The sequence below is a fragment of the Dendropsophus ebraccatus genome, chromosome 9 (assembly GCF_027789765.1).
Source record: "Dendropsophus ebraccatus isolate aDenEbr1 chromosome 9, aDenEbr1.pat, whole genome shotgun sequence".
Classification (NCBI taxonomy): Eukaryota; Metazoa; Chordata; class Amphibia; order Anura; family Hylidae; genus Dendropsophus; species Dendropsophus ebraccatus.
This window is the reverse complement of record NC_091462.1, coordinates 108,508,513-108,575,678: the sequence shown is the minus strand read 5'-3', so window position 1 is coordinate 108,575,678 and position 67,166 is coordinate 108,508,513. Positions and strand designations below refer to the sequence as shown.

General features: G+C 43.5%; 1 protein-coding gene and 1 long non-coding RNA gene across 2 annotated transcripts; one reads left to right on the top strand and one right to left on the bottom strand.

Moving 5' to 3' along the window:
- Nucleotides 1–15,506: 15,506 nt before the first annotated feature.
- LOC138801450 (NXPE family member 4-like) lies at nucleotides 15,507–43,178 on the bottom strand. The gene is made up of 7 exons (XM_069984294.1): nucleotides 43,022–43,178; nucleotides 29,896–29,976; nucleotides 29,370–29,474; nucleotides 27,312–28,018; nucleotides 19,944–20,005; nucleotides 18,738–18,956; nucleotides 15,507–17,624 (listed from the first exon to the last, which is right to left on the bottom strand). Exons 2-7 carry the CDS (start codon nucleotides 29,932–29,934, stop codon nucleotides 17,080–17,082), a joined length of 1,677 nt encoding a protein of 558 aa, XP_069840395.1. The 5' UTR covers nucleotides 29,935–29,976; nucleotides 43,022–43,178; the 3' UTR covers nucleotides 15,507–17,079.
- LOC138801451 (uncharacterized) lies at nucleotides 43,027–66,494 on the top strand. The gene is made up of 4 exons (XR_011364621.1): nucleotides 43,027–43,232; nucleotides 60,700–60,769; nucleotides 63,200–63,302; nucleotides 66,261–66,494. It is a non-coding gene; the product is annotated as an uncharacterized lncRNA (long non-coding RNA).
- Nucleotides 66,495–67,166: the final 672 nt, after the last annotated feature.

The following is a 67,166-nucleotide window of genomic DNA, read 5'->3' as shown; positions in this document are numbered from 1 at the left end:
GGGCACAAAGTTCCTTCTGCCTCCTATGAGGGCCCACTAACATTAATGGGGGAGTGTGTGGGGTGGGGTGGGGGGGTTACAGATCTTGTATTGGAGGCCGGAGCTTCAGAAAATGAAAGTATATATTGTTTATTGTCAGCGTGTCCTGCACTACTTGCTCTGCCCTCACTTATGCCTAGAACAGGCCCCTCTAATAAAATTGTTTCTAAAATTTAGGGGGGGAGGGGGAAGTGTCTAAATGATGCAACAATATACAGTAAATTTACTATTGTTATCATGGTAGTTTTACAGGGTGAGCGCTAGTCTGCAGTAATTCTTTTCTGGGGCACAAACAAGGCTTTGATCACTTTTTAATCCATGTTATTTGAGAGGTGAGAAGACCTAAAAAAAACAGCATGTACTTTATTTTTAAGTTAAATATTAGATCAGAATGAAATCCAACTCCCAGCATCCCCACAGATCAGCTGTTTGATGGGGCTGTAGTACTTCTTTTTAGAGTAAAACTAATAGTATAATTCAGGTTTACTTCACCACTTTACCCACCTGACTCAGACAAATTGGATTACTCCGAGTGGCAGAGTGCACGTTTCTTCTGTTGGGGATCTGCTGGATACTAAGGCCCTGTTCCCACTGAGCAAAGGTAGCGGAATTCCGCGACGGAATTGTCCGCCGCGGAATGCCGTTAGCCTCCCGCTCATAATGGGAGTCTATGGGAGACGCGCGCTCCTGCTCTATTCACGCTGAAGAATGAACATGACTCTGCCTATTCCTGGTTGCATCCAGAGACTGTTGCTGTTAGTATTTACTGTGTCAATAAACGTACAACTCCCATTGTTTCTGAACCCTGGCATTGGTCTAGTCATTGGTGCCTCGACTAAGGGCAACGAAGAATTGCCGGGGCCCCGCGAGATTAGGATCCCGTGGTCTAGCCGCTTCATCCCTTAAGCCATAACCCTGACCTTCATAACATCTGGCATAGTGGCAACCCGGGGTCTACCAACTACCTCGCCCAGCGGGTCGCCCCGTTGCATAAATAACCTGTTTAATGGTGCGTTCACACCTACAGGATCTGCAGCTGATTTTCTGCAGCAGATTTCATTTAAATAACTGAACACAGCATCAAATCTGCTGCAGATCTGCTGCAGATCCTGTAGGTGTGAACGCACACTAAGAAAGCAAATGTTGAGCAATGACTGGGTAAAGGGGAAACAGTACAGAAGAGAGAGACATCTGTTGTCTGTGAGTGATATATGTCTGTTATATGTTCTAGGACTTGATCAGTCTTTATTAGATCTGCCTCTTTCTGTTGAAGAGACAAGTCCTGACAGTCAAGTATGTGCAGTGGAACGGCCGGTGCACAGTCACATATGGACCACCCATCAGCCTCCGATGCACAGTCCAGTATGGACCACCCATCAGCCTCCGATGCACAGTCACATATGGACCACCCATCAGCCTCCGATGTACAGTCCAGTATGGACCACCCATCAGCCTCCGATGCACAGTCCAGTATGGACCACCCATCAGCCTCCGATGCACAGTCGCATATGGACCACCCATCAGCCTCCGATGCACAGTCCAGTATGGACCACCCATCAGCCTTCGGAACACCATCCATCAATCATATCACAAGGTAAAAGGCTGATGTAAATAGGGATGGAGTAGGAGCAGATCTAAGTCAGTCTATGTGCAGTGTGCCAGGGGTGTGGAAGAGAGGGTGATGGTGATAGGAGAGGATGGTGATAGTTGTAAAGCCTGTAGGTGGCCAGGCCTCTCCTGTGTGTAGTGCTGAGCTCTAGAATGAGGGGATACACTGAGATCTGCAGAGGGAGAGTGTGATTGGCGATAGTGATGTGGCGCAGGTGGACCAAAACACAGGGCAGTGGCGTAGCTACCATAGAGGCAGGGTAGGCAGTTGCTATGGGGGGGAGAAGGTAAGGGCGTGTGTCCTTCTGCTTAACCCCTTATGTACGGCAGTGTGTAAGTGACCCAATGTTTACTTACATGCTGCAACACAAAAAAAGGGGTTAACAAGCAGAAGACAGAGATCTCTGCTTCACTGCACTGATAACCCCTGACCTCTGTTTGGCTGCAGCAATCAAGTAGGAAAGGAAAATGTGCAGAGGCCAGGGGTTATCAGTGTACCAGCATATATGCACAGTGCTTTAGGGGAGGGGGGCCCCTTAAAAATGTTTGCTATGGGGCCCCGTGAATCCTAGCTACGCCCCTGCAACAGGGAGACAAGGAGGGAAGTCGTGTAACAATATCTCCTTTACTGAAGAACTTAAAGGCGCTTGTACACTCCAGTCGCATACAGTTGTTAATACTGATGGCCTTGATTGGGTTACTGTGCTTTGTGTGGAGAGTCTGGTGGTGTGTGGAGAGATGGTCGGCCTCGGACCTTGGTCTGTCACTACGTGTGGGACGCTGGTGAGCACTGTCATCCTGTGATCCTTTTCCCCAATGGCACTTGAGTCTTTTCCCTCCCTGTCAGCTCTAGGCCGGGCCGTAAGCCATTACTTTCAGTTCCTAGATGTATCCAGGGGTCCTTGTGTTGTATCCAGGAGTCAGGGGTGTCCCTAAGGTTGGACAGAGAATGAATCCTGTATTATATTAATATAGATTTATTAATAAACTGGTCATTCTTTATTGTATTATAGAGAGGAGCCATGCGCCATCACTATTCACACACACCACACTCAGGGAGTTACCATAGCAACACCTACTTCCTCCTTAGCGTATGGATATGCAAAGGATATGCCCTCGTGAGCAAAGAGATGTCCCTTCAAGTCAAGTCTCCCTCAGTCAAGGAGCCTTAGAACATTGACTGGGGATTTTGTGCCAAGTCAAACAATCTCTCCAAAAGGAAAGATTTCCCATCTGCAGATTGCTGTTTTGGTTTTTTTTGCCCCTCATCAGTGCAGAGCAGGGTGTTGGCTGGGTAGTGAGAGGTCTATCGAGGTGGGTCAAAGGGGTAATGACTCTCCTTAAGGAGAGCTCGTCATAAAGACGTGTGGAGACTTACAGACCATTGCCGCTCCACTGAGAATTCTGGGAAGAAAGGAAATGCAAAATTGTTTGGCTTGGCATAAAATCCCCCTTCAATGTTCTAAGGCTCCTTGACTGAGGGAGACTTGACCTGAAGAGACATCTCTTTGTTCAAGAGGTTTGAGAGCTATTTTGCATTTCCTTTTCTCACAGAATTCTCAGTGAAGCAGCAATGGTCTGTAAGTCTCCACACATCTTTATGACAAGCTCTCCCTAAAGTGACACTGTCCCCTCTTTGTGCATTCTGACATCTCTACACAGGTGTAAAGGGTAAATTTAGCGGTTTTTATACCTTATTTTATATCATACGTTATGGTGCTTGTTCAAGTAAAAAGTCATCTTTTATCAACTGCAGATTGTGTTAAATGGGCGGGGGCTCGCGGCATTAGCACCACTTAGCCCCACCCACAATGGCACCGTTGGCACCGCCCCCTCACCAGCCATTGGAACAGGCTGGCCTAAAAGTCTAGGCCCCACCCCCTCTAGGTCGGCCCACCAATGGCCACCAAGGGGCGAGGTCAACGATAGCGTTGTGGGTGGGGCTAAGTGGTGCTAAAGCCGTGAGGCCCCGCCCACTTAACACAATCTTCAGTTCATAAAAGATCACCTTTTACTTGAACAGGCACCATGACGTATGATATAAAATAAGGTGTAAAAACTGCTTAATTTACCCTTTACACCTGTGTAGAAATGTCAGAATGCATAAAAGGGGGGGACAGTGTCACTTTAAGGAGAGTCACTACCCCTTTGACCCACACTAGCTCGGAGAAAGGTCCAGAAGATGGGTGGAGCTAATCTAATGAGCCTTCTAAAGAGGCAGTTGGCATAGGAATTCTCTAGTGAGTTGAGTGCAGCTGTGGTAGGGGACTACAGCCTGTGAGGATGTTTGATGTCAGTCAGCATACCAACTAATGGAGATAATTTTATTGGTGAAATTACTAAAACAGCGAGCCTGGTCTACATACTCATCAAGGTATCACACTTGACTTTGTTAGTCTGGAGGTATGGTGGTATATGTGGAGTCGCCCTTTGTGAATTGGACAGATAGTGAACCACAGCCCAGTGGGATGGGAGTCCTTTAGGGTTATCTGGCCTGGGCCATAAGCCACAACGTTTCAGATCCCAGAAATGACTAGAAGTTGCCATTGACTTCCATTGTAAAAAAACGGATCAAAACGGATCAACGGATACTTTGGTGTGCGTTAAAAAAACGGATCCGTTTTGATCCATTTTTTTTACAATGGAAGTCAATGGAAAAACGGATCAAAACAGATTCACACTAATGCATCCGTTTTTTTTCATCCATTTTTTGCAATAAACGGATTGCAAAAACAGATTGCAAAATCGCAGTGTGAACCTAGCCTTAAAGATACCAGATCAGCTGAGACCCAAAACTTATAGGTGGAGCTCATCCAGTGCAATCACATCCCCGGTTCATAATCTCCACCACAAACTACTCAAAAAGTCCAATACATACATCTAACAGAGGGCTATTCTATTCTTGTGTTTTAGGGTCATGGACCATTCTGGAACGATTATCGTATCCCGTGCAGGACACAAATTCTAATTTTATTGCCATTCACCCGGCCCGGATCCTTAGATGAATAGAAGACTGAAGACAATCCTTAGATCCTTAGATGCGAGTAGAAGACTGAAGACAAAAAGTTATAATACTTAGAAGTCTGCGCTGAGAAAACTAAGGATACGATTCACTATGTACAGTCCATCAATGTTCTAAAGACTATAACAAAAGGTCAGGACAATGACTTCTGAACAATGGAAGTCGCACGTTAATGGATGGCTTACTGGCACCTACTGGAACAGATATATTAATGGCACATATCTATAAAACTAGCTTTACATATTGATGTGGATGGTGAATTGAGTCCACACAAGATCCCAGTGACTACATTGGATCAAACATCAGGATACTGTGTCTATTGGGGGCAGAGACAAGATCTCCTTAGTTGCTAGGCCCTTCTGTCAGCCACCATTTTGCAGTAGTACTGTATCGCCCCCTTGTGGCCTTCTGCTGTCCCCAATCCAGTTCTATAATGATTGTGAGCAGAGAAAGTACTTGCTGGTCCAGTATGGCTACTGTTCGCAGGAAAAAGGATTCTGTAGCCAAAATATAAACCCCACCCCTTATAGGACCCTGTAAAAATCTGCTCCAATCACCTCCCCCATCTTTAACACCTTCCTGACATTTGACAGCATACCTCAAAATGTTGAGAAGGTTGCATGGAGTAGAGTTCAGGAGCCTAATCCAACCATGGTGGTTATTGTACTGGCTGTTTACAGTATTATGGATGACACCTTAGTGGCCGAGAGATAACTCTGATCTCAGCCAATTAACCTCATCTAGGCTGTTAGACAGGGGTGGGAGCCCCCTCTATAGTAGTTGCCACCATGCAATGCAACTGTATGGTGCTAAGTAGTAAAGATTTCAAATATTTGTATTAGTTTCTTAGTTTCACAAGACACTAAGGGCCACATGTATCATCCGGCGAACGGATGATTTTCGGCGGAAAGTGCCGATTTGCGTATTTTTTTATACGCAAATGGCCGATTTGCGAATAAAATATTCTCAAATCGGCACTTTCAGCCGAGTACGCCAGGGGGCGGAAAGGGGCGGAAAAGGGGCGGAGTGGAGGGCGCGGACTCAGAGTCCGCGCGATTTACCATCCGTTCCGCCAAAATGTACGCCGAAAACCTACTCCAGTCCTCAGCTGGCGTAGGTTTTCGGTGGTGCGCAACGGCGCGCACGGGATTTATGTAGAGGCAGTCCGCCTCTACATAAATCTCCGTAGCGCCGGAGCTGCGGGGGCATTTTTACGTCCGGCGTAAAAAACGCCGGACTTAATAAATGCCCCCCTAAGTGTTCTTGGTCCGTTATTGCAGCATTTTAAGCAACTTCAATAAAATGCATTGAAGCCTATGGAATAACGTACATCTTTTTCGCATATTGCATCGAACGATTGAACGACATTGAAAACAGTGAAAAAGACGTCCGTTATTTCATAGACTTCAATGCATTTTGTTGAAGTCACATGAATTGTTGCAATAATGGACACCTTTTTCCTTTCTTGGACGTTGTGTGAACATAGCCGTTCAGAATTTTTTTTCCTTATGATATTTAAGCAGATTTTTTGTACATATTAGGATGTCGTTATTAAAGTTTTTTTTCCCATTGAAAAAAAATAAATAAAAAAAATAAAAATTTTATATATATGTGTGTGTGTGTGTGTGTGTGTGTGTGTGTGTGTGTGTGTGTGTGTGTAAATAAAAATGTGCATATATTTTAAAATGTGTCATTAATTTTTTTAATGTCCACCAGGTGTCACGGCAGAAGACTCAAGGGGACCACTGAACAGCTTGAGGCTATGTTCACACTACGTAAGTCTCCGGACGTAGCGCGTTCCGTGAATAAGCGGCCGGAGACTTACGTAGTTTGCGTACAATGGGAAGTATACGATGTACGGCTGCACAGTTCACACTACGTACGAACTTACGCCAGGATCGTACGCGCCGCCGTAAAAAATGAGCCAGACCATTGTTTGAGGACGAAAATGCCGTAACTTACGCCCGTAGCGTAACATGCGGTCCCGTACGGAGTGGTGATTTCTTCATTTTTCAAGCTTTTTGTGCCGATCCAAAAGGTTCTGTGGGGTGTCCGGGGCTAGGCGAAGATTTCCAAGTAAAAGACCGCTGTCAGATCGCTATGTAGGGCGCTCGGGAAGCGTAAGTAGACTGCGGGCGTAAGTTAGCGCTCCGTACGTAGCCGGCCGCAACTAGCGTAAATCCCCGGCCGGAGTTTAACACGTATATGTCCGGCCGCGAAAATATGCTGCCGGATATATACGTAGTGTGAACATAGCCTGAAAGTGAAGCTACTCCCAGCTCGTTCCCCTGATTGGAGCGGTTTGGAAACTTTTTACATGTCCCTTTTTTTAAGTGACAGATACGTTTTTGAAATGTTCCATCAGTGCCTTCTGATGGGCAATCATTCAACCTCATTGCCTCACCATCTAAGGGTCAGTAACTCTGGACTATAATGAGTTTGTAGCCAAAAACATCACAGAACAAATGTTGGGGTGACTAGTGAAGGCCAGAATGTAAAATGTAAATGTAACATTAAATTCATTGGGAGTGCCCATAGCGGTACCACAACCTGATGATCATAAAACACCTTATTACAAAAAAACTTCTAATACTTGTGAAGATATTGTGGAGTCAGGTATGAATTCAAAATCACATTTAATGTAATTCATTACTTAAGTCCCAAATGCCAGAAAAATCTGGGAAAACCCTTAAGTGACTCAATAGTTGCTTTATACCCACCCAGATCAGTTAACTATTTAGGCTATGTTCACACTACGTAAGAGACCGGCCGTTCCGTGACCCCGGCTGGGTCATGGAACGGCCGGCCTCTGGCCGGATCATCTCGGACGGTACTTAAGTACCCGCCGGATGATCCTTTTGGCCACAGAGCTCTGATGCGGGCACATCAGTGTGCGTCTGCATCAGAGCTTCCCATAGCACACAGTGAAGCAAGCGGCCAGAGCCGCTCACTTCACTGTGTGAACTGACAGGTCTTTCTGCGGCCGGAATTCACTGAATTGACATGTCAGTTGTTTGCGGCGGCGTATGGGATCCCGGCCAGAGCGCACACGATGTGTGTACGCTCCGGCCGGGATCCCATAGAGCAGGGGTGGGGAACCTCCGGCCCGCGGGCCACATCCGGCCCCTGAGACCTCCCGATGCGGCCCGCGGCCCGCAGCTCCCCTGTGATGCGCGCCGCTCTGGAGGAGGAAGGAGCCGGCATACACAGCATCCTCCGGTGTCTGTGACAGCTGCCGGACACAGGAGGATGCTTACTATGCCGGCTTCTTCCACAGCAGAGCGGCGCGTGTCTTCAGTCTCCTGCGGGCCGCGCGCGATGACGTCATTTCATCGCGCGCCGCCTGCAGGAGAAAGACCGGCACAGAGGACCTGGGACAGAAGAGGACATGGGCAGCGTGGGAGCGGAGGTAAGGTGAGTGGGATGTTTATTTTTTTTATTTTGGGGGTTAACTAGGCCACCAGGGACATGCCTGATGGGGGTTAACTAGGCCACCAGGGACATGCATGATGGGGGTTAACTAGGCCACCAGTGAAATGCCTGATGGGGGTGAACTAGGCCACCAGGGACATGCCTGATGGGGGTTAACTAGGCCACCAGGGACATGCCTGATGGGGGTTAACTAGGCCACCAGGGATATGCCTGATGGGGGTTAACTAGGCCACCAGGGACATGCCTGATGGGGGTTAACTAGGCCACCTGGGACATGACTGATGGGGCTTAACTAGGCCACCAGGGACATGACTGATGGGGGTTAACTAGGCCACCAGGGACATGCCTGATGGGGGTTAACTAGGCCACCAGGGACATGACTGATGGGGCTTAACTAGGCTACCAGGGACATGACTGATGGGGGTTAACTAGGCCTACCAGAGGCATCACTGGGGGGGTTAACTAGGCCACCAGGGACATGCCTGATGGGGGTTAACTAGGCCACCAGGGACATGCCTGATGGGGGTTAACTAGGCCACCAGGCACATGCCTGATGGGGGTTAACTAGGCCACCAGGGACATGCCTGATGGGGGTTAACTAGGCCACCAGGGACATGCCTGATGGGGGTTAACTAGGCCACCAGGGACATGCCTGATGGGGGTTAACTAGGCCACCAGAGACATGCCTGATGGGGGTTAACTAGGCCACCAGGGATATGCCTGATCTGGGTTAACTAGGCCACCAGGGAAATGCCTGATGGCGGTTAACTAGGCCACCAGGGACATGCCTGATGGGGGTTAACTAGGCCACCAGGGACATGTCTGATGGGGGTTAACTAGGCCACCAGGGACATGCCTGATGGGGGTTAACTAGGCCACCTGGGACATGACTGATGGGGCTTAACTAGGCTACCAGGGACATGACTGATGGGGGTTAACTAGGCCTACCAGAGGCATCACTGGGGGGGTTAACTAGGCTACAAGGGGCATCACTGGGGGGGTTAACTACAATAGCAGGGGCATCACTGGGGGTTAACTACAATAGCAGGGGCACTAGGGGAACAATACTTTGCCTTGCCCCCGGTGCTGCAAACCCATGCTACTAACTGCCGCACATGGTATGCGGCCCTCGAATGATTTTATTAATGCCCGACCGGCCCTCGACATGGAAAAGGTTCCCCACCCCTGCCATAGAGCAACAGGCATTGTTCCACCGCGGTAAAAGTACGGCCATGCGGTCCCGTACATAGTGGTGATTTCTTCATTTTTGCACTTTTCTTTGCCGATCCAAAAGGTTCTGTGGGGTGTCCGGGGCTAGCCGAAGATTTCCAAGTAAAAGACCGATGTCAGATCGCTACGTAGGGTGCTCGGGAAGCGTAAGTAGACTACGGTTGTAAGTTCGCGGACCGTACGTAGCCGGCCGCAACTTACGTAAAGCCAGAGTTTAACACGTATATGTCCGGCCGCGAAAATATGTGGCCGGACATATACGTAGTGTAAACATAGCCTTAAAGTGTATGGCCGTCCACAAACTGATCCCCAATAACTGATGCTGAGTGTGCATGTATATGAAAGAATCGGTTGCGATACTTGTCACCAAACATGTATGACCACCTTTAGCCAGGACCCCCGCTGTTTTTCTAATTGACCCTCATTTCTCTGAATTATTTGCTGCAATATTTGACACATAGCATTGGCCTGTTCCTATAACCACAATGAACTTCAATTTTTTTATCTGCTCATGTAAGTATAATCTAGGGATCGTAAATTTCAAGTGTTTTTCAATATGATGGGCTGGTAAGAGGACCCATTACGGTACCAAAGACCTGGTGAACAGAAAACCCCTGTGGTAAATGAACAAAGAAATCTTTGTTTTTATCGATTTGCCTATCGATTTTATCGATAGACTATTTATTTATTCAGATTTCAGAAATATTATGTAGGGAAACTATTTAAAAAGCAATAGAAGAATAAAATGAATATCAGAGAAATAATAAACACACAATAAGTGATATTGAGTGGTGGTTATTATTATACTTTGTTAATAATGCCCTGTCCCAACAAAGATGATTCTACAAGATTCCTCTGTATCTCAGCTGTAGTAGGAAGGTGCACCCTCAGAGTTTTTATATTTTCAATTCCACATGTAGTAATGCAATGTTACCACATGATGGCGGTGTAGCACCACAAAAATACAAAAAAAAACCAAGAAGATGCCTCAGATACAAAATGTATTGTAATGTAATTTAAAACCTGCATTGGGTTACACAATTGGAGACATTTTAGAATGAGTATAAAGAGGAAGGAGTCTCTTAAGGTCCAGTCGGTTTCCTTAGAAAAGGATTTCTCCTGTGGTTACTGTCACCCCCTGCTGAGAAATTTGCATGAGCTGCAAGGTAGTGTTGAGGGAATAGTTCTGCCCCGAGAACATATTAGCATCATTAGTCATTAGCATCAGCTCTTGACTGGTCTAACTAACATACATTTTTTCATAACAATTATACTGCCCCTAAGGACAGGTAATAAAGAAATTTACATCTGGAATTTTTTTGTGGATCCCATAGTCTTCTAACCTGAACAACCCCCCCCCCCCCCCCCCACCACCACCACCACCACCCCTGCCGAACAACCACCGACAGATGATGTTGGTGGTGATAGGGGTTGGTGGTAATGGAAAATCACTCCCCAACCACTTTGTTCTGGGAGAGATAAGCCACAGTCAGAGCTGCTTCTTACCTCTCCCCACCCCTCCCGTTTCTGTGTATGGGAAAGAAGGTAGGACGGCTGACTGATAGCTAAACAATGGTTTAGCCGTCAGTTATTGAAGGGGGCCTTAATGTATTGCAGGAAATGTTAGGATGCCTGAGTGAAGGACATGCTGATGATGGTCTCCAGGGGGGGATGACTGACATGAAAGTCACTGAAACAAGCTCCTCCTCTATCTAACCACCTACATGCTGTGTTTCGTACTCACTGCAACAAGACTATGGCATCTAGGGGGTTAAATGGCCTCCAATTCCATCCACTACCAGCAGGTGTCAGCTGTAATACACTGTGGCTCATGTTACATGTCAGATAACCCTATATTACAGCATTAATTATAGGCACAGCATAGCACTACATAGCGCTGCCTTACACTTTTTTTTAACACAACTTCTTTATTGTGTTTTTTTTTCAGAGTCAAAAAATAGAGTAATTCAAGATTATAGGGTATACAGTATACAGGACTAGGAAAAAAGAAAACATTATCTTCTGAAAGTAGCGCCACACTTGTCCTCAAGTTGTGTGTGATATCACAACTCTTCTCAATTGAACTGAACTCTTATACCAGCTACAGGTGACCCGACCCCCCATCCCCATGCTCCTGGATAAACATACAATAGAGGGGGGTCAAGCACTGAGACTCACTGCGCGTGAATGTACAGTATGAATACATGTATGTATATGTGTGTGTGAGAGAGTACTTGTGTAAGTGTGCATGTACGGGAGTATGCATATTTGTGTGCTAGGTGTTGTATTAGCAGTAGGCTAGGTGTTGATGTACTTACTAGGCACTTGTCACGGTAGCCAGGAGGGGTGATGTCCACCCCCGGGTATACTAACACTAGGCTTTGAAAGCTTAGGTTACGGGTGTAGTTGTTCTTTACTTGACTTTTGAAAGAGGCTGGGGCCTTGTCTATGTAGTACAGTACTCCGTTGGGGCAACTTGACTTAACAAGCTCGTACTCACCGTCTAACAGATACTGCCTTCTGCCAGAAGAGATCACAGTTTACCAGGTCTGGTGGTATGAGTTCCAGACTTGCAGAACCAGGTGTAGCTAGTTACTCAAGGTTCCCCGAGTTGGCTGAGCAAAGACCAACAGAGTACTTCGGCTTTAACTGCACTTTGCCCAGCTGAAGATAAACCCTATTACTTGCTGGAACTTCCTGACTAGTGTAGAGAACATTACCCCTGATGTAGACAAGGTTTTCCCCTTACAGGGTAGTTATCCTACCTTTAGCTCTAACACTGCATAGTGTGTTTAGTATAATCTCTTGGAAGAAATCTGTAGCATTTAGTCTCCAGGCCAGACCCAGGCTTAGGCCAGACCCAGGCTTAAACTTCAGTAGGAACAATCTGTCTTTGTGTACTGTCGCTATACTGACGAAACTGGAAGACCCCTTACCCAGGAACAAGCAGGGAGTTAAGTAGAAGCGGACGAAACTAAGCTCCTATTGGTGGGAAAGCTTCTGGAACAGCCAAGGCCTAAGTGTGTGTGATAGGCTATGTGGTACCCAGTCTAAGGGTCCGAAAACAGAAAACAGCAACAAGTACAGTGTTAACCCTTATGTTCCTTCAGCTGTGCAAAGTACCTAGAGAAAAGTGAGACACCAAGTGGTGGAATAGTAGAAAACAACCTTCAGCCCAGAGTGTAAGACATACATAGAAATACCTGACAACAGGTTGCGCTAAAACATAGTGGCACACCTGATCTGCTCGGTCGTGCAAAACATTTTTATAAAAAAAAAAAGTTTTAATTTTTTTAAAGTTGTAAAACATAACAAAACCCTTTATCAAGATGCCCCCTCCTGTAACTGTACTGACCCGCAGAATAAAGATAACACGTCACTTGTACCGCTCAGTAAACAACACAAAAAAGAATCACACAATTGTGTTTTACTTTGCTTTTTATTTCGTCCCACAAAGTTTTATTTATGTTGCAGCACAATTAGTAGAAGGAAGGATGTCACCATACAGAACAACAGGTTCCACAAGAAGCTCTATAGATGGGAAAACTCAGTCATAGCAATCATCAATAGTCTCCAAGTGGGATTTCAAATGTGTAAAAAAAAAAAAATCCCCCATAAATTTCCAACTAACCCCTTTTCCCATTGTTCAAATAAAAAATGTAAACAAAAATGTAAATTCACATATTTGGTGCCACCGTGTGCAGAATTGTCTGAAATATTACAATATAATATTATTAATCCTGCAATAAAAACAGTGTAAACATTAAAAAAAACAGAATTGGTCATGTTTAGAAGTGGTCACTTTATCAGAAAAAAATTACCAAAATAACCAAATATGCAAAAATCGCTGTTATAGCTATAAATAAACCCTTAAATGCCCCCCAGTACTGTTTCCAGGCTAGAAGCATTACTTATATTACCCGGAAAAGTACTTTTTAACTTACTCATTTAGTCATGTGGGCGGTCCGGAGCTCCTATGTAGTCACGGTTGACAGAAAATATCACGCCTCCTTGAGAGCATTAGTGCTCAGGCACGACCCTTCTGTGACGCTGTTAGTTCCTGATTGCCGGTAATATTTTCTGCCAGCAGTGACTACTTAGAAGCTCCGGCCTCGACTTCCTTAGATGTACTTTTTCGGGACATAAAAGTAACGCTTATAGCACCTAGATTATAGCATGATAAGCAAGCGATACTTACCTCTCCCCATGCCCCTGAAGCACCATGTCACAGACCCCCAGACCTCCGCCAGTACTCATTTTCCCCCCGAGTTCCGATGTTGTCACAGTTTAGGGGAAAATACCCAATCTGGCTTATGGATTGCCCGTTCATCCAGTCAGTGACTGGAGCAGTGTCCTGCCCCAGTTGTTGACTGGCTGAGTGGACAGTCCAACAGCGTGGTCATGATGCCGCTGGAAAAGGATATCCAGGAATCCGAGAGACTGGCAGCAGTAAGACAGCTCGGTGGAGGCACGGGAGAGGTAAGTAGCGCTTGTTTATAAAATAAAACAAAATGTATGTATATTGAGTGTCATTGTATTCGTACTTACTCACAGAACAAACATACCATGTCAATTTTACTATAAAAACAAAATCCTTCAAAATTTGAAGAGTCACTATAAAAAACCATCGATACCACACAAAAAAACAACAACCTCATAAGGGTAGAAAATTAAAGAGTAATGGCTTCTAGAAGGAGCAAAAAATTAAAGAAAAATTAAAAACTTATCCAGGAAGTGACATCACCATGTTATCCAGGAAGGGACATCACCATGTTATTCAGGAAGTGACATCACCATGTTATCCAGGAAGTGAAGCCTTGATGCAGTAGTAAGTGCAGGGAAAAAAAGCAGTTTATAAGTATTACCCGTAATAAGTGTATATTGGTGATTTTTATAACTTTTGGGGGGCAATACAATACTTTAAAAAAAAATTTCGCTGGACCTCTCCTTTAATTCCTAACGCCATCTGACATATATTTATGCCATGATCGCCCTGCCCATGTTCAGAAAAACGCACATGCTCTGAACGGCAGCGCTTCCTGATAATCCCGATTGGGCCGATCACCGTCCTAGGCTAAATAACAATTTAAATGCAGCCATCAATACTGACAGCTACATTTAAATGGTACAAAAGCCCCATCGGTGGTGGTCTAGTGGGTGAATCATCCCTAAACCCAATACCCCCCCCCCCCAACTGCGGAGGGGCAATCCAGGCTTGAGGATGGGCCAGCGGTCAGTGTCGCAATGACGCTGATACCAGCTCTGCACTCGATTACAATGGGCTCCAGCAGACCATTGTAATCGAGTACTGATCTCATGGATTAATGCAGTAAATATATTATATAGATTATAGAAGGACTTCAAGTTCAATTTTTTTTTTATTAATGAAAAATCACATCCCATAATAAAAGTTTAAATCACCCCTCTTCTCCCATTTTATAAATAAAAATAAATAAGTAAACATATTTGTTATTGCTGTGCCCGGAATCGCCCGAACTATTAAATTATCACATTCCTGATCTCACTCAGTAAACGGCAAAATGCGAAAGCACTGATTTTTGGTCACGTCAAATCTGAAAAAATTGTAATAAAAAAATGTTAAACAGTTGCATATATATATATATAAACAAGGTACTGATAGAAAGTACAGGTCATGGCGCATGGCCCCGTAGGTCAAAGAATAAAAGTGTTATAAGGATGGTAATAGAGCATTTTTAAGAACATTTATTTTTTTTTTTAAAAAAGTAAATTTTTTTAAAAGCTGTTAAAGGGGTAGTGCGGCGCTAAACAATTATTCACTAAATAACACACATTACAAAGTTATACAACTTTGCAATGTATGTTATGTTAGTGAATCGCCCCCTTTCCCCGTGTTTCCCCCCACCCACGCCAGACCCAGAAGTGTAGTGCGGTTGAGCAGCTGATGACGCGGCAGAGGGCGGCCGGCACTAGGGGCGGTCGGAGCGGTTCGGCCGACCGTCCGAAGATGACATCATTGGCACGGGACATCATTGGCAAGGTGGCGGACGGGGGTCGGCAAGAGGCAGGTATGTATAGAGCACTACACTTCCGGGTCTGATGTGGGTGGGGGGAAACACGGGGAAGGGGGCGATTCACTAACATAACATACATTACAAAATTTGTATAACTTTGTAATGTGTGTTATTTAGTGAATAATTGTTTAGCGCCGCACTACCCCTTTAAGGGACTAGAAAGATCTTTGAACCCCAACAAGATCAGTAAACTATGTCTAGTGTATGGCTGTCTATAGCTGTATAGCCAGAGTGTATGACCAACTTCCACTAGTTTGTTGTAATGTAAAATAGGGATCATAGAGTTTAAAGCAAATGTACCACCATCAGGTACATTGCTTTAAGTTTTTTACATGAATGGATTGGTGTTGGCACAGGGAGGCCGGTGCCGTGGTCCTTTTTTTGAAACGGTGCCCACTTCCCATGCGCGGTGCCGGTCTATTCCTGGCATGAAGCATGAAGGCCCCCAGTGTGACAAAACGCCCTCCCCTCTCTGACGCAGCTTCTTTGATTCTAATGTAGTCACGTCACAAATGAGAAGGGAGATCGTCACACTGGGGGGGGGGGGCGGCTCTTCCCCCAATGCTTCATGTTGGGCTGCCAACTGGAAATAGGCTGTCGCCGTGTGCGGGAAAAGGGTGGCAGCTTGAAAAAAGGGCTGCGGCACCAACATCCCCGTGCCTACGCTGATCCATTCATCTAAAAAACTTAGAGCAATGTACTTGATGGTACTTTATTTTTAAGTATTTCTCAATACATTGAGCTGATGAGAGGACCCATTGCGGTACCATAAATCTGTAGCTAGTAAAGTACCTTTCTTCTATCTATCTATCTATCTATCTATCTATCTATCTATCTATCTCTCTATCTCATATCTATCTATTTTGACTTCCTATTTCTCTTTATATCCAGATTTCAGGAACATTAGATAGGGTGTTTTTTTTTCTTTTTAGGAAGAATTAGAATAAAATAAATATACATAGAATAATGTGCGCACAATAAGTGACATAGAGTGACAGTATTTATTAAAGTTTTTTAATAATACCCTGTATAAAATATTCTTGAAGGTTCCTCTGTATCTCAGCTGTTGTGGGAAAGAGTGTTTCTGCCCCCCACTGTTTTCATAGTTCATTCAGTTCCACAACATGTAGTAATACAATATTACCACATAATGGCGGTGTAGTATCACTCAAACATACCATGTTTCCCACTTAATACGATTTTATGTTATTTCACAATAAAAATAAATATGGATTACTTTATTACAATGGTTATTTAAAATATCAATGCCCATTCCTTCACTGGCATTTGTGAAGACATGCCTGGGCTTCCTTCAGATTACCGTCATCAAGACAAGTTATAAGGTGCACCACATACATGCAATATTGCAATATAATTTGCAAATTGCATTGGGTTAGACAATTGCAGATATATTAGAATGAATGTGGAAAGGAAGGAGTCCCTAAAGGTCCAGTCAATCCCGCCTTCTTATAAAGGGTCTCTTCCTGTGGTTATTGTTGAGTAATTTGCAATGGAGTTGACAGTAGTTTCATCTGCCCTGAGAACAAGGTTACTAGCATCAGCTCTTGACCTGTCTAGGATACATAACAAATATGCTGCCCCCTATGGGCAGAAAAATAAGAGTTTATGACTGAAAATGATTTGTGGATCTCAAGGTCTTCAAAGCTGTAATCATTTACCAGAAAAGAGCCAATGTTAAGACGCCTGAGTGAAGGACATGCTGATGATGTTCTCCAGAACTTCCAGCGGGGGATGAATGACATCACAAGCATAAGCTATGGTCATGTCCAAAGCATCCACAAAACCAACATCTAACCCATGAAATATTTCCCTGAGCAGCAGATACTGGACGTACCCATGAAAGTCACTGAACCTCTCCTGGTCAATGTCCATGTCCCGTGCATTCTCCTCCTTGATGATCACTTTGGTTGTGGGACTACGGATAAAGAGCCTCTCTACAGCCTTACGGACATTGATGGCTGACCTGATGAAGACCCGTAATGGAAAAGGTCTAAAGTGTTGTCCTAAGGTGAGTACAATGATTGTGTTTACCCCTCCGCCGATCTGATCGATCTGGCGGGCCATGTACGCATCTTCTTTGATGGAGTAGAAGGTTTTGCTGACAAATGGAAAAGTATGTTTCTTCCACTGGATGTAGATGAAATTTTCTTGGTTTAGTGCTAGAAGAGTCTTCTGCCAAGATTGCATCTCATCTTCTGTGTGGTTGAAATAATTCACAACTGAAAAAAGAACATAAGTAAAAAATTTGGGGGAATACAACATAGATAGATAGATAGATAGATGTGGGATAGAAAGAGATATATATTTTTTACAAGAAACAACGCAGGTTTTCTGTTCACCAGGTTTCCGGTACCGCAATGGGTCCTCTTATCAACCCACTTCATAAGGTAACATTATAAATATTAATACATTAATACATATGATATGATGGATGGATAGATAAATAAATAGATAATATATAGTTAGGGCCCTATTACACCACAAGATGTCCTACAGATTATCTGACAGATAACGGACTATAAACGGACTATAAACAGAGAACAGGTTGTAAAGATAAGACTGAGATTTCTCCTCTTTTCAAATTCATTCCTGGCTTTGGCTGAAAAAATCTGTAAGATAATCTGTCAGACATCTTTTGGTGTAATAGGGCCTTTAGAATGGGAGTTGAAGTATAAATAGATAGATAGATAGATAGATAGATAGATAGATAGATAGACAGACAGCATATGTGTGATTGAAATAATCAACAACTGAAACAAAGCACATAAGAAAGAAAATAGATACCATGAAGTGAGATGATAGATAGATAGGTAGATAGATAGATCAATAGATAAGAAATAAATTTAAGAAAGAAAGAGAATATTGTTTTTCTGCAATAAATCACATATAGTGATTTAACACAAGTTTTCTGTTCACTAGATATGTGGAACTGCAATGGGTCTTCGCATCATCCTAAGATTTTAAGCAATGTTCTAAATATTAATAAACAAGGGATAGGTAGATAGATAGATAGATAGATAGATAGATAGATAGATAGATAGATAGGTGAGTGAGATGGAGATATAAGAGATTTAGAAAGATAGATATATTCTTTATACAATAAACAGCATAGCCTTTCTGTTCACCAGGTTTGTGGTACTGCAATGGGTACTTTTATCAACCCATTATATTGATCAAAGTTAAATAAGTGATTTATGGATGGATAAATAGATAGATATATTAGAGGATAGATCCTTCAGAAGGAAGAAAACGCTGGTGCCATCTATAGGTAGCTCCCTTGTGAACCAATGTCACCATCTGTTTCGGGGTCCTTGCCCCTTATCAGTACTCACACTTAAGGTTCTCTGCAAAGTGCCTTATATATTGTCGAACTGTGGAGTCTCCCAAAAGAAAGAGCCTTTTCCCCTTAAGGAAGTCTTTTAGCTTATTGTTTTCAGTGAATGGTGACATCTGGCAGTGTAGGGGACGCCACACATTGTAATGGAAGTATCCACTTGGGATGGGGTAATAGGACCCCAGGCTGCATTTCTGAGTCAGTGGCGATTGTTTTTCTAAAGGAAAAAAAACACAGAGAAACAAATATTGATTTACATTATATCCGTCTGCGGTGTTCATAGAAGCCTGGTCATTGGCCATGGACCCTTTCCTTAGGGTCTGCCGTTCACACCCCTGTCTAGATACACAGATAATAAAGTCGGCTTCAGAGTCAGGAGCGATTTCCTAATGCGGAGAATGTGTAATTTTCCTGCCATTACAATGTGACGGTGATTACAGGATACAGGGTGGGGAACATTATAGTGTTATTCATCGCCTGGCAGCAGCTCATAAACCTGGTTCTAATTGATAGGTATGAAAGAGCATATTATACTTTCAAGGAAAATGGGTGACGTGGTTCCTTTGTATCCACTGCAGGCTACTTGGAATCCCTGATATATTATCTATTTATAGGGATGAGGACGTGGCAAGACAATGGCCATGGGAATGTATGGGGCTGGCATATAGTAGACGGGCGGTCATCCATGGTGGTCATCCCATCAGCTTCTGTTAGAACGCTATCAGTCATAGCTAGGCTTTGGTTCATACTAATTTCTCCTTAAAGAGGCTATCCCAAAATTAAAAGTTATCCCTTATCCACAGCATAGATGGTAAAAAGCTGATGGATGGGGTCTGATCTCCGGGACCCCCACAGATCATGAGAACGGAGAATAAAAAGGATGCTCAACTGCATGCCACTCCATTCAACTCTCATTGACAGTGAATAGAGTAGCGGCTGCTACACTGTTCATTTGGCAATCTGTGGGGGTCCCAACAGTTGGACCCCCAACCAATCAGCTTGTTATCCCATACGCAGTAGACAGGGGCTCATGGATACATCTTGGGATACCCCTTTAAACCTGTATCTAGTACCCTTGTTGGTGTCCCCATCGGATACCCTTAGCTGTGCTACCAAGACGACCCCTGACCCCGCTACAGCCACAACCATGTGGGATCATGTATGGCTGGACTAGTAATGGTCTAAACCTATAAAACATACTTACGGCCACACTTTTGGACAGTGATCGGTTTTAAAGCCTTTGTAATTTCTAATCCAATATTTGACCTAAAAAACAAATGAATTCTCCATAGTAAAAGAATAACAATAACATAAGAGCCGCATCCTTTCCATGAAAGGCCTATTGTTATCAGATGAACCGGATTATTACAGGGTTATTAAACAGGGTGTGAAAACATTCGTGAATACCTGTGTAATACCTTCTGTAGTCATGGTGTATGATTATACAGGGCCACCTCCATACACTACTAAAGTTACTGTACTGTATAGTGTCTGCATAGCAATCGCTATGTAATGTTGCCATACTGTGCTGAAATATTATGAACATAAAGGTACCAAGTCACAGCTTTATATATGAAGTAACCTAATACAATGCTGTACAATACCCCAACAAAACTACAATAACATCATTATTTGGATTCATTGTGGTCACAAACCTCAAATTATCTGTGGAGTCTCCTTCCTTCCAAGTCACACAGCCGTAAGGCCTGTCTATGGTAATAGCTACAGAGGTGAGGAGCCTGGTGGAACTAAGGCCTGTCTATGGTAATAGGTACAGAGGACAAGGGCCTGGTGGAACTAAGACCTATCTATGGTAATTGATACAGAGGACAAGGGCCTGGTGGACCCAAGGCCTGTCTATGGTAATAGGTACAGAGGACGGGAGCCTGGTGGAACTAAGGCCTGTCTATGGTAATTGATACAGAGGACAAGGGCCTGGTGGACCCAAGGCCTGTCTATGGTAATAGGTACAGAGGACGGGAGCCTGGTGGAACTAAGGCCTGACTATGGTAATTGATACAGAGGACAAGGGCCTGGTGGACCCAAGGCCTGTCTATGGTAATAGAAAAGAGGAGCCAACTAGAAGTGATGCCTTGTTGGATCTGGTTATTTCTAACAACGCTGAGCTGGTTGGGGATGTCACTGTCCATGAACACCTGGGGAATAGTGACCACAATATAGTGACTTTTAGCTTAAAAGTGTAGAAAAGAAAACATGTGGGGAGGGCAAAAACTCTTAATTTTAAAAGGGCCAATTTTCCTGGGTTAAGGGCAAAACTTCAGGGCATAGACTGGGAGCGGCTGCTGTCACATACGGATACAGCTAATAAATGGGAAATCTTCAAATCCACATTAAATAACTACTGCCAAATATATTCCTATGGGTAACAAATATAAACGGTTAAAATCCAATCCCACATGGCTTACAACCGAGGTTAGAAGGGCTATAAATGAGAAAAAAGGGGCATTCAAAAAATATAAATCAGAGGGGTCAGCTTTAGACGTTAAACATTACAAAGAAGTCAACAAAACCTGTAAAAATGTAATAAAAGCAGCAAAAATTCACAATGAAAGGCAGGTAGCTATAGATAGCAAAAGAAACCCCAAAAAATTCTTCAAATATATTAATGCAAAAAAACAGAGCATGTAGGACCCCTAAATAATGGTGACGGGGAGTTAATAACTGGGGCTCAGGAGAAAGCTGAGTTACTTAATGGGTTCTTCAGTTCTGTATATACAAAAGAGGATGGAGCTGTGGTGGGTGGGGCCAGTACTGAGGTGGGTGGGGCCAGTGCTGCTAACACATGTAATGTACTGAACTGGTTTACTATCGATATAGTCCAAGATAAATTAAATAAACTCAATGTAACCAAAGCTCCAGGGCCTGATGGATTGCACCCCAGAGTTCTTAGGGAACTCAGTTCTGTAATTTCTCTACCCTTGTATGAAATATTCAGTGATTCTTTGCTTACTGGTATTGTGCCGAGGGACTGGCGTAAGGCAAATGTAATGCCGATTTTCATAAAGGGCTCTCGAACTTCCCCAGGTAACTATAGACCTGTAAGCTTAACGTCCATTGTGGGGAAACTATTTGAGGGGCTTATAAGGGACTACATCCAGGAATATGTAGTGGCTAATAGTATTATAAGTGATAACCAGCATGGTTTTACTAAGGACAGAAGCTGCCAAACCAACCTGATATGTTTCTACGAAGAGGTGAGTAGAAGCCTGGATGGCGGCGCGGCTGTGGATATCGTGTACCTGGATTTTGCTAAAGCGTTTGACACGGTTCCTCATGGACGTCTGATGGGTAAGTTAAAGTCTATCGGTTTGGAAAGTTTAATGTGTAACTGGATTGAAACTGGCTTAATAATCGTATAATCTTTGCAGATAACACCAAGCTTTGTAGTACAGTACAGTCTATGGAGGATGTGCAGATGTTACAGGATGACTTAGACACACTGAGTGTTTGGGCGTCCACTTGGCAAATGAGGTTCAATGTGGATAAATGTAAAGTTATGCACCTGGGTACTAATAACCCACATGCATCATATGTCCTAGAGGAGTAATAACCTGCAGCATCCTATGTCCTGGGGGGAGTTACTCTGGGAGAGTCACTGATGGAGAAGGATCTGGGTGTCCTTGTAGATAATAGACTACAGAACAGTACACAATGTCAGTCAGCTGCTTCTAAGGCCAGCAGGATATTGTCATGCATTAAAACAGGCCTGGACTCTCGGGACAGGGATATAATATTACCACTTATAAAGCCTTGGTGCGGCCCCATCTGGAGTATGCCGTCCAGTTTTGGAACCCGATTTATAAAAAGGATGGAGAGGGTACAAAGACGGGCAACTAAACTAATAAGGGGAATGGAGCATCTTAGTTATGAGGAGAGATTAAAAGAATTACATTTGTTTAGTCTGGAGAAGAGACGTTTAAGGGGAGATCTGATTAATTTATTTAAATATATAAATGGCCCCTACAAGAAATATGGGGAAAAGATGTTCCGGGTAAAACCCCCTCAAAGGACAAGAGGGCACTGCCTCCGCCTGGAGAAATAAAGGTTCAATCTCCGGAGGCGACAAGTCTTCTTTAGCATGAGAACTGTGAATCTGTGGAACAGTCTACCCCAGGATCTGGTCACAGCAAAAACAGTAGAGGGCTTCAAAACCGGCCTAGACAAGTTCTTAGACCAAAATAATATAAATGCATATGTATAGAACTTATCACCCCTCCCCCTTCCCTGTATCCATCCCTTCCTTGGTTGAACTTGATGGACATGTGTCTTTTTTCAACCGTATTAACTATGTAACTATGTAGATAAAGAGGACAGAAGTCTGATGGACCTAAGTCCTGTCTATAGTAATAGATAGGGGGACTGGATTCTGGTAGACCTAAGGCCTGTCTATGGTAATAGATAAAGAGGACAAGGGCCTGGTGGACCCAAGGCCTGTCTATGGTAATAGATACAGAGGACAGAAGCCTGGTGGACAGGGGCGGGCTGGGCCGGGGGGCAGGGGGGCACATGCCCCCCGGGCCGCTCTTCCCCCAGTTGTCAGGGCCGCATGGCGGCTGACAGCTGGCTGGAGTCCTCAGTGCCTCCCCTGCTTACAGCCCCGCCCTCTTCTGTCATATTTACCTGTGGCTGTGCTGTGGATCCGGACTGTGATGGAAGCGGCCGCTGAAGCCCCGCCCCCCATGACGTTAAGCCCCGCCCCCTTTATGGCCATTATGCTTTCCTATAAGCCTATGAGGCTTATGGTAAAAAGCAAACTGCTGTACGCAGTATCTTCCTCCGGCCACCAGAGGCCGCTCTCTCCTCCCAGCTGGTTCTCCTGTGTCTGGGCTAGAAGAGCCTGAAGACCAAGAAGATGGTGTCTGCAGGAAGCCAGGTACCTACACAGGAGGACATCTACACAGCAGGCCATAGGGCAGGGGGAGGGAACCTTGGCTCTTCAGATGTTGCAAAACTACAACTCTCATCATACCTGGGCAGCCATAGGCTTACCATAGATGATGGGAGTTGTAGTTTTGCAACAGCTGAAGAGCCAAGGTTCCCTATTCCTGACATAGAGGATACATATATACAGGAGGATACATATATACAGGAGACCTACACAGGAGGATACATATATACAGGAGGAGACATACAGAGGAGTATATAGAGGATACATATATACAAGAGGAGACATACACAGCAGTACATAGAGGATACATATATACAGGAGGAGACATACAGAGGAGTATATAGAGGATACATATATACAGGAGGAGACATACAGAGGAGTATATAGAGGATACATATATACAAGAGGAGACATACACAGCGGGTACATAGAGGATACATATATACAGGAGGAGACATACAGAGGAGTATATAGAGGACACATATATACAGGAGGAGACCTACAGAGGAGTACATAGAGGATACATATATACTGGAGGAGACATATATACAAGGGTACATAGAGGATACATATATACAGGAGGAGACATATATACAAGGGTACATAGAGGATACATATATACAGGAAGAGACATACACAGCAGTACATAGAGGATACATATATACAGGAGGAGACATACAGAGGAGTATACAGAGAATACATATATACAGGAGGAGACATACACAGCAGTACATAGAGGATACATACAGAGGAGTATATAGAGGATACATATATACAGGAGGAGACATACACAGCAGTACATAGAGGATACATATATACAGGAGGAGACATACAGAGGAGTATATAGAGGATACATATATACAGGAGGAGACATACACAGCAGTACATAGAGGATACATATATACAGGAGGAGACATACAGAGGAGTATATAGAGGAGACATATATACAGGAGGAGACATATATACAGGGGTACATAGAGTATACATATATACAGGAGGAGACATATATACAGGGGTACATAGAGTATACATATATACAGGAGGAGACATACACAGGAGTATATAGAGGATACATATGTACAGGAGGAGACATACACAGGAGTATATAGAGGATACATATATACAGGAGGAGACATACACAGCAGTACATAGAGGATACATATATACAGGAGGAGACATACAGAGGAGTATATAGAGGATACATATATACAGGAGGAGACATACACAGCAGTACATAGAGGATACATACAGAGGAGTATATAGAGGATACATATATACAGGAGGAGACATACACAGCAGTACATAGAGGATACATATATACAGGAGGAGACATACAGAGGAGTATATAGAGGATACATATATACAGGAGGAGACATACACAGCAGTACATAGAGGATACATATATACAGGAGGAGACATACAGAGGAGTATATAGAGGAGACATATATACAGGAGGAGACATATATACAGGGGTACATAGAGTATACATATATACAGGAGGAGACATACAGAGGAGTTAGGGCTGGGCGATTAATCAAATAAATTTGCCCAGAAGGTTATAATCGATTTCGATTAAAATCATAAATTAAATTTTCACAAAAAATCACTGCGGTGCGTGCGGTGCGTGGAGTGTCGGGCCGGAGGTGAGGTGCAGGGCGGTCGGGCAGTCCGCCTAACAGAGCCGCGACTGACCTGCCCCAGCTATACATATCACATCCAGTTCCCCTCCCGGCCACACGTGCAGGTCCCTGGTCTCTGGAGGAGGCTGCAGGGACTGTAGTGGTGATAGCGTCGCTTCAGGTCCTGGAGCTGAACAGCGGGATCTGCATCCCCGATCCCGCTGTACAGCTCCAGTAATGGCAGTGACGCTATCACCACTACAGTCCCTGCGGCCAGGGCCGTATTTACCACTAGGCACCTGTGGTCCGATGCCTAGGGCAGCACCTTGCAGGGGGGCAGCACCAGGGAGCAGGGGGTCAGAAAAAACTAATTCTTTTGTTTTTATTTTTTTAGTTTCCCTTCTCCCGTTCAGACTTGCCAGTAAATCTGGTGTCTTTTCCAGGGGGGTGGGGGGTATGGTGGTATTGGTCAGGTCTGGTATCGCCAATAGGTGCGTGAAGATGGGGCGTCTTCAGGTTTAGTGCCTAGGGCAGCAGCAGCTGTTAATACAGCCCTGCCTGCGGCCTCCTCCAGAGACCGGGGACCTGCACGTGTGGCCGGGAGGGGAACCTGTGTGCCGGGGTGAGAGGAGGAGGGATATGTGCACTCCTGCCCCAATCACGCCCAGCTGCCCCAGTTTCCCCCAGTATGCCCCTGTCACCTCTCATTTATACCTTTATTACTACTACACCCCTCATCTATACCTGTACTACTACTACTACTTCTACTACACCCCTCATCTATACCTGTACTACTAATTCCCCTCATCTTTACTACTAATACACCCCTCATCTTTACCTGTACTACTACTAATCCCCCTCATCTGTATTACTAATACACCCCATATCTATACCTGTACTACCTCACCCTTCATCTTTACCTCTACTACTACTACTAATGCCCCTCATCTGTATTACTAATACACCCCATATCTATATCTGTACTACTACACCCCTTATCCACTATACCTCCACTACTACACTCTACCTAGATGGAGGCACCATGTGTCCCGCTATCCCCACCCCCACCCCCTCGCTTATCCCGGAAATGCCCCTGCCTGCATGTGTCCCTGCTACATAGAGGATACATATATACAGCAGTACATAGAGGATACATATATACAGGGGGAGGCATATATACAGTAGTACATAGAGGATACATATATATACAAGAGTACATAGAGGAGACATATATACAGAAGTACATCGAGTGATATAAACTATTGTAAAAATACAGTAACCCCAGCTTTCCCAGCATCTTATACTCAGTGTGATGGAGGTCACCCAGCTTTCCTAGCATCTGTCTATGGAACCGTTTCGTGTCATCACTGAGCCGCCCCATAGACTTATACAGGAAAGTGAGTTCTGACCCTTTCACAGGGCACAGTAGGATATTTGGTCACCAATGACTGGAAGGACCGAAGATGTTATAGGTAAGAGGTTAGAGGCCAGAGTGGTCCTTTAAGGATGGGCCGCCAGCCTGCTACTCATGGGCCAGTGCTGTGTACTTGCCCCCCGGGCTAAAATTTGCCAGCCAGCCCCTGCTGGTGGACATAAGTCCTGTCTATAGTAATAGATAGGGGGACTGGAGTCTGGTAGACCTAAGGCCTGTCTATGGAAACAGAGACCTGTCTTTGGTAATAGGGAGGTCAGGAGCCTTGTGGACCCAAGGTCTGTCTATGGTAATAGATACAGGGGACGGGTGGTGGACCTATTGCCTGTCTGTGGTAATAGATACAGGGGACAGGAGTCTAATAGACCTAAGTCCTGTCTATGGTAATAGATGGGGGACTGGTAGACCTATGGCCTGTCTATGGTAATAGATACAGGTGACACAAGCCTGGTGGACCTAAGGCCTGTCTATGGTAATAGGGGGGACAGGAGCCTGGTGGACCTAAGGCCTGTCTATGCTAAAGACCTGCTCAGGACACTGTCTGGACCGTTACTTTGTTGGGGAGTTTAAAGTTATATTCATTATTTCTATGTGATTTAATCTAATAGTTACCTGTTGAGAAGAAGCTGCTCCACCTCAGTCAGATATGAGTGGTCCCGATTGACGGAATTCATGTGGGTTAAGGCCTCACAGGGGTATTCCTTTGGCTTAATGCAGTAGAAGGCCTCTTGATCTCTCTTGTCCACATAGCGGCAGACTTCCTCATCCGTGTCCAACTCAAAGCCACATTCACTGTTCACATACTCCGTTGCACTTGTGAAGTTTCCTGTGTACTTGATATTGGAAAAACCCTGGTTCTTCGCTCTCCATAAAGCAGAGACGGCCTCACTAGGGTGCATTAGTAATATGGATACACGGACGGACCCCGACCAGAATAATGTGAATTTGACCAGGTATGTCCCATCTTTATTGTCTGTGATGGCTCCACTGGCGCTACTGTTCGTTTCAGGTGAGTATATTCTTGCCCTCAAGTAGTCTCCACCGTAAGATTTCCTGTTCCCGGCATAGTCATAGGCAGTCACTTCAACCTGTAGCTGGTCCCCGATGCAATACTTAGATTTGGGGTTGATAATAATGGCTGTGGTCGTTTTTGTGCTGGTCGCCTTGACTATATCACCGATTGTCCGTTGGGGAACTAGCTTGTCAATCTTGTTGAATAGGGATTCGATTTCAGCGTCTGTTGCCATCGGGCCGGCCGAACTGGGGGCCGTATTGGATGACTGGCAGTTACACAGCTGAAGCATGTTTATCTTAGGGACCTAAAATGGTAAAGTAACATATAAAAAGATTACCCCCTAAAAAATCTAAAAATCCTATAAATAGGCTCATTTGCACAAGCCATAACCCCTTCAGGTTCATTTCATGGGGAAAACTTCTAGAAAATATGGTGGCTTGGAGGAATAGTTGTATATCTAATGATGGATTGGAACTTCAAAGTGTCATTGTCAAGAAGGTATGACAAAAGTTTTGATCGGCGTTGGGGTCTGGGTGCTCCCACCTCTACCGATCACTGAACGAGTCAGGAGAAACACTCGGTCTAGTGCTTCTCACTCTCTGTCTTGCTTCTTGTTGCAGGACATGGTCCTCATACATTCCCTTTCCTGCAGAAAAGAGGGAGATCACAACTTCTGACTCTCTTCTCTATTTATGCCAAGTGACAGTCCCACTTTAAAAGAAGTTAGAAACAGCTCTATCTTATACTTTATTTGCCTTTTTACACCTTTTTTCCCCATTTTTTTATAGCCACTACTTTGGGGTACATATGGCACTTTAATCACTCCAAGGTGACCAAAAAACAAAACAAAATACCAGCATTGTTTTTTTTTTTAAATAGTTTTTACAATGCAGGATAAATGATGTGTTAATAATTGTGACTCTTATGACAATGCAGACTATATTTGAATTGTTTATTTTGTATGTGACAAGGGCCCTAGAGCCACCTGCCTTGATCTACCACTGATGCTGTTCTGGCAGCTTCTGGTCCCCATTGCTTTTAGTGTCTTTCTGCTTCCAATGACGGGCCAACCCTGCAGGAACCATTAACTGTCAGAGGCAGGTCATCGATATGACCAGCGATTGGCAGAGTAGGTAGTTCCTACATGAATGGGACATCATGGTAAACAGAAGGAAGCCGAGTCCACCAGTTCCCCAAAAAAGCCAATCAGAAGACTAAAAATTGCTTGTCTCTTAAACCCCTGCCCTTTGTTAGTCCCCTTTGTCTTTCAATATAGCTTGTAGGGGTCACATGACCTTGCTGCTCCAACTGACAAACAAGAAGAGCCCTGATCCATGTGATTCAGGTGAGTGGAGCTCACTTCCTCTATTCTCCTGAGGCCTATGAAGTGATTATTATCCCAACCCTATTTGGGGATTTTCAACCTAAAAAAATTCCAGATTCTAGGTTTCTTATCACTCATAGTTTTGTTTTTCCGATTCAGTGCTAAAGAAACTTTTGGATCTAAGAATTATAGCTGTAATATCTCACACTGGTGACCCGACCCAATAGATTAAAGCCTTCCCTGTGATGTCACGGTAACCAGTGACATCATGTCCTCTCATGGACAGCCCACTAAAACAATAAGAATATGTTTGTCTTTATCATTGAGTTACCTGTACTTTACTCTGGTTAAAAATCAGAAAAAGGACAGACATTAGGACTGCCACCGCCACCACCGATCTCAAGGAAATCTTCATTTTCCACCGTCCCGAAATCTCCTGGAAAACAAGAAGTTTGAATGTAGTTGTGTAGGAGAAGCAAAATGACACCACCTTTTACATGTGTATGGTATGGCCACCATGATTGAATCTATTGGCCGGTTTGATGACTCCATTGCGTTCTTTACCCTTGACTAAAATTGTCCACAGAAGAAGAGAAAACCCATGGAATAAGAAGAGTGGCCAACCTCGGCTGTGGACCAACCATTGAGAGTAATTGGGAAATAAATTTTTGGCTTCGCGCACTGGAGACCCCACACCCAAGTCCCACCACCATAGGGCCGAGGTGAAACGTTTGACATTGGACCAGTGGTAGAAGCGGACCTTCTCAGGAGAGCATCAGAAACATACCAGGGTCCAAACCCAAGTCCAGCACCAAGTAATATTGAGATGTATTGAGGACGAAGAGCTATTTCATTACCTGTTCAGTCTTTTGGACTTTCACATAGGCTGGGAGCATCTTTACTCTACAATAGCCGTAGTCAGTGAAATTGGGGGTGGGCTTCAAGGAAAAAAGAGAGAAGACAAATTGTATTTTATTTATTTTATTGTGTAACTTTATCACCTAACTTTACATCATTTACACACCAGGTTTTATTGGGAAGATATTTCCTGGATCATTGTAATGTTTCAGCATGTTCATAAGACATTATAATTACAGCTTGTAGGTTATAATATAATATAGGACGCATACACCCTACTGCTCCCAGACGCGGGGCCACCATCTTTCTGCTCAGGAACTACACAGAAAGTCTATATTCTGGACTACACCGGGTCACATGACTCAGAACAAAGCTAGATTTCACTCTACCTGCAGCACAAAGGGTACGGAAACTTGGTAGCATCTATGCTAAGGAAATTTTAATGTAGCGATCCTGCTGTGCTATTAACCCTTTAATGACAAAGGATGTAAACTTATGCCTCTTTGCCGTTTAAGGGGTATAGATAGGGCTCACAACATGACCCCTCTCCATACCACTAATAGCCACACAGAGTGATCGATTTGGGGAGGATTGGCTTCCCGTGATAGCCGATCCATTATACTTACCGCCGGGGTGCCTCTGCAACATTCTGACGCTGTCCAAACTCGGCAGTTGCTACAGGCTGCCTCAGAGGCTGCTACAGAGAACATTGATCAATGCAGTACAAAGGTCCTGCATTAATCTCTATGAGCAATCATAGTTTCCCTGGGGGAACTAGAAATAAGTGTAAAAAGAAAATTCGTTTTTCCCCTGTATACAAGAAATCCCATAATAAAATTTTAAATCACTCCTCCCATTTTCAATTTTTTTTATAAAAAAATAAACATCATTGCTATCGAACTATTAAATTATTAGATCCATGATCTTGCATAGTAAGCAACCGAAACGTAAAAGTGCAAAATTGCAGATTTTTTTTGTCACATCGAATACAGAAAAAAATTTGTAAAAAGTGATCAAAAGGTCGCATATATACGCAAGTGAGGGACCGATAAAAATACAGATTTACTGCACATTAATTCATTTAATTTATAAAAGTAGTAAAATAAAATAAAAGGTGTATAAGTTATCTATCGTTGTGGTTGGACTGACTTGAGGAACTTAGATAACATGTCAGTTTTACCACAGGGCAAAGGCATAAAGACAAAACACCTCGGAAATAAAAAAAAATTGCATTTTTTTTTTTTCAATTTCACAACACAAATTCTTTTTTCCCAGTTTTGCTGCATATTTCATGCAAAATTAAAGTCTGCCATTGCAAAAACAAAGGTGCAGCAGCGCCTTACCACGACTTCTCTTTTACTCTTGGTTACAGTAGAAGAAATGACAATGTGCAGCATCTGCTCCACTGACACCTAAGGCAAAGGTAACCTGTTAACTAGTGAGCTGCCAAGCTGTCATTAGATTTAAAAAAAAAAAATTCTTTGTAATTAGGGTGCGTTCACACATACAGGATCCTGTACTCCTGTACATGTGAACGCACCCTAAGGCCATATTCACATGGTGTAAGAGACCGGCCAGGTCACGGAGCGGGCAGTCTCTGGAAAGATCATCCCGGACGGTACTGCAGTACAGGCCGGATGATCTTTCAGCCCGCAGAGTTCTGATGCTGAAGCCGCTCGCTTCATAGTGTGCACCGACAGGGTTTCCTACGGCCGCTATTACACTGAAAAGCAGCCGCAGAAAACTGACATGTCAGTTGGGTTCCCGAGTGTTCCCGAGTGTATACTACGTGTATACGCTCCAGCCGGGATCCCATAGACAGCCGGCCAACGTATTTTTTCGCATTTATACCGCCGTGGTTGCAAATTGGAACAACGGCCGTATAAATACGAAAAAATACGTTGTATGAACATAGCCTAATAATGTTTTTATTAAGATTTAAAAAATTTTCAAACAAAACGGGGAGGGAGAACAAAAAATGAGGGGAGGATCAAGTAATGAAAACAATCTAGTAATAATTGTGGATGAGAAGTGAAAAATAGTAGGCGGCAGAGCCTGGAAAATCAGCGCTCCATGATCTAGAAGTAACTATATAAAATATCGAAGAGGGAAGGGGGGATAGGGGGGATTTCTTTGGGAGGGAGGAGCTAGACGGTAGCAAATAGAATGGTCTGGGCCAGGGGCGAATTAACTTTACCATAGGCTCCGGGCTGTTGAACAAGCTTGGGTCCCCTCAACCCACTGTAACAATGGTAGAACTAGCATAGTTTTCATAATACGGGATAAATAATGGCATGATGCCCTGATTTGTGCAAAATTGCATTAAAAAGGCAAATCATGGCAGAACTGTAGCCAGGTGACAATACACCACTAGAAGTAGAAGTCTTTTTTGGTGGCTATGGGCCCCCCCAGGAGCTCAGGGCCCTGGGCTACCGCCCGAAACGGACCTATTATAATCCGCTACTGGTCTGGGCAGATGGAGGAGAGAGGAGAGGGAGGAGTAGTATCTCCGGATGGTAGTATGGGTTAGGGGAACATGTAGGCCTTATTCTGCCAGGTGCAGTATCTCCAACCAAATGTTCCAAAAACCAAGCAGTATGACCCAAACCTTGCTACCGTTTCTCTCTATACGTTTAGGTATTAGGGGGGGAAGTCTAGTCCAGGTTTGAAATAGTTTTTTGACCCTTCTCTCTGTGAGGCCTCTATCCCATCCACAGAGTAGAATAACAGCAGCTTGTCTGCCATTGGCCTGACCAGGCTTGTCGGCTTGTAACAAAATGACAGCCATCCAAAATGATGGCCATAAAGTGGCAGAAAAATATGTTATGGGAACATAGCCCTAACCAGATATTATAGGGTAGAGACCATACTGTACTATTACCAGATATTATAGGGTAGAGATCATACTGCGCTATTACCAGATATTATAGGGTAGAGACCATACTGTACTATTACCAGGTATTATAGGGTAGAGATCATACTGTACTATTACCAGATATTATAGGGTAGAGACCATACTGTACTATTACCAGATATTATAGGGTAGAGATCATACTGTACTATTACCAGATATTATAGGGTAGAGACCATACTGTACTATTACCAGATATTATAGGGTAGAGATCATACTATTACCAGATATTATAGGGTAGAGATCACACTGTACTACTACCAGATATTATAGGGTAGAGATCATACTGTACTATTACCAGGTATTATAGGGTAGAGATCATACTGTACTATTACCAGATATTATAGGGTAGAGACCATACTGTACTATTACCAGATATTATAGGGTAGAGATCATACTATTACCAGATATTATAGGGTAGAGACCATACTGTACTATTACCAGGTATTATAGGGTAGAGATCATACTGTACTATTACCAGATATTATAGGGTAGAGACCATACTGTACTATTACCAGATATTATAGGGTAGAGATCATACTATTACCAGGTATTATAGGGTAGAGACCATACTGTACTATTACCAGATATTATAGGGTAGAGATCATACTATTACCAGATATTATAGGGTAGAGATCACACTGTACTATTACCAGATATTATAGGGTAGAGACCATACTGTACTATTACCAGATATTATAGGGTAGAGACCATACTGTACTATTACCAGATATTATAGGGTAGAGATCATACTATTACCAGATATTATAGGGTAGAGACCATACTATTACCAGATATTATAGGGTAGAGATCATACTGTACTATTACCAGTTATTATAGGGTAGAGACCATACTGTACTATTACCAGATATTATAGGGTAGAGACCATACTGTACTATTACCAGATATTATAGGGTAGAGACCATACTGTACTATTACCAGATATTATAGGGTAGAGATCATACTATTACCAGATATTATAGGGTAGAGATCATACTGTACTATTACCAGATATTATAGGGTAGAGATCATACTATTACCAGATATTATAGGGTAGAGACCATACTGTACTATTACCAGGTATTATAGGGTAGAGATCATACTGTACTATTACCAGATATTATAGGGTAGAGATCATACTATTACCAGATATTATAGGGTAGAGATCATACTGTACTATTACCAGATATTATAGGGTAGAGATCACACTGTACTATTACCAGATATTATAGGGTAGAGACCATACTGTACTATTACCAGATATTATAGGGTAGAGATCATACTATTACCAGATATTATAGGGTAGAGATCATACTGTACTATTACCAGATATTATAGGGTAGAGATCATACTGTACTATTACCAGATATTATAGGGTAGAGATCATACTATTACCAGATATTATAGGGTAGAGATCATACTGTACTATTACCAGATATTATAGGGTAGAGACCACACTGTACTATTACCAGATATTATAGGGTAGAGATCATACTGTACTATTACCAGATATTATAGGGTAGAGATCATACTACGCTATTACCAGATATTATAGGGTAGAGATCACACTGTACTATAACCAGATATTATAGGGTAGAGATCATACTATTACCAGATATTATAGGGTAGAGACCATACTGTACTATTACCAGATATTATAGGGTAGAGATCATACTATTACCAGATATTATAGGGTAGAGACCATACTGTACTATTACCAGATATTATAGGGTAGAGATCATACTATTACCAGATATTATAGGGTAGAGACCATACTGTACTATTACCAGATATTATAGGGTAGAGATCATACTGTACTATTACTAGGTATTATAGGGTAGAGATCATACTATTACCAGATATTATAGGGTAGAGATCATACTGTACTATTACCAGATATTATAGGGTAGAGATCATACTGTACTATTACCAGATATTATAGGGTAGAGATCATACTGCGCTATTACCAGATATTATAGGGTAGAGACCATACTGTACTATTACCAGATATTATAGGGTAGAGATCATACTGTACTATTACCAGGTATTATAGGGTAGAGATCATACTGTACTATTACCAGATATTATAGGGTAGAGATCATACTGCGCTATTACCAGATATTATAGGGTAGAGACCATACTGTACTATTACCAGATATTATAGGGTAGAGATCATACTGTACTATTACCAGGTATTATAGGGTAGAGATCATACTATTACCAGATATTATAGGGTAGAGATCATACTATTACCAGATATTATAGGGTAGAGATCATACTGTACTATTACCAGGTATTATAGGGTAGAGATCATACTATTACCAGATATTATAGGGTAGAGATCATACTATTACCAGATATTATAGGGTAGAGATCATACTGCGCTATTACCAGATATTATAGGGTAGAGACCATACTGTACTATTACCAGATATTATAGGGTAGAGATCATACTGTACTATTACCAGGTATTATAGGGTAGAGATCATACTATTACCAGATATTATAGGGTAGAGATCATACTGCGCTATTACCAGATATTATAGGGTAGAGACCATACTGTACTATTACCAGATATTATAGGGTAGAGATCATACTGTACTATTACCAGGTATTATAGGGTAGAGATCATACTATTACCAGATATTATAGGGTAGAGATCATACTGTACTATTACCAGGTATTATAGGGTAGAGATCATACTATTACCAGATATTATAGGGTAGAGATCATACTGCGCTATTACCAGATATTATAGGGTAGAGACCATACTGTACTATTACCAGATATTATAGGGTAGACATCATACTGCACTATTACCAGATATTATAGGGTAGAGATCATACTATTACCAGGTATTATAGGGTAGAGACCATACTGTACTATTACCAGATATTATAGGGTAGAGACCATACTGTACTATTACCAGATATTATAGGGTAGAGATTATACTGTACTATTACCAGATATTATAGGGTAGAGACCATACTGTACTATTTCCAGGTATTATAGGGTAGAGATCATACTGCGCTATTACCCAGAGTTGCTCTTTATCAGTAATATCTTAGCTGCTTTGGACAAAGGTTATGTGTCATAAAATGCTATATGTAGAACATTATCGTTTTTTCTATTATTTCACCACCTAGTTACGCAGATATTTTTCCCTTTATTGTTCCACAGTAACTGGTTTTCTACATTACTGGGGATTATCCTCACCTGCATAGAGATAAATGAACCAGTCACCAGCAATTACTATCACTAATCTATGTGCTATGTATGTATAGAGACCCCCCCCCCCCCCCCCATACTACCATATGTGCACCCTGGTGAACAGAAAACCTCCTGAGTTTAGGGAATCTATCTACATTGTATGTATCTATCTATTCATCTCAAAATCCATTTTAAAGAACATCTCCGGCCGAATTTTTTTATATATTACATAAGCAAAGTTAGACAAATTCCTATTTTCCTATGGAAAATACACATATAATGCTATTTGCCTCAATTTAGTAGATAATACAGGCTTCATATTCTTTAAAAGAAATTTGACATCACGACTCAGTCTATACCAAAAGGGTCCAGCAGGGGATGCAGTATATGTAGAGATTACATGTAAAAAAAGTTGAATTATCATTTTTTACATGTCATTTCTACATATACTGCGCCCCCTGCTGGACCCTTCAGGTATAAACCAGGTCGTGATGTCACTTTTTTTTCTTTAGAGAAATTCAAGCCTGTCTGATCTACTAAATTGAGGGAAATTGGACTATATGTGCAATTCCCATAATTTGTGTTTATTAGGAATTTGTCTAAATTTGCTTATGTAATAATTTATATGAAATATATAAAAAAATATATAAATACATATATATATATATATATATATATAAAAATACATTTTGGCCGAAGTTGTTCTTTAGCCCCTTAGTGACCATCATATCTGCTTTTTACGACGGGGACAGAATAAATGCAGATGAGTTCCTGCTACAACTACCCGGTGCAGTAATTTACTTCTGCGGGTAGTTTTAGCCCCTTATATGCCCCTGTCAGTCAGGTGCAGTAATATACTCACCCGCCCCGAGGTTTGGGCCTCTGATCATCATCACGATGATGAAGGCCCCCAGGGTTGCCATTGTAAAGCCTTTACACAGCCATGCCAGAGGCCAGAGTAGTAATAGTAGTAGTAGTGCAGTGTATTGTAATAGTGATCAAAAGTTCATTGGTTAGTGTATACTAGTGTATAAGTAAAAAAAAAAAAAAAAAAAAAATGCAGCAAAACACACAAAAAATCCCTCCCCCCCACAGCCTCCCTGATAATAAAAATGTATTATATTCCCTATACATAATAAACCGTTAAATAAAACCACCTAATAACCACAAAACCTATACATGTTTGGTATCGCCATGTCCATAACAACCCAATCTATAAAACTACATCATTAATTATATCGCACAACACTTGCTGTAAAAAAAAAAAAAAAAAACAGCACCAGAATTGCTCTATTTTATCAATCCGCCCAGAAAATACGCCATAAAAAAAGATCAAAAAGTCCTATATATGTAAAACTTGGTATCAATAAAAACATCACATCTTCATGCAAAAAATGAGCCCAAAAGCAGCTCTGTCGCCCAAAAGATAAGAACGCTATGGATCTTGCAATGTGGCGACTGTTTTTATCCTTTGTTTTCAGGAAGATAGTTTCTATTGTGCCACAGTGGTGATAGTAAAATAAAAATAAAAAATTGCAAATTTGACATCGACATAACCGTAGTGACCCAGAGAATACAATAATAATGTTATTTTTACCGCACGCCAAACAGTATATGTTTAATATTTTATAAAAAAATGGAAAAATAAATGATTATTATCCCAATTTTTCATGATATTTTGATGTTTTTCACAAAAAACCACACAAGATAGTGACCAAATTTGCCTCTAATATAAAGTACAATATGTCACGAAAAAAAAAAATCTCAGAATGGCTAGCATAAAGTGAGACTGGTCAGATTTTGAAAATTTAGCTTGGTCATTAAAGCTCAAACTAGCCGCAGCACGGAGGGGTTATCATGGTGGTGTAACTAGAAATGCCTGGGCCCTATAGCAAACTTTTGGTTGGGCCCCCTCCCGACTGACCACTATGCTGTGAAGTGTAGTCATTACTGCAGTGCTTTCAGTTAAAGAGACATTTGCAGATCCGGCCAACTCGTGCAGCAAATGATGACAGCTCAGGGGGCCCAGTCTATTGCAGAAGCAGGCCACGGGGCCCCTGATGTGGTGGGCCCCATAGCAGCCGTTATGGCTGCTACAGTGGTAGTTACGCCCCTGGGGTTATCATAGTGACCTCCTTAGCAGTAGCGCAGTCCTGGGTGTTGTCAGGAAAGATTCAGCCTCATAAATACCATACTGACAGCTAGCACTGGGAAAAATGATGGTGCCTGTGACGCATGTACAGTACTCTATGTTTCCCCTCCTCTTGCTTGACAAACCCTCCAAGAGACTCCTTGCTGTATTACTGCTCTCGGTATGAGGAAATAAAGACCCCAGCACTATGTGACATATGATATGACGTTTCTGCCGGACCCTCCTGGCCCATGACTATGTGACACCCCAGTATTATGTGACATATGACGTCTCTGCCGGACCCTCCTGGCCCATGACTATGTGAGACCCCAGTATTATGTGACATATGACGTCTCTGCCGGACCCTCCTGGCCCGTGACTATGTGAGACCCCAGTATTATGTGACATATGACGTCTCTGCCGGACCCTCCTGGCCCATGACCATGTGACACCCCAGTATTATGTGACATATGACGTCTCTGCCGGACCCTCCTGGCCCATGACTATGTGAGACCCCAGTATTATGTGACATACAGTATGACGTCTCTGCCGGACCCTCCTGGCCCGTGACTATGTGAGACCCCAGTATTATGTGACATATGACGTCTCTGCCGGACCCTCCTGGCCCATGACTATGTGAGACCCCAGTATTATGTGACATATGACGTCTCTGCCGGACCCTCCTGGCCCATGACTATGTGACACCCCAGTATTATGTGACATATGACGTCTCTGCCGGACCCTCCTGGCCCGTGACTATGTGAGACCCCAGTATTATGTGACATACAGTATGACGTCTCTACCGGACCCTCCTGGCCTATGACTATGTGAGACCCCAGTATTATGTGACATACAGTATGACATTTCTGCCGGACCCTCCTGGCCCGTGACTATGTGACACCCCAGTATTATGTGACATATGACGTTTCTGCCGGACCCTCCTGGCCCGTGACTATGTGAGACCCCAGTATTATGTGACATACAGTATGACGTTTCTACCGGGCCCTCCTGGCCCATGACTATGTGACACCCCAGTATTATGTGACATATGACGTCTCTGCCGGACCCTCCTGGCCCGTGACTATGTGACACCCCAGTATTATGTGACATATGACGTCTCTGCCGGACCCTCCTGGCCCGTGACTATGTGAGACCCCAGTATTATGTGACATATGACGTCTCTGCCGGACCCTCCTGGCCCATGACTATGTGAGACCCCAGTATTATGTGACATATGACGTCTCTGCCGGACCCTCCTGGCCCGTGACTATGTAAGACCCCAGTATTATGTGACATATGACGTCTCTGCCGGACCCTCCTGGCCCGTGACTATGTGAGACCCCCAGTATTATGTGACATATGACGTCTCTGCCGGACCCTCCTGGCCCATGACTATGTGACACCCTGCATTCTCTCACTCTCCACTAAACCATTTCAGCCCTAAAACCAGACAATTCCTTGAAGCCTTGGGATGTCCCCATTGGATACAAGGCCGAAAACTGCAACTATAGAGGAAGGGGGTAAGCCGGGACCCTTCCCATCAAAGCAACACTAACTACTATGACTAATAGTGCGTTTACACAAAACGATAATTGGCCCAATCGTACGATTAACGATGTCGGAGTAACGATTTTTTTTCATAACGATCAGCGTTTATACGGTACGATATATCGTACGGAAAATTCGTTTGGCAATCGCTTAAGCCTATCTCACACATTGGTTAAATCGGCGAACGACTGTTCACACGGAACGATCTGCCAATTTTTGGCGAACGACAAACAACGATTTGATAACATGTTAAAAGATCAAAATGAACGATTTCTCGTTCGTCGTTTGATCGTTCGCTGCGTTTACACGTACGATTATCGTTCGAATTCGCACGATAATCGTTACGTGTTAATGCACCTTCACATAGTAACAGCCATGCAATTACCTGCAAAACAAGACTTTACCCTGTCATAAATGTATCCGCTATCTATAGTACAGGACAGTAAAGTCCACTCCTCAGTATGGTTAACCCTATTAACCCTATTAAGTTAACCCTTTATTGCCTTCAGTTTTCTTCCTTCTGTAAAAAAACTAATTTGCATACTTGTTCCCCATAGAGCATTGCCAGGAAGACTACACCTCAAAATATATATATATATATATATATATATATATATATATATATATATATATATATATCTCCTCTCCTCTCCTCTCGTCCTATCTTTTATGTTAGTCCTTATTCTATTCATTGACTAATCCCCATCCAGGAAATCTCAGTACGGTCTCCGGCTTTATGCTTGGAGAAACCAAGGTAATCCGCCGCACTGACCACACCTGAGTAGTATAACTGCAGGGTGGGGGGTCACCATTTTTATACCAGATTGTGATCACCGGAGTGATACACTTACATTACACACCGGGTCATGGCAGGGAGATTGCCACACATTACAGTAAAGGATAATTGAGGGAAATGAAAAGCCGCCAAACAGGACTATAAATGTGCAATGATATATCATGGAATAATAATAAAAATACAAATTATAATTGTCAGATAAAAAAAAAACACTAAAAGATTCACACAGTATTCCTGTAACTGCAACAACACAAACCGCACAGCAGGTGTGAGTGTCAGGGTCGGTGTATGATGTATGGTGTACGGTATTGTATATGGTGTACAATGTATGGTTTACGGTGTATGGTGTACGGTATATGGTGTACAATATATGGTGTATGGTGTACGGTATATGGTGTACAATGTATGGTGTATGGTGTACAATGTATGGTGTATGGTGTACGGTATATGGTGTACAATGTATGGTGTACGGTATATGGTGTACAATGTATGGTATACGGTGTATGGTGTACGGTATATGGTGTAAAGTGTATGGTGTACGGTATATGGTGTAAAGTGTATGGTGTACGGTATATGGTGTACGGTGTATGGTATACGGTGTATGGTGTACGGTATATGGTGTATAGTGTATGGTGTACGGTATATGGTGTACGGTGTATGGTATACGGTGTATGGTGTACGGTATATGGTGTATAGTGTATGGTGTACGGTATATGGTGTACGGTGTATGGTTACGGTAGAGAATAAATAAATTTTTATCTACAACAAAGTAATAGCTGGAAATTCTAAAACACGTCCTGTATAATACAAATCCTCATGTTATTATATAAAAGCTACCGGAGTGCAGGGGGATGACACCAGAAAAAGAGAGATAGATAGATAGATAGATAGATAGATAGATAGATAGATAGATATATAGATAGGAGATAGATAGATAGGAGATAGATAGATAGGAGATAGATAGATAGATAGATAGATAGATAGATAGATAGATAGATAGGAGATAGATAGATAGATAGATAGATAGATAGATAGATAGATAGATAGGAGATAGATAGATAGATAGATAGATAGATAGATAGATAGAAGATAGATAGATAGATAGATAGATAGATAGATAGATAGATAGGAGATAGATAGATAGATAGATAGATAGATAGATAGGAGATAGATAGATAGATAGATAGATAGATAGATAGATAGATAGATAGGAGATAGATAGATAGGAGATAGATAGATAGATAGATAGATAGGAGATAGATAGATAGATAGATAGATAGATAGATAGATAGATAGGAGATAGATAGATAGATAGATAGATAGATAGGAGATAGATAGATAGGAGATAGATAGATAGATAGATAGATAGATAGATAGATAGGAGATAGATAGATAGATAGATAGATAGATAGATAGATAGATAGGAGATAGATAGAAGATAGATAGATAGATAGATAGATAGATAGATAGGAGATAGATAGATAGATAGATAGATAGATAGATAGGAGATAGATAGATAGATAGATAGATAGATAGATAGATAGATAGATAGGAGATAGATAGATAGATAGATAGATAGATAGGAGATAGATAGATAGATAGATAGATAGATAGATAGATAGATAGATAGATACTCTGCAGCACGCTGGATGAGGTGAAAAAAACATGAAATAATTTATTCCATCCAACAACAATACACAACAAACAAGGTAAGTGATACACACAATGTTGTTTGCTGTTGCTGTGTATCGTCGTTGGATGTAATAAATTATTTCATGTTTTTTTCAACTCATCCGAAGTGCTGCAGAGTATCTGTATCTGGGTCTAGGACCCGTCTGCGGGAGAGATAGATAGATAGATAGATAGATAGATAGATAGGAGATAGATAGGAGATAGATAGATAGATAGATAGATAGATAGATAGGAGATAGATAGATAGATAGATAGATAGGAGATAGATAGATAGATAGATAGATAGATAGATAGATAGATAGATAGGAGATAGATAGATAGATAGATAGATAGATAGATAGGAGATAGATAGATAGATAGATAGATAGATAGGAGATAGATAGATAGATAGATAGGAGATAGATAGATAGATAGATAGATAGATAGATAGATAGATAGATAGATAGATAGGAAATAGATAGATAGATAGATAGATAGGAGATAGATAGAAGATAGATAGATAGATAGGAGATAGATAGATAGATAGATAGGAGATAGATAGGAGATAGATAGATAGATAGATAGATAGATAGATAGATAGGAGATAGATAGATAATATAAATCAGAAGAATACCGCAGCACTCATGGGATAGAATTCATGGTATATACCGCCTGGCACCACATTCATCGCTACACGAGTGCTGCATTCATTCTGAATTTCTTAGATAGATAGATAGATAGATAGATAGATAGATAGATAGATAGATAGGAGATAGATAGCTAGTTAGATGAGTCTTGCCCCCTCACTATACTTGGTGCGGCTCCAGTAATAGTTGGGCACTTCTCTGGGTGACTTACCCTGCTTGGCTCCCCAGCTCCCTTCTCTCTCTCTCTCCCGGCCGTCCCGGAGCTCTGTGTCTGGATATTCGGGGTTGTACTTTGTGACTATGTGACTATTACTCTCCAGTCGGACCTGTTCAGGCAGCAGGTATTACTGTATACAGATCTCAGGGCGATCATTACAGAAGAGAGGAGAGAGGAGACACACTCCCACACACTCCTGCAGCAGGTGAGCAGTCCGCCTCTATAGGGGGCTTCTTCTCCTTTTGGGGGACAATATTACTCTGTCCTGGCAACACCTTCACCTTTGCACCATCCCTACCCCTCATAGTTACATAGTCACACACCTTCTGTGGGGGTTTAAAATCCTTTTGTTTCCCATTGATTGGAATAGCCAGGGGGCTAATTGTCCGTCAGGACTGGACATGCAGCAATATGCATATTCTTAGCTCTCTAGCAAACCAGGTAGACGAAATACCAGGAGATAAACCACTTCCGTCAGGAGCCAAAGCAAAGCCCCCCCCCCCCCCTGTCTGGAGAGTCATAGGGCACTGACGCCCCAAACCCCCTACCGTCTTGCCCCAAAAACACAAAATAAATCTGCAAGACAACACGTGTGACAACGTTGTATACCTCTAAATAATAGTGATACAGTACAGTATATAGTACTAAATCATAGCAGTATACGAATATCAAATACCAGACCAACCAATACTACCAGTATACATTTTCCAATCATACCATGACCGCCATACAGTGACTGAATAATACCGGCACACTGTTACTAAACAAAAAGCAGTATATAAAACCCATCATTACCAATAATACCTTTGTACAAGAAATAAATAATACCGCCAGGCGATGACTACACAGCATAACAACATAGAGTCTGAATATTATCTCCATACTGGTACTGAATGAAATACAACCCCCATACAGTGACCATATACTGGTAGATACATAGACTTTGCAGACCGCATAAGCGATTACATACAGTTACATCCAGTGACTCACAGGGGGCAGTCTCACTAACTGTATATGTTCTTCTCTCTCCCCAAGTAGGTGGCCAAGTGCCACTACTAGTCAGTAGACAAGTGTAGCCAGTAGGTAGCTGCCCCCCAGTCGATAGATATGTGCCCCCAGTAGATACATAGCTCCCAGTAGGTAAATAGGTACCTCTCTCAGTAGGTAGTTGCCCCCCAGTCACTAGATATGTGCCCACGGTAATTTTATATCTCCCAGTAGGTAAAGGGACCTCTGTCAGTAGGTAGTTAACCCCCCCCCCCCATATGAAGATATATGCCCCCAGTCGTTATATACCTCCCAGTAGGTAGATAGGTGCCTCCCCCAGTATGCAGTTACACCTTTGTAGATAGTCAGGTGCCCCCATTTTTTGATAGATGACCCCCAGTAGGTATATGACCTTTTGTTTACATATTTTTGCAGAAATTTTGGAGATTTTTATTTATTTATTTATTTTTATTTTCCGTTCTACTGTCTATATTATGTAGTGATCCTGAAATCTTGCTGTAAAGCATGTCGCTAAACGCTGCTCAGGTAGAACGGCTTCCCCCATAATAATGTACAAAATTTTTAAAAAATATATAAATAACCAGAAAGAAGGAACAGATTAGAAAAAAAAGGATATGATCAGTGTCCAACTCAGAATCAGAAAAGGAAAATCTAGGTGACATGTGACCTTTTAAATGGGAGGTTAGTTTAGTTAATGGTAATCTTTAAAGTAATGAGGATAACCTCCTGGGACCAGGCTCTGTCTGCTTTACTCTGTGCTTTATATTTGCTCAGTCAGGCTCACTTATCTTTTCCTCTACATATCTTTCCCCCCCCCCCCCCCCCGTAAGTGTGTAGGTAGCCTGTAGGTAGTCCCCCTGGTACTATTTGCTTCCCCCGATTAGTTGTCCCCTCTGTAAGTCTGTAAGTAGCCCCCTCCCCATATAGGTATCCCCTGTAGGTAGTCCCCCTGACAGTTGCACCCCCCCCCCCACAGTAGTTGCCCCCCTCCCCGGTAGTTACCCCTCTGTAAATTTGTAGGTAGCCCCCTGCTCACCTTCTACATAATCCGCAACCCTCTCCTCTTCCTATTTGCTCAGCAGCACACGATTGACATTATTAGAGTGCGGTCACAAGAGTTAGGTAGACTAGTGCTACAAAAACATGGCCGCTTACTTCCAGAGACAGCACCATTCTTGTCTCCAGTTTGGGAGGGGTTTTGCAACTCAGGTCCATTGAAGTTAATGGAGCTTAATTGCAAACCGCACCTGAACTAGAGATAACATTGGTGCTGTCTCTGGAAGAAAGTGGCCATGTTTTTCTTGCGCTGGATAACCCCTTTAAAGGGGTATTCCCCCCAAAATTATTTTTGCATTAATACATTGCCCACCCGTAGCTTTCCATCTTTCCAATATCAGTTTATTACGAATTCTGCACAGTTTTGTTGTTATCTAGAAGCATTCACCCCCACCAAACAGATAGAATCATCAGCTCTCAGTCCACTCCGACACGCTCCCTGCTCCTGGCCCGCACCCTTCTCACTGACTCCTTCTCTAACAGCAGCCACCCCCGTCACCCATACCGTGTGCCCCACAGCCCCGGAGCACTCTGTGCCCCCCAGCGCTCCCCTGCACTGTTCCCTCTGACTGCGCTCACACTGACAGCGCTCACCTGTGGCAACCTCCCCTTCGATCACCCGCGGCACCCCCCCTCCTCACCCGCGGCACCCATTTTCCACAACCCCCCCCCCACCCCCCGGTGTCACCTGCGGGCATTCCCCGCCGCCCGCTCTCATCATGCACCCGTGGCAGCACCCGACCCCCCCACCCCATCTCACCCGCGGCAGCACCCGACCCCCCACCCCGTCTCACCTGCGGGAGGCCTCGGAAGAGCAGGGAGACTGGGATGGTGCTACCGTGGGTGAGAGGGGGGGGAAGGAACGTGTGCCATGGGTGAGGCCGGGTGGTGATGGCCGCCTGTGAGACGGGGTGGGGGGGTCGGGTGCTGCCACAGGTGAGAGGGGGGGGGACCATGGGTGAGACAGGGGTGGTGATGGCCGCAGGTGAGACGGGGTGGGGGGTGTCGGGTGCTGCCGCGGGTGAGACAGGGGGAAGGAACGTCCCGCGGGTGAGACCGGGGGCGGGGGGAGTAACATGCTGCCACGGGTGAGACCGGGATGGTGATGGCCGTAGGTGTGTGTGGGGGGGGGGGGGGGGGGTCGGGCAATCTACATCTTGAACACCACCTCAGCTCTGCTACATCCCCAACACCAACTCACCTCTGCTACATCCCCAACATCAACTCAGCTCTGCTACATCCCCAACACCAACTCACCTCTGCTACATCCCCAACACCAACTCAGCTCTGCTACATCCCCAACTCAGCTCTGCTACATTCCCAACACCAACTCAGCTCTGCTACATCACCAACTCAGCTCTGCTACATCTTCAACACCAACTCAGCTCTGCTACATCCCCAACTCAGCTCTGCTACATCCCCAACACCAACTCAGCTCTGCTACATCCCCAACACCAACTCAGCTCTGCTACATCACCAACTCAGCTCTGCTACATCTTCAACACCAACTCAGCTCTGCTACATCCCCAACTCAGCTCTGCTACATCCCCAACACCAACTCAGCTCTGCTACATCCCCAACACCAACTCAGCTCTGCAACATTCCCAACACCAACTCAGCTCTATTACATCTTCAACACCAACTCAGCTCTGCTACATCTTCAACACCAACTCAGCTCTGCTACATCTTCAACACCAACTCAGCTCTGCTACATCCCCAACACCAACTCAGCTCTGCTACATCTTCAACACCAACTCAGCTCTGCTACATCTTCAACACCAACTCAGCTCTGCTACATCCCCAACACCAACTCAGCTCTGCTACATCTTCAACACCAACTCAGCTCTGCTACATCTTCAACACCAACTCAGCTCTGCTACATCTTCAACACCAACTCAGCTCTGCTACATCTTCAACACCAACTCAGCTCTTCTACATCTTCAACACCAACTCAGCTCTGCTACATCCCCAACACCAACTCAGCTCTGCTACATCTTCAACACCAACTCAGCTCTGCTACATCTTCAACACCAACTCAGCTCTGCTATATCCCCAACGCCAACTCAGCTCTGCTACATCCTTAACACCATCTCAGCTCTGCTATATCCGTATCACCATCTCAGCTCTGCTATATCCATATCACCATCTCAGCTCTGCTACATCCTCAACACCATCTCAGCTCTGCTATATCCTTATCACCATCTCAGCTCTGCTATATGCGTATCACCATCTCAGCTCTGCTATATCCGTATCACCATCTCAGCTCTGCTACATGCTCAACAGCATCTCAGCTCTGCTATATCCCCATCACCATCTCAGCTCTGCTACATCCTCAACACCATCTCAGCTCTGCTATATCCTTATCACCATCTCAGCTCTGCTATATCCGTATCACCATCTCAGCTCTGCTACATGCTCAACACCAACTCAGCTCTGCTATATCCCCAACACCAACTCAGCTCTGCTACATCCTCAACACCATCTCAGCTCTGCTATATCCGTATCACCATCTCAGCTCTGCTACATCCTCAACACCATCTCAGCTCTGCTATATCCTTATCACCATCTCAGCTCTGCTATATCCGTATCACCATCTCAGCTCTGCTACATCCTCAACACCATCTCAGCTCTGCTATATCCGTATCACCATCTCAGCTCTGCTATATCCGTATCACCATCTCAGATCTGCTATATCCGTATCACCATCTCAGCTCTGCTATATCCTTATCACCATCTCAGATCTGCTATATCCGTATCACCATCTCAGATCTGCTATATCCGTATCACCATCTCAGCTCTGCTATATCCTTATCACCATCTCAGATCTGCTATATCCGTATCACCATCTCAGATCTGCTATATCCGTATCACCATCTCAGCTCTGCTACATCCTCAACAGCATCTCAGCTCTGCTATATCCCCATCACCATCTCAGCTCTGCTACACAATCATCAGACATAAGCATTGCATGATGGGAAATGTAGTTTCCTATCTTGATAATAGACTATCTTTTAGAAAAACTTGTAACTCTGGAACGGCAGCAGCTAGAAAGACGGGGGACGGCTCAAAATACTCAGGGGGGCTTGGTGAGTAAGACCAGCTAGGTTTGGGAGCATTTCATTTTTTTTGCTCTTGGGGGGAATACCCCTTTAAGTTGTATTTTTTCCCAGCCACTGATTGGCCGGATTGCCAGGCTCTTCAGATATAGTAATACACATGTTCAATGGTGGAAGGTGGGAACTTAGGTGGAAAAATGAGTAAGGAGACGACATTCTTTCTGCTCATGTGAGGGAAGAGGAACTGTGAGGGTGGTTACGGATGGTGTATTTTAAATGGTCAAGAAAATGGGCGCCGAGTTGACTGATGTGTTTATATGTGATCAGCTTTGAAGGTGTTTACCAGCTACCATATGCTTCATAATAACTCAGTGAGCGAGAAGAACAATAGAGGTTTTCAGGAGGAAATGGGGGAAATTTATCAAACATGCTGGGAGATTTATCAAACTGGTGTAAAGTAGAATTGTCTTAGTCGCCCCTAGCAACCAATCAGATTCCACCTTTCATTTTCCATAGAGTCTGTGAGGAATAAAAGGTGGAATCTGATTGGTTGCTAGGGGCAACTGAGCCAGTGTCACTTTACACCATGGATGATAAATCTCCTCTAATATGTGAGGAATATGGGCAGTCCTGTCCCTATTCATGAATGTGTACAGTGATATAATATGCGGTGTGCTTTTATATGGATATTTCATAAATTGAGTGTAATAGTATCTGTGTGCAGGCCCAGCTTGGGGTCAGGCCGCCTGTTTACACTGTGAGAAAGACCAAATGTTCTCTGCAAGGGGTAATAGGCATGGAGCTGCAAAGGAGGTGGTGGATTAGATTGTGGTTAGAGCGTTGAGATCGCACCTCCAAAGCCAGGCCCGGTGACTCCATCATCAGCTGGGGGGATTCTCTTTCAGAAAAGAAATAGGAATATGCAATCTTTACTCACTCCAAAAAAACGTATAGCCATAGGACCAATTTCATAGTGTTGAGTATAAGGAGGACATTGCAGAGAGTCCACATATGTACCATCTACCAGTCCTCATCATCACATAAGGGATATCTCACGGTCTGACTGTCCGGAGAATATAATGTGTGATATGGTAGGAATCAGAACAATGAGATATGAACAGTAGCGGATTATAATAGGTCCTTTTCGAGTGGTATTCTGGGGCTCTAAGCTCCTGAGGGGCCCATAACCACCCCAAAAAAAATTATATTTTTAATGGTGCGTTCACACCTACAGGATCTGCAGCTGATTTTCTGCAGCAGATTTCATTTAAATAACTGAACACAGCATCAAATCTGCTGCAGATCCTGTAGGTGTGAACGCACCCTTATAGTGTATTGTCCCTGCATACAGTTCTGCCATGATTTGCAAACAATCGCTGCTTTTTTACTGCAATTTTGCACAAATCAGGGCATAATGACAATAACTAACCTGTACTATGAACACCAGGCTAGTGCTGCCATAGTTACAGCGGGGTGTGGGGGGTCCAGGTTTGGTGAACAGCCCGGGGCCTATGGTAAAGTTAATCCGCCCCTGGATATGAATTATGAAGAAGGGCTGGGGCCCGTACTTTCTCCCAAGAACCTTGGAAAGTATCTTTTTTAATTTTCAGGTGTGTTCCCTCAAGGGCTGAGGAGGGTGGCTGAAGCTCTGCCCAGAGGGGCTTATGCTGTGTTTACACGGAACGATTATTGTGCTAATTTGCACGATAACAATCGCATTTCAGTGATAATTATTCCGTGTAAACACAGCGAACGATCAAGTGACAAGCAAAAAATCGTTCATTTTGATCTTACAACATGTTCTTAGATCGTCGTTTGTCGTTTGCAAAAAATTTGCACATTGTTCCGTGTAAACAGTATTTCACCGATTCACCCTATGCGTGGGATAGGCTTAAGCGATCGTAAAACGATCGCAATGCGATTTTTCTATGCGATATATCGTTCCATCTAAACGCTGATCGTTCTAAAAAACGCATGTTCTTTCAAAATCGTTAATCGTACGATGGGGCGAATTATTGCTCCGTGTAAACGCAGCATAAGTCAGAGATGTCAGCTGACATCCCTAAGGTCAACCCTTTCAGGCTTTAAATAAAAATGAAACTTAGGGTCTAATTACATGGCCCGATCATTTTAATAAACAAGCGCTGATCTGCTAGAATGGCGCTCGCTCACTGGACCTTTTAGACAGCCCAATAATCGGGCAGTACGGGCTGCATGGACATCGTTAGCGATTTCTATGCAGCCCATGACCAAACACCTGATACCTTACCGCTCCCCGCTCTCCTGTGCTCCACAGCTTCCCGGTTCCGGTGGCAGCAGCGTCTGAGTGGCGTGTCAGCTGACAAGCCGCTCAGCCAATCACTGGACAGGAGCACCGCAGCCTGTAATTGGCTTAGCGGTCTGTCAGCTGACAAGCCACCCAGACGCTGCAGCCGCCGGGAGAAAAGACCAGGAGCGGGTCGTTTGATGATCGTTTCACCGGCTGATCGTTGTCTCTATTAAACGGAGCGATAATCGTCCAAATCGCCCCAATTCAGCCAATTATCGTTCCATGTAATAGGGCGCTTAGGGAACATTTCAGTGTTACAAAGTTGGGGATCCAGTTGAATCGGTTTGTGCTCCCTTTTCTAAGCCCAATCCCCTGGGGAGGAAGAACCTATACAACGCATCCCTGTGCTAGGTATCAGAACTTTCTTATTTTATCCCTTTTATTTACATTGTTTGCAGTGTCTGTATGTCTTTAGTTAACCTTCTTTTTGTAACCAAGTACTGGACATTTTTATACATTAACACTAGAGATGAGCGAACCTGGAGCATGCTCGAGTCGATCCGAACCCGAACTTTTGGCATTTGATTAGCGGTGGCTGCTGAAGTTGGATAAAGCCCTAAGGCTATGTGGAAATCATAGATATAGTCATTGGCTGTATCCATGTTTTCCAGACAACCTTAGAGCTTTATCCAAGTTCAGCAGCCCCAGCTAATCATATGCTGAACGTTCGGGTTCGGATGGACTCGAACCCGAACCCAGTTCGCTCATCTCTAATTAACACTAAAAGTTTGATTGTGACAGGGAGTGTTCATGGCAAAGTGGGTGTCTGGTGTCTGGGTGTGTGGAAGGCGTCAGGTGGCGACTTAGGCTTCAGTTACAGCCCTGGAGCAGGACGTAAAAGCATGAGTGTGAACGGTAAATCAACCTGTAGGGCTAGTGCAACCCAGGGGAAACCAGAGCTCCCAAATCCATGCAATTCCCTTGTCTTGTCCTCCCCCCTTATGTTAGATCTTTGGGTTAGAGTTCCCCTGCCCCCTAGTCACGTCACGGCCAGGATCGGCCCGTTGTCGTGACATATACACAATTCTATAGAAATCTTCATACAGATGAAGATGATTGATGAGTGAGGAAGGTAAATAAAGATTGGGAGGCATGGATTCTATACTTGTGAGTGATCTCTGTGCTGACAAAATTGCGGCTTGAAGCATTGATTGAATGTAAAAGAATACAGAAAAGGCCAAGAATAAAGGAAAAAAAATGATTGTAAAAAAATACATAAAATTTAAAATAATCCAGATCAGACTGAATCTCTCGCTGTATTTCTTTACAGGCGTTGTGGACCGCCTTGCTCTACTCAATTCTTACATTTATTCAAATTTGCGGGACAATATTTTTTCATAGTTAAAAGTTTTTGCTGAAATTAAAAAAAAAAAAAAAAAAAATTCTGTACATCACCATAGTTTACTTTTCCACCTACAGAACTGTGTGAGGGGTCATTTTTTTGTACCATGATGTGTATTTTTTGTTGGCACCATATATATGATTATTGAATGTTCTATATTTAACCCTTCTATATGAAGGAAATACACTCAGACTCCTGTGGACAAACCAAACACCATTCCATGTATTTACTCCTGTGGAATCAATACTGATCACACCTAGAGGGTGGGGTGGGGTGGGGTGGCCACCTTTGTTACTTTGTTACACAGATTACAATCACTAAGGTGAGAGCTTTATCATAATACACCCGGACCATAATTGAGTAATTGCCACACATTACAGTAAAAGATTTTTTATTTAAAAGTAGGCTGCTAAACGGGTCTAAGAAATAAAACAACAACAAAATAAATCTGTGCATCGCCATATTTTCACCCCTTTAAATTTCCTATTTTTCCACCAACAGAACCGTGTGAGGGCTCATTTTTTGCACCATGATCTGTAGTTTTCCTTGGTACCACATACAGTATATGAGGATATTCTACTTTTTCTGCCATGTAACGTGAACAAAAGGATTTGGGATGTTTTCATTTACTATTTTAGATGATTGTGCGCGCAGCAATATCAAATATATATATGCATAAAACTAATAAAACACACACACACATATATATGTGTGTATATATACACATATATATATATATATATATATATATCCATGTCATTATTTTATTTTATCAGTGTGGCCGGCTCCAGAGCTAATGACAGGCAGATGTGGTCCCACAGCTGCCTGTCATCAACCCCCTTAAACGCTGCAATGCACAGCGATCGCGGTATTAAAGGTAGTCAGCACCAGGACAAGGACCTGTCACTGACTGATCAGGACCTGCTAGGGCCACTTACCTCTGTCCTGTTCTATCTTCGATCTGTTCATAGAGTCTGCTCTCAGGCAGACTCTATGCACAGATGGGCGATAATACTGATGAATGCTTAGCTATGGCACAGAATTCATCAGTATATGCAATCAGAGCTTTGTATATATAAGTCCCTTAAGGATCTTATATATGCAATATATAATGTGTGGGGGGGAAAAAAGGTAAAAAAGTTTTAAAACATAGTTTAAAAAAAAAATCCCTAAGAAAATGTCCCCATAGAGATTTATATTAGCCCCTATCCTAATATACAAATAATAAATATATATATAAAAAAATCATTAAAAAAAACATATTACAAATTGTAGCGTGCAGAATTGTCCGATTTAATAAATTATAACAACATTGTCCCCGCACGGTGAACAGTGTAAATGCAAAGACCAGGATTGCTGATTGTTTAAAATTATATATAAGAAAAAAAATTAATGAAAAAAAAAAATCAAATTTTTTCTCTTACACCAATATATCAATAAAAACTAGAGATCATGGTGAAAAAAAATGACACTGTAACCAGCCCTGTAGGTGGAATAATAAAAGTGCTGTGGTTCTAAGAAGCAGGGGGGGGGGGGGGGGGGACATTGCTTAACTTGACCCGGACATCCGGGCATCAATCACCTCGGTCATGAAGGGGTTAATGACTATGTGACCATTTCCTAGAATTATTATTGAATGTTCTATATTTAACCCTTCTCTATAAAGGAAATCTCAGTACACTCGGACTCCTGTGGACAAACCAAACACCATTCCATGTATTCACCAGACGTCACAATCAATACTGATCACACATGGGGGGGGGGGGGTCACCTTTGTTCTTTTGTTACACCAGATTACGATCACAGAGGTTGTAGCTTTAGGATAACACACCCGGATCATGACAGAGTAATTGCCACACATTACAGTAAAGGAAACACAAAAAAAAAAAAAAGACGCCAAACAAGTCTAAAAATGTTTAACAAAACTAATGGAAGGCAAAGAAAAAGATAAAGTACAAGGGTCAAAAATAGAGTACACAAGACACAATGAAAGAGAGTCACATAGCATCCCGGTAACCACAACAACATGGACTGTAGAGCAGGTGTGGAGCTGTCAGGGTACAGATACTAGAAATAAGTGGACACGTTGGTTATGAACACAACGTAGAAAGAGGATATTATTGGCTGTTTGAAGACGGCATAACACTTGGAGTCACCTGTAGTATCATAGATTTTATTATGCACAGGATGTATTGACGTGTTTAGGCACTTATCAGAATGTTTAAGCACCTATCAGAATGTTTAAGCACCTATCAGAATGTTTAAGCACTAGAGATGAGCGAACCTGGAGCATGCTCGAGTCCATCCAAACCCAATTGTTCGGTATTTGATTAGCGGTGGCTGCTGAAGTTGGATAAAGCCCTAAGGCTATGTGGAAATCATGGATATAGTCATTGGCTGTATCCATGTTTTCCAGACAACCTTAGAGCTTTATCCAACTTCAGCAGCCACCGCTAATCAAATACCGAACAATTGGGTTTGGATGGACTCGAGCATGCACGTGGTACGCTCATCTCTATTAAGCACCTATCAGAATGTTTAAGCACCTATGAGTATGTTTAAGTACCTATCAGAATGTTTCTTTTTTTATTGTAACACATGTATATAAAGCTGTTGTATTGTTCACCTGGGTATGACTGAGGATAGAGGCGTGAAGGCTTTGAAACGCTGCACGTACCTGCATATGCTGTGCTGTGTTTCACTTCAAATGGAATAAATCACAAAGTTTGCTTTTCAGATTCCGGAGTGCCGTTGGACTTCTGTTATATATCTATCTGAATCCCGGTTGGGGGTTTTCCAGCCTGCTCCTTAGGCTGCATTTGCTTTAATAGTAGTAGTCTTCGAAAGGATTCAAGTGAATCGGGATGGGCTCTGCTGCACCCGTATAGTGGTGTTATGGGGCAGGTAGAGGAGCTGGGTACGGCCTGGCAGCTGGCGTAGCTTTGGTGCTTTTGCTAAGTAGTCTTGAGTGAGTACTTCAATGCTCAAGTGCTGGATCGAGTAACGAGCCCCATCAAAGTCAATGGTAAACTTGATCATTTAACCAGGTGCCCTCTACTTGAGTAATGTGCCCCATTGACATCAATGGGAGACTTGGCAGGTGCTTGATACTCTGCAGAGTGGAGCGTGCCTGATTGATCTATTTCATTGTTTTATTCAAATTTTTGTATATTTCATCCCTTAACCCCTTAACGTCATCGGGCGTAAATTTACGCCCTTGCGCCCTGGTACTTAACGCATCAGGGCGTAAATTTACGCCCGATGTTTCCCCGATCGCTGTGTGTTCGCACACAGCGATCGGGGAAGATGGCCTGCTATAAATCATAGCAGGCCATCTTAGCTTCTCGGCACGGGGGGTGGTTAACACCCCCCGTGCTTACGATCGCCGCTATTGGCTGATCAATTCAGATCAGCCAATAGAGGCGATCGGAACCTTTCCGGGGCATCGGGTCACCGTCCGAGGACGGCACCGACTGCCATTACTGTAAAAAGTAATGGTGGTCACGGTGCCACCGGCCCACCGGGTCCTGATCGGCATCTTCCGGGTTTGCGGCGTCCTCCGTCATTCCGTCGGGTCTTCGGCTATTTCCATCGGCTTTTTTCGGCTCCAGACTCGTCTTTTTCCGGATTTTGCGCTCTGCTGCCCTCTAGCAGCTGATATGTGTAATACACTTATCAGCAGCTACAGGGATGTTCAGAATGTAGAAAAAGTTTTTGTTTTTTTTTCCCAATTTTTTTTTTTCTATTTTCCGCACCCTATCAATGCACGAAAGTGCGCTGCTAATCAGCAACTCCTCCTTTTTGGCGTAGGGTGTTTTTTTTCTATATTCTACTGCCACGGTCTGCTGATAAGTGCCGCACATAAGTGCCGCACATAAGTGCGGCATTTATCAGCAACTCCTTTGTTGGCGTAGGTTTTTTTTTAATACTTACTGTAAAAAAACACGTAAAAAACACTACATTACACCACACTACATTGAATAAAGTTTGACACTACACCACTACATATCCCATATACCAGAGGGATACGTTATTATTGCCTCCGACACCGAAACAGCCAGTGAGGATGAATGGGGGGATCCTTCTTTCCTCCATTCATCCTCATCATCCTCATCATCCAGTGACATGTCTGGGGGTAGCGTACGCTGCCCCCAAGACACGTCTTTTCCGCCAGTACCGTCCCAATAAGAGATGACGGTATGAAATTCTACAAACTCTGTGAGAGTACCTCAGGGTACACTTACAGATTTAGGGTACGTGCACACTGCGGAATGGCGAAGGATAACCCTTTGTGCATTCCGCAGCTGGCACCCGCCGGCGGACTAATGCGGACTCGTGTGTCCACCCGTGTCATAGACTCCATGTTATGCACGGGCGGATTCCATCATCCATCCAAAGAATGAACACGTTGGACGGAGAGTGGAATCCGCCCGTGCATAGAATGGAGTCTATGACACGGACGGAGACGCGCGCCCGCATCAGTCCGCCGGTGGGTGCCAGCTGTGGAATGCACGAAGGGTTATCTGTCGCGATTCCGCAGTGTGCACGTACCCTTAGAGTGTATGAAGGAAGGGACACCCGAATCCAGCCCCAGATGCCCCCAGATGCCCCCTCCCCCCCATCCTCGGAACAAGTGGGAAGATCGTCCGGGAACTGATCTTCCCACTGCTGGATAAAGGTCACCACCTGTACGGGGATAACTTTTATACCAGCACCCCCTCTTCCGGTCCCTCTTCTGGTCCCTCGCTGCCCTGTAGCTTGCGGCACGATCCGAACATATCAGAAGTAGTAATAGAGCCCTAATATTTAGCAGCCATGGAGCGGACCCAGCGCTTCTGGATATGAAGGACCCCGTATCGCACCAGGACAACATTTTCCAGGTGACGTCCCCCACACTGGAGAAAGGGAGACCCCAGAAGAAGTGTAGAGTGTGGCGTAACAGGGGGATCAGGAAGGACACCATTTTCCAGTGTGACACCTGTCCTGATCACCCCGGCCTCTGCATACTGGATCGCTTCAAGGCGTACTACACGTCATTGGAATTCTACATTATCTAAATTCTGTCCCTTATTCCTATTTCAGGGGTCACGTTGATCCAGGGATTATTCTGATCGCCAATATGGAGTCGGGAAGGAATTTTCCCCTGTGATGAGGCTACTGTCGTCTGCCTCACGAGGGTTTTTTGCCTTTCTCTGGATCAACACAGGTTGAGTTTGATGGACACCTGTCATTTTCAACCTTATAAACTAATAATTAGCCTAATACCCCCAAATAAATTAGAATTGTCCCTTTTCCCCAGCTAAATAGATTTGGCCGCCATTCCCATTAGAGACTTGCCATGATGCAATTACAAAGCCTCTGTGCTGCCAGGACAGTAGAAACCCCCCACAAGTGACCCCATTCTGGAAACTACACCCCATAAGGAATCTAACAAGGGGGGCAGCGGGGATATGGCCCCCTGTTGACGGCCACATTTGGGACGTGAAAATGAAAAAAATTGTATTTTTTATTTTCTCGGCACATGTTCTACGTAAGTGCCCATCACCAGTGGGGTCCATATGCTCACTGTACCCCTTGTTAGATTCCTTATGGGGTGTAGTTTCCAGAATGGGGTCACTTGTCGGGGGTTTCTACTGTCCTGGCAGCACAGGAGCTTTGTAATTGCGACATGGCCTCCATCCTCCATTCCAGACTCTAAATGGCGCTCTGTCCCTTTGGTCGCTTGCCCTGTGCCCATATGGCACATTATGCCCACATGTGGGGTATTTTCGTACACGTTTTGTGTTCATTTTCTTTTTTAACCCCTTGTGGAAATGGAAAAAAATCAAGGCTAGACCAACATTTAGTGTAATTTTTGTAAAATTTTTTGAAGGCTGGATTTGGATGGAATGGATTTCGAGGGGCCATGTTGCATTCAAAAGGCCCCTGTGTTGCCAAGACAGTTGAAACCCCCCACAAGTGACCCCATTATGGAAACTAAACCCCTCAAGGAATGTAACAAGGGGTGTAGTGAGCATATGGACCCCACTGGTGATGGGCACAAATGTGGAACAATGTGGCGTGAAAATGAAATATTAAATTTTTTACACTATAATATTGGTTTAGCCTTGAATTTATCATTTTCACAAGGGGTTAAAAGAGGAAAAAAAAAACTAAATGTGTAGAGCAATTCCCCCTGAGTCCGTAAATACCCCACATGTGGACATAAAGCGCCATGTGGGCGCAGGGCACAATTAACAAAAACGTTTCTGTAAGACACGATAGAACCACGGGAGGATGCTGGCAGTTTTTTTTTTCTTCTTTTTTTCGTTCTAATTTTAGTCTATTTCATTTAAACATCCCTTTAAGGGATGAAAAGAACAAAAATGTGCACAAAAAAAAGTTAAATAGGGTTCTATGGGAGGTATTTAAAGTCAGTTATTGATAGTATATGGCCAGTTGGCCACCTTTACCCAAGCACCCCGATACTCGATCAACACTAGTACTGAGGTCTGTATTATTTCTAGATTCTTCCCCTGTGATTGGCCAAACAGCAAAATTTGATATTCCAGATTAAGACCATCCAGTGTACATGATTGTGTGCACTCCCAACTGGTCCAGGCCTTCTCTATAGTGCAACACGGTAGTCCAATGGTTTAGTATCTTGAACTAAGTGAAGTTGTGTACAATGATATCTATCTATCTATCTATCTCCTATCTATCTATCTATCTATCTATCTATCTATCTATCCCCTATCTACAGTATCTATCTATCTATCTATCTATCTATCTCCTATCTATCTATCTATCTATCTATCTATCTACCTACCTACCAGTACTAACCTTAAAATTAAGACAATTCCTCGTAATTTCCTGACCCTACAAGAGGTGGTGGCCATTCATAGATGATAAATGTTGGTATGGTCAGGCAATCATGGAGAATTGTCTTCAGTTTAGGAGATTAACTGGAAGAGAATAGCTTTCCTGATGTTGGTTTGACATTGAGTGACACAGGTCTACATGCCTCACTTACCGTCTTAAAGTTTACTGTTGTCACCCTAGGGCCATGGTACGTAGCTTAAGAAAGTCCTTGATTCCCGAGCTGTCATGTTGGATACACTAGAAAAAAATGGTTGGCAAGTTCAGAGGTAGAGCGTACCTTAAACAACTATTAAATAAACATAAGAGAGAACCTTGAGCGGTAATACAGGTGTTACCGGACCTAACCAGACTGTTGCTCGCATAGCTTGTGTGACTGCTGGAGGTGGCTAGGGTGGTCAGACAACATTGGAACCTTGTGGGTAGGAGCTTCAAGGGGATTCCAGAATTCCAAGTGAGATTTGTGATTACTGATAAGGCCCCCCTTTTAGGCGAGGTCGGGATAGAAACACTCTGCTTAACAAAAAAAAGGGAAATTTTATGGATCCACAAGCTCAAACTCAATACTCTACAGCCGTATGACCTAAATGGGGAGTTTAAGGTTAATACTGGTATGTACACATACCTTTTAACTGTCCCAGATTTGGTGAGGAAGTTGCGATGTTGGGGTTATGTCCCGCCGTCCCGCTGCAGTCCCCCCTGTCCCCGGCACTGGGAGCACTTCTGATGCGCGCTCACAGTGCCCCAGGGCAGAAGCCTTTGGCTTCTTGCTCTGCCAATACACTTGTGGCCAAAAACATCATTATGCCTCCGGCCACAAGAGGCCTCTCCGTTTCCCATAGCTCTGCCGCTCAAAACAGAGAGAGGCGACACCGGAGCTCTACTGCAAGCAAAAAAAAAATTTATTTTTATTTTACTATATAGGGGACAATAGCTACTTGGAGAGGGAGTTCACTACCAGACTACCAGGGGACAATGGCTACATGGGAGGGGGAAAGGCCTTCCTACCAGGGGCAATGGCTCCCTTGTGTTGTCCCGCATCAGAGAACTCCCTGTGCGCCGGGGCTAGGACTTACGGCACAGGGAGCCTCTCTAACGAGTGCTCCCTGTGCCGGAAGTCAGAGCCACAGGCGCGCAGGGAGTTCTCTGATGCGCGCGCTGCCCACGGATAGGACAGGACACCCCCGTCAGCCATGCATCATCCGGGGGCTGACTGGAGCATTGTGGGCTGGTCGATCCCGTCTTCCTCCTTGCCCAGTGACTCCTTTTCCCTCTGGTAGGAGAAAGGAGTAGCCGGGTCAGGAGGAGCACGGGACCATCTCCTGGAGGCCACCAGCCCTTCTGGCATTTGCCAGAAATGCCCTATGGCCAATCCGGCCCTGCTTACTACCAGGAATAACAGGAGCTATGTCACTATGTGGTGAAGCTGTGGTGATGATATTAGTTCCTTATATAATGGTAATAGGTGATGTGGATCTGGGGGGCGTGGTTATGGGGCGTGGCTATAGGGGGTGTGGTACATTGCTGTGAATGTCCCTCTTTCCTCCCAACAAAAGTTGGGAAGTATGTGTTCAACTCATTTCTGTTTGCTCCCACCCACTGAGTTTCTGTTCTAAGATATTTATAAGCCATTTACATTATTATGCATTCACACTATGGAATCGGCACCAAAATTCTGTGTGGACAACCCCCCCCCCCCCACCCACCGACTGCCTTCTATCTGTTTAAATAGGCGGGCTCACGTGCCTCCGCTCTCAGCGTCTCTCTGCTCAAAGAACTAACATGTCAAGTCTTTAAATGAAGAGGGGAAGAGAGCGGAGGGCGAGCCCTCCCATTCAAACAGATAGAAGGCAGGATTCCGCCACACAGGCGGAATTTTGGCTCCGATTCCGTAGTGTGAACTGGGCCAAAGGTCGGATCTAATTGGTTGCTAGGGGCAACAGAGCCAATTCTACTTTACACCAGTTTGATAAATCTCCCCAATTATGTTTACACTAGTTGTTTTTTCTCTTGCTTTCTTTAGATACAAGATATATGAAGTTGGCCGGGTGTACGGATGATCAGCACAGTCTACTGCTCCTCAGGATAGATCAGTGCGTTCCTTCTCTTTTATGTACTAAGGATATGGCATGGATATAAATGGGCTACGGCCTAGTGTAGAACTGATCTGCTAAATAAAATGCGTCTGTTGAGTTATGGAGTGTGTGACAGAACGGGGTGACAGCTAGAACATGGTGTCTCTGCTTCCCTTGTCCACGGCACTCATAGCTGCACTGTATATGCTTTGTGATGTATGTACACTAAGTTGGGTTTGATTTATACTCAGCCACCTTTGTGATGGAATCTGGGCCTCGGGTGTAGGTGTATACAGGTGTGATGTTGATACCTGTTTAGCTGGTTTTACATGTAATACAGTTAGTGCAAATCTTGACAGTGAAAACGTAGTTGCTGACAGTAAGGTAGAAACAGTGCTTTGTAGAAGTAGGTGCTATGTAGAAGTAAGTGCTTTGTGAAAAGAAGGAAGAAAGGAGTTGCCAGAGGAGCCCTGCCCAATGTAGTATATTTGCTCTGAAAGAACAAGAGTCTAGAGAGAAGAGATAAGTGATACTCGTACTCATGGATGCCTTCTTATGGCTCTGGACCACCTAGGCCCCCTAGTCGCATAGAACCTGTCCTAGGTGGGTAGCACAAGCCTCAGTCGTCGGTTATCTGGGTGTAGCGGGTTCCCGAGACTTCCTACTCGTCCTGTGCTGCGCAGTAGGATACGTAGACCTTTTCCTTGGTAGTTTTGTCCTACTGGGGTCAGTTCTTTTAGTGTCAGGAGACTGCCCTGCACGTTTTAGAAAGGTTCTTGGCATGGGCAAGGCTTATCCTAGGTGGTTTCCCTCCCCTGCGGTGAACTTAGCACTGCATAGCGAATGTAGGGTATAGCAGGATAACTTTGCAACAAGCTAGTGTCTCCCACGTCTTTCTGCTTGGGTTTCCAACAACTAACTCCCTGTACTTCCTCCCACACGGAACTAATTCCTCCTTCAGGGGCAAATCTAAACCCTCCTGTAAGTGTGGATGAGAAAGAAGAAGGATAGGAAAGATTAGAAAGAAAGAACACCTGTGACTGGTCAGCCTACAAACACATGGTATAAAACAGTTGACCCTTAACTCTTCAGTATCATATTTGTGTAGATGAGACATACATGATCAATTTTTATGAATTTTATTTTAAATACAATGTAATAAAAATAATCATGTCTGGTGTTTTTTAACCGCTTTTTGTTTACACCGTTCACCAAGCGGGAACAACCTTGATTTATTTAAATAGATTGGACGATTACATATGCTACGGTATATAACATATAATATGTGTATTTTATTTTATAATTTTTTGGTGTTTTATAAAATGGGAAGGGGGGGTGATTTAAAAATAAATACTACATCTCCCACTTTGTTAACCTGAAAGAGTGACTTACTTAGGTGCTCTAGACAGCACCTGTGCACACTATCTATCTATCTATCTATCTATCTACCTATCTCCTATCTATCTATCTATCTATCTATCTATCTATCTATCTATCTATCTATCTATCTATCTCCTATCTATCTATCTATCTATCTATCTATCTATCTCCTATCTATCTATCTATCTATCTCCTATCTATCTATCTATCTATCTCCTATCTATCTCTCTATCTATCTATCTATCTATCTAACCCCTTAAAGACCCATTTGATGTGAGCTCAGGAGCTTAGCTCACTTTAAAGCACGTGGGGACCGGCTGCTATATGCGGCCATGTCCCCACTGTTAATGACGGCGCGGCCGCCCGCCCGCCATTAACCCCTGTAGTGCAGCGAGCTGTGCTCCTGTCACTGACCGATCGGGACCCCCGCAGTGTTACTGCGGGGGTTCTGATCATTGTATCTGGCTGTCGGAGGTCCCCTACCTTCCTCCCGGCAGTCAGATTGGCCATCCATGTTTAGAGTCTGCACAGGCAGGCTCTATGCATTGATCGCAGATAACACTGATCAATGCTATAGCATAGCAATGATCAGCGTTAGAAAAGTAATGTAAAAATGTTAAAGTCCCCTAAGAGGACATATAAAGTGTAAAAAAAAAAAAAAGTTAAAAATTTTTTTAAATCACCCCCCTTCCCATTTTATAAAACACCAAAAAATTATAAAATAAAATACACATATTATATGTTATATACCGTAGCATATGTAATCGTCCGATCTATTTAAATAAATCAAGGTTGTTCCCGCCTGGTGAACGGTGTAAACAAAAAGCGGTTAAAAAACACCAGACATGATTATTTTTATTACATTGTATTTAAAATAAAATTCATAAAAATTGATCATGTATGTCTCATCTACACAAATATGATACTATTAAAAACTAGAAATCATGGCGCAAAAAATGACACACCATACAGCCCAATATGTGAAAAAATAAAAGCATTATAAGAGGCAATAAAGGGCCATTGTAATCACACCTATTTACAAAAAAAAGTTTTAAATATAATCTGCAGCTTACAATGGAGTGGCTCGACGAAGAGGAAATCTACGTAGACGATGGCGACATCAGACATCTTTAAATAAACCAAAATGACAGGAAAGAATTTACTATTCAAGGTAACACGTAATTCCTACAGGTGACCTCATTTTCTATCTGACCATCTATAAGGTCATACATACATAGCAGAGACGAACAAGTATTTCATTGGCGAGTACAGGCCCTTTAAATTGTTTAAACATGTTGTGTTATGCCTCGGCTTGTGTCTGGTGAGAGTGATCATATTTAATGGTGTGGGGGGGGGGGGGGGTTGAAGCTTATGGGGATTTCCATCATGGTCTATTTACTGGTCTGTGTTCCTCCTTATAATGTCTATAGAGGTGGTTGAACAAGAGGTGTTGGGCAGGTAAGGCAGCATTAGTTTAGCTGACTGGTTGTCATGACAGAGATCAGTAGGGGGTTCTGCATGAGAGAATTAAGAGCTATAGTAGGGAAGTAGAACCAGTTAAACTAGTTTTACTTCCCTATTATAGTTATAGGAGGACCGATGCCTTATGAGATGTGAAGTGGAACCACCACTTGAGTCCTAATGGTTGGAGTGACTTGTTTTATAACGTGATAGATGTAATTATCATCTCTTCTTACAGTACTGCATTGTTTTTCTAAAAGTCTGTTGGTCCAAAAGGCAGTAACCTGAGTATTGTACTGTGAACACTGAAAGCAGGACGTCACTAACAAGTTGACCACCCTGATCAATGCAGAAAATCGAGTCTTGATGCTAAAGAGAGAAAATAATTTGTTCAACTGTGTCATCAGTGTTGTCATATTTTGAATTTAGGAAACCCGACCCTACATTTGGCGTCACGAACAGGATGAGTCTTCACAACTCAAGTCTACTGGAAAATGGAAGCTCAGTACAGACCCCATACTGGTTATACTGAGCTTCCATTTCCATCCTGAACGGTGCTTCACAGGGTGTTTTAAAATTGATGGCGGTGGAGGACAGTTGGGGGCGGTGGACCCGGCAGCAATGATGGAGTGGGACAGGTAAGTATATGTACCTGAGATCTCCCCTGCACCCCTGGCAGTGTTGTAAAATATAATTTTATCCCAGACAACACCTTTAAGCAAACTATGAGTGCAATTGCTGTGCCAATGATGGAGTTCCTACAGTTTGTTAAAGATATTATGAATTTGTTGAGGGAACTCACTGTAGAGATCACCCGGCAGGGAAAGGCCGACACTAGCAATGGAGGCCATACTTACATACAGGAGTAACAAATCTCTACCTTGCTTATGCTAAAGGTGTGAACAACTTGGGTGTTTTGTTAGGGAAAGTAAAATTCAAAGGGGACACAGGGAGTGACCAGCTAATTCTCAACTATTAGGGTACTATTACACGGAACGATAATCGGCCGAATCGCCCGACTTTGCCGATTATCGCTCCATGTAATAAATACAACGATCAGCCGATAACAACTATCATCGGCTGATCGTTGATATAGGTTTGAACCTATAATTGTTGGACCCCGACCGCGTATCGCTGTGTGTAATAGTGGTGCGTGGCCGGCTGCTGACCATATACATTAACATCCAGGCTGCAGGGCTCCTCTTGCGGTCTTCTCCCCGGGTCCCGCACGCTCCAGTTTTAGAGTGCCCGATCTAGCATATCAGCGTTAGTTTACAGTTATTATCGGGCCTTCATCGGCCTGTGTAATATTACCCTAAGGGTCTACAGCTGAGGGGCAAATAGGCTTTTCAGTTTCAAGTAGGCCTGGCTGTCCGGCAACTACTCACACAATGGCCAAAGTGGCAAATTTTAATGTCTGTGAGTAAAAGGGATTGTAAAATGGGTCACTGCCCATGGGTGGTATGGTTTCAATGCCTATGCACTCTTGCGTCACAGATCCTGATAGGGCTCAGTCAAAGAGGACAGGTACACCCTCAGAAGTGGGCAACTTCCAGCTTCCAAAAGACTTTAACACCACAGACAGAATGACCAAGCAAGCCCTTAAAATACTTTACAAACCAAGTCAACTGCAGTCTAATGTAATCTCAGATCCAACTATCATAAAAAACACAGTAGCTACTCCACTCCTGGTTGAGCCCTGGAAGGTCATGATAGTTATGAACATGGAAGAAGTTTCTGCTCAAACTTGTCTGTCCAGCAAACAACTTCAAGACCATCAAGAGACCCGCATGCAACGAGGTTACAAAACACTGCTGACATCAGGAGGAAACTCAAGTGGAAAAGCCAGCTACACAACAGCCATCTCGTCATGCCTCAGGTGGTGGTGTCTGGTGAAAGTAAATGACTTTCATGGTCTCCATGTACCCTTTGAGCTGGGAAGGGGGAGGGGGGTCTATGAGTACTTGGTTTAGCAATAAGGGAGTTTACTATTGTGGCTTGACCATTAAGCCAGAGGCCACATGGGCCCAACTCACCACACTAGGCTCGGCACTCTTAGGCTGTACGATGCTTTATGCCTGGACCCCATTAACATTTGATAAGTATTGTAGTACCACCATTTTTCTGCTCTTATTATGAATGTTCCATTATGAGTATGATTTTTTTTCAGTACCATATCAGCACAGGGATCCTGATGGTGCAGTCCTTTTTTCAACACTATTTTGTTATGCCCCGGTCCGGCTCTAGGCACTGGAGGTGGGCCTGGCACTCCCAGCGTGGCGATATACCCACCCCTTATATCACCAAGGGGAGGGGATATTATCACACTGGGTGGTGCCGGGCCCACCTCCAGTACATAGAGCCGGGCCGGTGCACAACACAAAAACAGTGCCGAGTATGGGAACAAGGCCGTGTTTTGAAAAAAGGGCCATACCACTGGGATCCCCACGTTGGCACCCATAAAGTACTGAAAAAAATAATAATTTTATAGTCATGATGGTATATTCACTTTAAATTATTTCTTGCACCTTCTGATGACTTTGTATCAACATCCACAAAGTGGGGCTTTACTCTTATGACTGTATATCATCTTTTCTGCCCTTTTACAACCAAACAATGTTTTATGTGATTATTCAGCTGAAGCAAGCTTCATATTAATATTTTACAGGTTACACCTGGAAATGTCACCTGAGAACTTTGGACAAGGGCCAAACAAATTAGAAACACGTAGCAGGCAAACAAACCAGTTTTACGATCAGCGCGGTTCCTCCATATCTGGTTAAGCTGACACCAGGGTATCCAGGGTTTGGTGGTGCCAAGGTGCGCCAGAAACTGCCGTATTCTTTCTGTTGCAGTCAGAGTAAGATGAAAGCCCATTTGCAACTAACACATGAATATATATTGGTGGAAATAAAGTTTTTTACTACCTGTCTTCCATGCTTACCTTCTGCTTCTGATGCAAACTGTCTACTCTGTTGTCTCCATTGCCCCACTTTCTATCCAGTGTGCAAATTGTAATGGATAACAGGTTCCTGCTATACACCCTAGCTGGCAATTCAGTCAACCCTCACTTCCTCTAAGCAGGAGGCTTCTATGAGTATAGTGGGCAGGATTATTGTAAATCAGATGATGAAGTGCCGGCAAACAATAGCTGTGGTAACAACTGAGGCAGAATACTGGTGCAGGAGGGGACTGCCAGAGACATCAGTGTCATCCATAAAGAACGCTAATCTGTTATTTGCAAGGATTATTGTTCACGTTATTGCTATGCCATCTCCTACAACAGCGGCAGATGACATTATACCTCAGCTACACATGTATTACACAGACATGAGGAGCAAAATGCCTTAAGTGATACTTTATTTTAATGTTGTCGAAATCCTCAGCATTTTATGTGCTCTTAAAAGGGAACTCCAGGTAGAGGTTAAAAAAATGAAACTTCTGCAAAAGAATATAACATTACTTCTATCTATCTATCTATCTATCTATCTATCTATCTATCTATCTATCTATTATCTATCCCAAAAATCCATTTGTTTGGGGGAGGGGGGGGGGGGGGTCGTTTTGTATTGTG

What these genes read in the sequence shown, in the direction of transcription:
- LOC138801450 (XM_069984294.1), bottom strand. Translation starts at nt 29,934, where the DNA reads ATGCTCCCAGCCTATGTGAAAGTCCAAAAGACTGAACAG. An exon ending in AAGTCCAAAAGACTGAACAG is followed by an intron (nt 29,475 to 29,895) that starts GTAATGAAATAG and finishes CTTGTTTTCCAG; the next exon opens with GAGATTTCGGGACGGTGGAA. An exon ending in GAGCAGCTTCTTCTCAACAG is followed by an intron (nt 20,006 to 27,311) that starts GTAACTATTAGA and finishes TTTGTTTTTTAG; the next exon opens with GTCAAATATTGGATTAGAAA.